The sequence below is a fragment of the Lissotriton vulgaris genome, chromosome 4_1 (assembly GCF_964263255.1).
Source record: "Lissotriton vulgaris chromosome 4_1, aLisVul1.2, whole genome shotgun sequence".
Classification (NCBI taxonomy): domain Eukaryota; kingdom Metazoa; phylum Chordata; class Amphibia; order Caudata; family Salamandridae; genus Lissotriton; species Lissotriton vulgaris.
In genome coordinates this window covers 1,551,767,895-1,551,839,983 of record NC_141691.1, presented here as the reverse complement: position 1 = coordinate 1,551,839,983, position 72,089 = coordinate 1,551,767,895, and positions in this window count along the sequence as shown.

Here is a 72,089-nt window from a genome sequence, read left to right as displayed (position 1 = left end):
AGGCAGGCCGGGGGCGGGACGTGGAGACACACCGGAAGCCCGGGCGGGCTCCCGTGAGGTGAGAGCCTCGCACGCACAGAAGGATGAGACCGCCGCCGCCTGCAACGAACCCTCGCCTGGAGACGAGTACCGGTGAGTGGGGGCCTTTGCTGAGCTGCGAGGGCGGGGGGCATGTGTGTGTGAGTGGGGCGGCGGGGGGCTCTGTATGTGTGTGAGCGTGCGTGCGTGTGTGTATGTGTCTTGGAGTCTGTGTGTATGCGTGTGTGTATGCGTGTGTGATGACTGCGGGGGGGGGCGGGGGGGGGGGGGGGGAGAGTGTGTGTGAGCGAGCGAGTGTCTGTCTGTGTGTATGCGCATGCATGTGTGTATGTGTGGGGATGTGCACGGTGAATGTGGACGGAGCCGACGTGCGCGTGCACGAGGTCAAATCCACAGGCTAAAGCGCGTGGCACCCTCTTGTCCTCCTAATCCCCCTGAAGTCGATGACTATAGTTCTCGAACTGGACTGGAGCATCCTACGGATGCTAGTCCAGCTCGACCTAAAAACGATTTTTCTAGAGGAGAGTGATGGAAAATAATGTTTCCAGCTATCATCTAGAATTTATTGTAGTCCGGACTACAATAAATTCTAGATGATAGCTGGAGCAGTGGCCCTCCTGAATAAAGTATTCCCGGTACCACTAGCTATATTTTAACTCACTACACCACGTCTACCCTTTAGTTCTGGCCCCATACCCGCACTTCTTCCATACGGCTGTTGGAAAAAGATCTCCGCTAAAGAGCCCCTCTATGAGGTGTTGCCCGTTGGGTATTGCACCGCCGACCCAACGAGGAGCAGGTCCAAATGATGAAGCATGACACCTGAAAGGGTGTGTGAGGGCATTAAATCCAACAAAATGGATTCCCAGGGTTACCTCCTGGTTACCCTGCCTTAAATCATCTGCATCACAGACTGTATCATTTCCTCTCCTTCTTTAGGAACAGCACAGCAATTTTTTGTAGAGGATTCAAAGTAGCACATCTCTTAAGGGTGACTTTTTCCCCAGCAAGTATAATCGGTTTGTTTTGTATCAAGCGACTGTTGGTTAAGTGCTGTCTGCAGGTATGTGTCACCAAAATTTCAACTGAATGTGGCACAAGAACAGTTAAAGGATGTCCCATCACAATACTTTCACACTGTTCTGTGCTGACACCAACTGCTGTCACAGCTTTCAGGCACCTGGGCAGTCCTGTGGCTACAGGACCAACAGTAGCAGACAAGTAGGTCACAGGTCGTCTTGCATTTCTGTTCATTTGTGTTAGCACTGAGAGAGTGCAGCCCTCCCTCTTACTGCAGAAAAGAGTTAAAGCTTTATTGTAATCAGGCATCCCTAATGCCGGGGCTTCACAGATATTTTCCCACAGCTCTAAGAAGGCAATCAAATCCCATGGTATCTGATCAGACACATCCTTGTGTGTCAACCTCTGTAAAGGCTTGGTCACCAGGGAAAAGTGGGGTATCCATTGGCGACAGTAGCCCACAATTACCAAAAATATCCTGACTTTTCTCTGGATGGTTGGCGAAATAATTTTAAGAATCACCAAGACTCTTCCCCTCTCCTTTCACAATGTGATGCCTGAGATACAAGACTTCTTTCTGGAAATACTGCAACTTACTCTGGGTACTTTATGTCCATTCTCAGCTAAGTAGATCACAATGCAATGGGGTCTCAATTGCAAGCTTCTTGAGAATTTGACGCCACTACCAGATTTTCAATATTCTAATTTAGGACAGAGTTACAGGGCATAATTATAGCGTTAAGATTCTTTTTGAGGATCTGAGTAAAAATTGAGGGATTCTCTGTATACCCTTGTGGGATTCGGCACCATGGCAAAACACAGTTCTAAAACTGGAAGGTAGTTCATGCAAGGGAACAGAGAAAAATACCTGACACCAATTGATGACAGTGAACTACTTAGCCTCACATTGAATTTGAAACAAAATCACAGCTCGTTTTGGTACCATGGTGCAACAGGGAACAACAATATTGTGAATCTTTCCCAGGTCCTAAACTATATGGTACTTACCACTAGGCTTCTGCAAACCCATAATGGGTGAATTACATGGACTCCCCATTATCTCCGTCAAAATGCCTCATTGTATCTTTGACTCAATCACTGGAGTAATCCCTGCAATTGTTTCAGGGGTCAGATTATACTGTGAGGTTTTTGGGTACTTGACATTGGGATTTATTTTTATGGGAACAGGGCTCATCTCCCTTTATGAGACCAATATCTTTTCTTTAAAAGTCGCAGACCTCTAGCTTCACTGTATCCTTATCGTCCAATAGTAAATCCTTAGATTCCATTACGAGAAACAACCCATCCTCCTGCCCTTTACTCATCAGTTTAAAGCCTACATGTTTATCATGGGTCTGGAATTCTACTCCTTTTGGGGTACACTAGATTGTGCAGTATAATTTCCAGAATAAATCTTAGTAAGCTCACAGGACTAGATTCACACACCGCAAACTGGTGATTCTCCTCAAAGGGCCCTATTTTAACGGGTACTTCTTCTGTTACGGGGTTTGTCATTTGCTTATTTGAGACTCCTACAACTTGGATTATTTTTCCCAGCGAGGGGTAGGTTTTCTAACAGTAGAGGGTAGCACCAGTATCGCTCAAGAATGATATGGGTTGGCCATCTTCTGCAAACAGATCACTCTGTAGGATAAGATACAAAATAATCACAGCCACATCAATACAATAACTAAGAATTAAAAATGTATACCTCTGCTCAATTATGTGTTTGTTAAGCGCGACTACTCACCCGTAAGGCCTCCTAGTCTGGTCTTTCTGGCGCGGGGGACCACGGCTTAGGAGATCTGGGCTGATCGTAGGGTCCTTTGGGGTGCTTTGAATTTGAGTCGGCTGTTCAGATATGCTGGTCCGATGTTGTGGAGGGCTTTGTGTGCATGGGTGAGGATCTTGAAGGTGATTCTAGTCTTGATGGGGAGCCAGTGGAGTGTGCATAGGTACTGGGAGATATGGTAGTGTCTTGGCAGGTTGAGGACCAGTCTTACGGCGGTGTTCTGGATGTTTTGTAGGTTGTGGGTGAGGTTTTTGTTTATTCCGGCGTAGAGTGCGTTGCCGTAGTCGAGTCTGCTGGTGATGAGGGGGTGAGTGACGGTCTTTCTGTGCTCAAGGGGGATCCATTTGAAGGTCTTGCGTAGGAGGCGGAGGGTGTGGAAGTAGGAGGATGCGACAGAGTTAATCTGCCGATCCATTTTGAGCTCAGAGTCCAGGATGATTCCAAGATTTTGTGCGTGGTCCGTGGGGGTGGGTGGGCTTCCGAGGGTAGGGGTCCACCAAGTCTCGTTCCAGGCATCGGGGTTTGAACCCATGATGAGTACTTCTGTTTTGTCAGTGTTGAGTTGTAGGCAACTGCTTTTCATCCAATTGGCGACAGTTTCCATGCCTTCTTGAAAGTTGGGTTCGTTGGATAGGGAGAGGATGAGTTGGGTGTCATCTGCATATGAAAGAATGTTGAGCCTGTGGGTTCTGACGATGGGGGCAAGTGGAGCCATGTTGACGTTGAAGGGTGTGGGGCTGAGGAAGAAAGCCTGGGGGACTTCGCAGGTGGTTGGTGTAGGGTCAGAGAGGAAAGGAGGGAGTCTGACCCGCTGCGTTCTGCGGTAAAGGAAAGAGCGGATCCAGTCGAGGGTCTAGACCCGAATCCCGACATCATGGAGTCTGTGTGTTAGGGTGCGGTGGGAGACTTTGTGAAAGGCCGCTGAGGGGTCGAGGAGAAAGAGGGCTACTGTTTCTCCTTTGTCCAGTAGGGAGCGGATGTCATCTGTTGCGGCGAGGAGGGTGGTTTCTGTGCTGTGTTTTTTTCTGAAGCTGGATTGGGAGGCGTCAAGGATGTTGTGCTCTTCCATGAAGGTGGCGAGTTGACTGTTGATGACTTTCTCCACGAGTTTCGCTGGGAACGAGAGCCGGGAGATGGGTCTGTAGTTTCTGAGGTCGGTGAGGTCAGCTGAGGGATTCTTCAGGAGGGTGTTGACCTCGGCATGTTTCCAGTTGTCGGGAAAAGACGCAGTCGCCAAGGAGCGATTGATGGTGTGGCGAAGCATGGGTGCTGTTGAAAATGTGGTCGGGCAGGGGTTAGTGGGGGCCCCGGAGTGGATTGACTTCATCATCTTTAGTGTGTCTTTGGTGGTGATGGCTGTCCAGCTGCCGATCGTTGGTTTTAGGGTGTCAAGGTGGAAGGTGAGGGTTCAGTGTGTTGGTTGTCTTCGTCGAAGTTGTCGTAGATGTTCTTGATTTCGTGGTGAAAGAAGGTGCTGAGTTTGTTGCAGAGGTCTTGTGAGGGAGGAATGTAAGTAGACTCGCTGGTGGGTTGGGCAAACTCCTTGATGATGCTGAAGAGTTCTTTGCTGTTGTGTGCGTGTGTGGAGATTCTGTCTTCGATTGCTGTTTTTCTCGTATTTCTGATGAGTTGGTAGTGGGCGTTGGTGGCGGTTCTGAAGTTGTTGTGGGCTTCGTGCATTTGGAGTTCCTCCAGGCCTTTTGAGGCGGTGCCATGTGTGTCGGGACTCTCGAAGTTCTGTGGTAAACCATCTGGCTTTCTTGGGGTGTGTGTTGTTGTTCTTCTTGAGTGGGGCTATGGTGTTGGCGCTGTCGGAGATCCATCTGTGCGGAGTTCGAGCTGCGGTGTTGGGTTCATCGTCTTCTGCAGTGGTTGGTGTTGAGTTGCTGAGTGAGGAGGTGAGCTGGTCATCAGTGATTTTGGTCCAGTTTCTTTGTGGGCGCAGGTGCTGGGGTCTGTGGATGGTGGATGTTCTGAAGGGGAAGTGGATGCATCGATGGTCTGTCCACGGGAGTTCGGTGGTGTGGCTAAAAGTGATGGCGTTTCCTAATGTGAAGAGGGGGTCGAGGGTGTGTCCTGCTGAGTGCGTGGGTTTGGTCACGATCTGGCGGAGTTCAATGTTGTGGAGTTTATCCAGGAGGGATGCGGTGTTCGAGTCTAGTTGGTTGTCTAGGTGCAAGTTGAGGTCTCCCAGTAGGGTGTAGTTGGTGGATGCGATGACTTGCGGGTAGATGATACACTAGTTCAAGATTTACCTAAATGGGGTTTGAGGAAGCAGGAAGCTCAGCAGAATTTGAAAAAGCATGAGTTGGATTAGGAAGAGCAATTGTCACATCATAAAACATAGGCACAGAACTGGTAGGTTTAGAACATGTTCTTTTATTACCATGAATGGGGTCCACATACAAAGCATCCATTTGCAGAGAAGACTGACCAAACTGTCACCTGGTATTACAGATTTTCATAGACCAACAGCGCTACATAGCTCTATACAATAGCAAACGTAAACAAAAGGCAATGCTTTTTTACTATATCAGAAACCATAAAGTCTAAAATATAAGCAACTGTCATAAACACAGACATAGCCACAAAGGGATATCCAGATTAAAAGATGAATTCCCTCACTAAATAAAGGTGGTATGCTTCATCATTGGGACTCTCCTCGTACCGTGATTCCTAGTCACAGCACGGGCTGCAACCCCTTCTCTGAGAGGGAGGAGCTCAGGGATTTTTGTTTGTAAGGGAGTGTCTGCTAAATACCACAGTGATAAGCTCAAGGTACTGAGAGTAGCAGAGCAAATGGCAGTGATAATAAAACTAGATCCTGTAGTGTAGTTCCTATATTCCCAATAGGGTCTGCGCATTGGAATAATGTATCCTATAGATTTGATGTAGGACTTATGTCGACTAGGTCTCTATCAAATATATTAGACTTAATTGTGAATGCCAGCTAGCTCAGAGTTCACTAGAAACTTTCCCAAGTTCACAAGAAGGGATTTAGCTTCTGACAACAGCATAAACATGACAACTTTGTTTCCCCAAGATAAAACTGATCTTCAGAGTTTTGGAAACAATAGATAGATATTTTACTCAGTCATTCATGCATGCTTCGTTTCATCAGAGGTGCAGAGAAATAGAGAGATGGGCGTTTTCAATAAAAGTATTTATTGAACAGTCTTCTTTCTAAAGCAAAATAAATGAACTGCTACAATCGTAATACTGGTTGCAAAATATAATGCATACAGTAAAAAGAGTAGAATAATATAATATTGTAAGAGCATTGTATGGTTCCTAGACCATAGATAAATACATACGTAAATAACAAAGGCTAAAACGTACTCAACTGGTGCTTCTGAAATACGCCTACCCCGATGTACCTATCCGGTCAAGTACGAGGTAAGAAGTAAGTGAGGTGTAGCATAAATTTAGTATTCTTTGCCAAGAATCTATCCAAGATTTCTCTAAGGGTCTAATCAGCTCCGTACCTTGGTTTTAGAATGAAGAAGGTCAGGCTCAGGACTCGATTTCCCAACAACCCGCAAGGGTAGCTTGGAAACACTGGAGCTGGATTTCTCGGCAGGATAAAAGACAGCGTCTTTCTCAGTGTGTCTGCTGGACGGTCGGCTTCCTTCGGCATTTGCTGTAGCAGGGTGCGTCGGGCAAGTAGATAGTCGAACTGCTCCAAACCACTGTGTGTTTGCTATGGCAAGTGTGGGCATATTTATACCTTGAAGGTACCGAGATTGACGTAAAGGTGGACATAATAACATCATCAAAGAGTCTCAGTTCTTTGAAAACTCCATGAGTTCTTGGACAAGTCAGCATTCAAGCAAGGGGAAGTCCCTAGCTGCTGAAGCCGAGTTTTCCAAGAATTTGTTGTGGATTTTCGGAACTAGTGGAAGTAGCCCTGCCGTATTTGGACTGCATGAGCTATGTCTTAATATGGTTATGATTTCTATGCCTATATAAGGATATGGTGATTTATACCTATATAAGGGCATGAATCGGGAAAATTACAATAGGGTCCTAAAATGTTATACAACAATCCAAGCTATGCAATGACTCTTTATTCATGCGTCCCTGGGCCAGGATTAAAAACAGGGCATTTGCGGAAACACACGTACCCGCAGTTAGTGTCAGTATGTGGTTGACATGTTTGAGCATAGTAACCCTCACATAGAGGAGTAACAGCTTTCTTCAGTACCTACTTGTTAGTGCTGCTTCTCAGTGTGTGTAATCAAAACAATAGTGAAAAAAGGGGTGTGTGTAAAAACATCAAATATACAAAACCGTCCAGTGATCCTGTAAGGTCAACATAAAGTGGGGAATTCACTGGTGGTACTTCGAGAAATACATACCAATTTTTTTTAGATAATTTGAAAAGCTAGGGCAAGCATAGAACAGTTGCACTTGCTTCAACCTGTGAAGCTACACAGTTGTAGGCAACAGACAGAAGAATCTCACTGTGCCACATCTATCATGTACTTAGTAACCTTAATCTTTGGTACACGTGATAGAGAGAATTGTAAAACACAATAGATTGCAAAGTGGGGATTACCTGCTGATGTCAAGAAATACGCCTCTCTCACCCTGGCATGTGGCTCAGGAGGACTCCCCGTCCTGCAAAAATCTTTGGAATGGAAGAACTATAAGGGAACACATCACCCAGTGTGCTTCTAGGCATTCCACACACATAAAGTATGAAACAAGACAAATTAAGACCATCAAGTCTTTCTAGGGCACGCAGTAGTGGAATCTGCATGGGTAAACCTATTCTACACACTCAAACCGCCATTTGGCCGAGTGTGCGAGAGCACTCTTGTTTAGGTTGACAGGAGAAAGGAAGAAAGGTGGAGAACAGAAACTGCCTTTTCAATCCAGGAAGCATGTAAGTGCTTGTCAAAGGAGAGGGGCCGAGCACTACACTTTGTTGAATTCAAGTACTAACAGTGTGCTAACTCAGAGTGTGCAGAGAAGTATCCTACACTCCTGTTGTCGCGCAGCTGAAAAGGTGCCCCAGGCCAGGCATTTTATGTTGCTGCTAATCAGAGAGATTTCTAAATGTGCAATCCATAGTGAAAGAGGCCCAGGCCGGGTGGTGTATGCTACTGCTAAACAAAGGGAATTCTACATATAAATCCATATCAGAGCACAGAGACCAATTCTGCGGTTATTGTAAAACGCAGACCTCAGCATAGGGGCTCCCAATATGATGCAGCCATGGTCAGGCATAAGTACACTTGTAAACTTGTAGCTCTCCTCCACTCGTGTTCAGTCTACACCTTACTACCACCATCCTACCCCTCTCGTCTAAAATAAATGGTAGGTCTTTCCACAAAAATTCAGAACTCCTATTCTCTTTGAGGTTGTGTGCCAATGAAACTAGATAGGGAACCACCAGGATTGCAACACCTGTGTGCCTTTCCTCAGTAAGTAGGATGCCTGTAGTAAACCTATACTCCTCCTGTTGTGTATTCATTTCTGGCCAGCCTATTTTTTGCTCAATGTATTTAGGCCACAAGAGCCTTTTAAGCTTATGTGACATAACTGTAGTCTTTTATAATATTAGTTGTTATCTTGTCAGTGGCTGGCTGATCCATCAATACCATTAAGCGGTCATTTCCAATGCTCTTGAACCTTCTGCATTTGTTTCACAATTCTCACGTTCCAGTATTACCCTCTTCCCTCCATGCAGTAGTTTGCATTTTTGACTCTGTGCTAGGGCATGAAATTCCAATAAAACAATTCTACCAAAATTTGACAATAAATTCAACTTGAAATAATCTTGAACCTGTGTGTATTTGGTGAATTTCAAAAGGATGGGCAGCTTCCAATATGTCACTAATCACTAATATATGGGGCCCTATATGGGCTCAACAAGGGTAGTTGGGGGATGGTTAGGGAACTGCTTTGATTCATTACTCTTTTTTTAGGGAACCTGGGCCATGGCCAGCCTAAAGTTCTGCAGAGGGCTGAGGTTTGGGCTTGGACATAAGCAAGTCAAAGCTTTCTAATGTCAAGAAAGGCAAGGCAATATGTCTGAATCTCATTTTTATACTGAGGACTCACAACTTATTTTGTTTCATTTTCTTTCCTCACTTCCACTCTGCATGATCAAATCTTCACTTCTCTGTTGGCAGTGCTGACTTGAATGACATTTCAGTTTCTCAAACTGAATCACAAGAAAATAGAGGTTTTCCTCTTTCCAGCCCATTCTTCTTTCTTTTCCCTCACCACCAATTCTCTTCTTTTTTCCACCAAAGCACGCCTTATGAGCATTGTGTTTAATCCAATTTTTGGTTTTAAACCGCAGATTGTTTAGGTGGCTAAATCTTGGAATTTTGATTTGTTTAATATTTAGAAGACAAAGGGCTCAATTGAATATTTGGCAGTTTTGCCCGCCCATGCCAGGAGGACAGAGTAAATTACTCTGTTGCTCTGTCGTAAGTCCCAAATTTGCAATATCGGATCAGTGGACATTTGAACCATTGACTGGAACCATCATCAAGGCAGTTCCTGCCGATGTATTGTAACGTTGCCTCGCATTTAAATTTGACAGGTGGGTCGTTATGTTGGCAGAAAGGGTACTACCTCCCCATTGCGATGCAGTACCATTTCCACCAGCATATAAATTAGGCCTTACATCTTTCACGAATACATACTTTATATTGGTCTATGTAAATAATTGACTAGTCCACACCCATCCATCTAGAATGCTTGTGTTTACCTCCTTTCTCACTTCTGCAGCTCTTGCTCATCTCCCCTTGTCTTGCAACTGGCCACCTTACTGCTGCAATGTAAATTTAATTTTTAATGCCTGCACTTCCTTGCAGCCTTCTACTTCTATTCCTTTATTTCAATATATACTCTACCTTGGACACTACACTGGGCTTCTTTATGTTTAATGACAAGCCCTTGCCTAGCTCCTTATGCCCCCCATCCAAGTCAGTTCTTCATCTCAATGTCTTACTTCCAAGTTTTGGAATGAGCAGCTTCTATCTGTGAGATTAAATTCAAGTTAATGACATTTTAGGAGCTGCTGAAAGATCATATAGACAATATTTACTCAAGTCTGACTCCATACTGATGGTACTGTTGTTTTTCTTTTTTTGTGCTGTCTTCAAGTGTTCAGCACTTTAGATAAAACAAAAACACTATTGTAAGTAGAAATAAATAAATAGTATGTGGTGAACAATCACAACTCCAAGTTCTTGCTTTACTACTTTGAAAGAGATCACTATGAATGTACTATTATTTGTTGATGTGAGTGTGTGTTGGTCTTTGATTGCATCTTGCTTGTAGGTGTTGTTTTAGTTGTATAAATATTGTGAAGGTATAGGCATTGCATTTGGTGTATGAGATATGGGTTTAGTTCGTGACCATAACTAGGTTCTAACTGTGTGTTTTTAAGTGTATTTCTGTTTTTTTTAAATTTATAACTACAACTATGTTAAGGTCGTATAACCACAGCTAATCAAAACTTCACTTTAACCTTTTTTTTGCAGTGCGTTTTGTAATCATCCACACCATCCAACAATTACCTGTTGCCAACCAACTGCCTAAATCATATGCAGCAGGGGTTTACTGCACAGTCTGGCATACAGACAGTCTCTGCACCTAATCTACCAAACCCGCCGGTGTTGGCCACGCACAGCTTTAGTGCACAGAAATCTCTTTAAAAAATTTTAGGATTTGGAAATCCCACAATAAAAATAGTTTTAATATTAATTTTAATGTCTGTGATCCCTTTGGGATCCTTTACATGGACCTGGGTGTCAGGGTAGTTATGCCCTTTTGTTTTCATTTTTCCCAACACTGTATTCAGTGCACATTGTTGGGCAATCACACACTCAACATAATTTTTTGTGCCAAAACGCAGCAGATTTTCAAATCCATAATCAGATAAACAAATACTTAATGGCAAATGGGAGATACAGCTTATAGTCCAATGATGGTCCTTTATTTTTTTAATTGGATTCACAAATCGTCTTTGGATTTGCACATCAATGGATGATTTGGGGATTAATGATACAGATATGTCTATAATTTAACTGCTTCATATCCATCTCAAAACACTTTTTAAAAATTAATTTCTCAAAAAGTATTGAATGAATGTACACCATATAGTGCTTAATTTTAGGTGGTGGTTTCTGGTGCGTGGCACCCGCACTTGAATGTCTGGCAAAATATCGATAACACAAATATCGATATACAAAAATATCGGAACAAAAATATTGAAGTCAAAAATATAGGAATCCTATCCCTAACAAGGTAAGTACAAATATATCGAATATAAAATATAGAATGACAAAAATATCGTTTTTTGTCAAATATCGTTTTTTTTTAAATATAATAAAAATGTAATATTAACAAAATAATACTTATAAATGTAATAAACATATTTAAAAATGTACTATAATATTTAAAATTAATACATAATGTAATACAAATTAATATTAATAAATATATAAAACATAATATATTTTTCATTAATAATAACTCTGAATTAAATATTTTCATAACTTAAAAACAAATAAAAATGTAATAAATTACTAATACATTTATTTACATAAAATATTCACATAAATAACAATTAATAACAACATAATACTAATAAAAAAGCTAAATACATTTTAGATAGCGTATGAGTAAAAATTACCATTCCCACTCCAGAGAGTGCAACAGTAGGGAAAGTGTTGGATAGCGTAGCGGTAACAATTACTATTCCAACTCCAGAGAGTGCAACAGTAGGGAAAGTGTTGGATAGCGTAGGGTTAAAAATTAGTATTCCAACTCCAGAGAGTGCAACAGTAGGGAAAGTGTTGGATAGCGTAGGGGTAACAATTACTATTCCAACTCCTGAGAGTGCAACAGTAGGGACAGTGCTGGATAGCGTAGGGGTAAAAATTACTATTCCCACTCCAGAGAGTGCAACAGTAGGTAAAGTGTTGGATAGCGTAGGGGTAACAATTACTATTCCAATTCCAGAGAGTGCAACAGTAGGGAAAGTGTTGGATAGTGTAGGATAAAAAATTACTATTCCAACTCCAGAGAGTGCAACAGTAGGGAAAATGTTGGATAGCGTAGGGGTAACAATTACTATTCCAACTCCAGAGAGTGCAACAGTAGGGAAAGTGTTGGATAGCGTAGGATTAAAAATTACTATTCCAACTCCAGAGAGTGCAACAGTAGGGAAAGTGTTTGATAGCGTAGGGGTAACAATTACTATTCTAACTCCAGAGAGTGCAACAGTAGAGAAAGTGTTGGATAGCGTAGGGTTAAAAATTAGTATTCCAACTCCAGAGAGTGCAACAGTAGGGAAAGTGTTGGATAGCGTAGGGGTAACAATTACTATTCCAACTCCAGAGAGTGCAACAGTAGGGAAAGTGTTGGATAGCGTAGAAGTAACAATTACTATTCCAACTCCAGAGAGTGCAACAGTAGGGAAAGTGTTGGATAGCGTAGGATTAAAACTTACTATTCCAACTCCAGAGAGTGCAACAGTAGGGAAAGTGTTGGATAGCGTAGGGGTAACAAATACTATTCCCACTCCAGAGAGTGCTACAGTAGGGAAAGTGTTTGATAGCATAGGGGTAACAATTACTATTCTAACTCCAGAGAGTGCAACAGTAGGGAAAGTGTTGGATCGCGTAGGGGTAACAATTACTATTCCAACTCCAGAGAGTGCAACAGTAGGGAAAGTGTTGGATAGAGTAGGGGTAACAATTACTATTCCAACTCCCAAGAGTGCAACAGTAGGGAAAGTGTTAGATAGCGTAGGGGTTAAAATTACTATTCCCCCTCCAGAGAGTGCAACAGTAGGGAAAGTGTTGGATAGCGTAGGGGTTTAAATTACATACTTAAAAATTATAAAAAAATTGAATAATACAAATATGATCTATTAAATAAATATAAAACATTTACAATACATATACATAATTATTAAAAAACATGATTAGCAAAATATATATAACCTAAAATAATCATGAAATACATACCATTTTATAATATTTAATTACCAATTAATAAATAATTAACAATTATAAAATTAACTTAACAATTATTTTTAATTCATTATTACTTAATTACATTAAAATTAGTTCCCACCATATTCCCCTATAAACACACAACCCGCAACAGAACACATCTATCAATTAATTAATTATTTAAAATTAATTACCAATTAATTTAATTTATTTACCAATTAATAAAAATTAATGTATGCTTCCTACTAATTAATAATTATTTAAACATTATTAAATTACTTCCCACCCTATTCCCCTATAAACCCATAACCCGCTACAGAACATATTTATCAATTAATCAATTAATTAAAATTAATTAAAAATAATTCTCAATCAATTAATTAATAATTCCTACTAATTAATAATTAATTTAACATAATTAAATTACTTCCCACCCTATTCCCCTATAAACCCACAACCTGCTATAGTACTATAAGACAATATTTAATTAAATTACATTAAAAATTAATAATAAAACATAATAAATACAATATAATATACACAAAATGTATTTAAAAATCGATATTAGTAACATCGAAATTATTTACTTCGATATTACTGACATCGATATTTAAAACTTCGATATTACTAATATCGATATTAAGACTGTCGATATTACTTACCTTCTATATTATGTCCCATCGATATTTAAACTTCGATATAATTGTATATCGAAATTTAAAACTCGATATTTTGTCTGTGTACCCCCGCACTTATTTGTCAGCACCAGCACTTATGACAGCTGTCACATGGTGGTGCTGTTTGTGTAATTTAGAGACAAACAGAAAAACACGTGTTTATTCATTCACTATGCATTAAAAACAACTAATACCTGTTGCCCAAGCCATTCATTTAGCTTTGGGGGCCTTGAAAAGTCTGCATTGTCACACTTGTAGCAGTGTGATGGTTAGTAGTTGTGAACGGACTGTCATTGGCAGCACTGGCAGTGGCAATGGGTGGTTCAATCTGTGGTGATCTCCTGACGAGGGCCTTCGTAGTTAGTTTTTACACAAATTAAGCACTGACACCACACCAATCAAAGTCACTTCTTTGAGTAAAGTTCAGCTTTCATGCCATTTGGTATAATTCCTTTTAGCTTTTTTTCTGCAGAGCAAAGAGTCCCAGAGGTAGCTAAAAAGGGAAACGTCAAAACTTGCCATGCTGAACACAAATCAGCTGAATTTTTGTTGTTGTTTTGTTTTTTTGGGGGGGAAATATTTGCGCAGATTACTCAAACGATGCCAAAGACATTAAGAAAATAGAAACAGCTTTGCAGTGGAACCTGTGATATAATCAGAACTATACACTGGCTATCACCAGTATGTATTTAAATATATATTTCACTAACCACAACTATGCGCATATCTGTCCCCAGCTTTATGCCAATGCTCAGCTCGCTCTTATCCTTTCACACCAAAATATGTCTGCCCTTTGTCGCAAAAAAAGAGTTTCTCCCTTTAAACATAATATAGCCTTTCGTAACACCCAACATTGTCTCTACTACACTAACCATAAACTATTTATTTTAAGATTTGGCCCCTTTGTTGCTTATAACTTTTCTGAAATTACAAGAACTGGAGACTCTGAATCTGCCATAACTCCTACCTCCACATCGCCTATTACAATAGTGCACATAAGAGCACCTTTGATGTCAACAGTCCTACAGCAACTACTACAATGCCGACTCCCACTATTATCTTCCACAACCAAACTCCCAGGTCTCCAGACCTTTATGAAATAAACCGTCCTTTTGCATTTACTGTACTGCCTAATGACTGCAGGGTAAGCACAACTATTACACAAATGGGCTCAAGAGCCAAACCTTTAGCATGAAATTATTTTCCTCTTTTTTATCTCAAGATTTGCCTCAAAGGCATTCACCTGCTCCACAGCATTAACATTCTCACTCCTGCACAGAACCTTTGAAGAAACCATGATCCACCCAACTCCTGTTACTACAACAGTGGTTTCTTTGAGAGTGGAATTACGCCAAACTAACAAACTTTTTTTGTGTCTTTTTTTTATAGAAATTGGTCACAATTACACTGTCACAGCAAGAAAGTGTGTGGCTGTCACATATCCTTTTATGTAGCCTGTATGCCTTAGAGACAAGCAAGAAAAAGGTGTGTGATTCCAACACAATGCTAAATCTTTCTTGGGAATGTCTTTTCAACCTATTCACTGCCTTAATGTGTTCATCTCACCTCCCAGAGTTTGCAACATCAGGCATTTACTTTGGCAGGTGGTTCAAATATAGCTTGCCCTTCAGAACACAACGAGTTGAGCAAGAGTTGTTTCTTGCACTACCGGCCAAATGTATTTCCCTCTACGGCAATTAAGTAATTTTCAAGCGATCTGTATCATTGCTTCAACGTTTGTACAGGTTGCTCATACTTCTGCAGAAATAAAGCTGGAGCCATATTATTTTGCATAGCAATATCATATATAATGGCAAATGCTTGTACGTAATGACCAAACAAACAAAATAGCTAGAAGAGACATAGTTTCTCCAACAACCCAATGCTTGAATAAACCAGAATAAACATTTCCGTGCCATGGTGAAGCATACATGTGGCACTCCCACCAGAAAAAAGTAGGAGGGTACAATATCTCTGGTATGCCAACATGCCACACACTCACCAATCAGTTCCATGAAGCAAAAGACTACATTTCACACCTGAATAGCTGCTTCTACAGCCTTTTTGCTGAAGCTGCCTGCTGGTGTCCTCTTGACAGCACACCAACATAGCAACTGTTTAGCCTTGTACTTCAACATGACTAGAATATCCAGGTCAGGCTGAGTTACTGGCACAAATGCCTTAAAGATTAACTTAATTGCCTCCTACAGTGCACATGACATAAATGTCGGTTCAGAGGCTGTGTGATGTTGGTGGAACTGGTGCCGTTTCAAATTACAAGACATAACACTACACTACAAGCATTGCCTAGGCGCCGGCCCTAGGCACAACTGATGGTCGATCTCTTGGCATTCGTGGTCAAACGTCCCTACTGCTGCACATTTACTGACACTGGGTTTTGAGGGCTAGTGAATACGCCACATAATTCTTTTTAATTGCCCACTCCCTATACCACCCTTCCTCATCACTACTCCTGCTGCATGAGTTGGCGGGTACTTATGTGTGATCAGTGGGAAGCATCCATACCAGTCCTCATTTGGCACTGGTGGAAGAGCTCTCTGAGTCATCCCTTAAGAGCAGATCGTAGTCTTCATGTGACAGCCCCGTTAGCTATTTGTATTTCCAGAGTGTGGTTTTCTATATCACCATCCTCTGGTGTAATCATTAAATAACCCCTGCCACTGGTGGTATGGACTTTTGTTCGTCGAAAAGGAGAAATAAAAAGAAGCAAACATCTACATCAATCCTATGACATGATAAACCATGATTCACTTTTAATACGGTCAATAAAGAGAATGTGTGTGAATTCAAGGGTTTTATTTTCGATTATTTTTAAGATTTTAAAGTTTTTATTTAGCAAGAATTAATCGTTTTTATGTATCAGCTTTAAAAGTTAATGTAATCCAATAATCGATATTTCAAAATAAGAAAAAAATACAATATTAGTTAGAATAACAGTTGAAATTGTAGTAATGCAGCAAGTGTGTTTCGTATAGGAAGTTCCCTAATCTAAATTGCATTGGTATAAGATAAAGTAAAGTGTCAGTTCAGATACTCAAAGAGTTCTGATGAAAGAATGAATGCATAAGCATAATGCCATTGCATGTCAGGCTGGAAAGTACTTGCAGGTATAAATCAGCAAACATCAAAGAATTTGGCTAAACAACCTTAGATGTAGAGAGATATAAGAAACTTAGAGATGGGTCACCAGCCAGTGAAAGTGAAAGAAGCTCAAGGGAAAAAAGCTGAAAGGAAAAGTTCTGCTCCAGGAACATGCACTAATAGAAAAACACAATGTTCTAGGTGGTAACATGTTTTCTTTGGTCTTCTTCATCCTCCAATAGGATTTCGGTATATATTGGAATAAGCAAATACCCTGTTTTCTCATGTTTGTACAATTGTATATAGATGTTAGACTTTGAAAAAATACATCGTCCACATTCTGTGATCCAGACTGTCCTTCCTGTGATTCATCTTTGCTGTTGCCTCCTCTCCTCCCGGTGAGAACCTCACTATCAATTGTCTAATACAAAACAGATGACTATTTACTAACTAACAAAAAGGCTTCTGGAAAGTTATAAAATCTGTAGCAAAAAAAAAAGAAAACGTCTTGTGGAAAATAACTGTTCAATGTGGAAAACAGTCCTTTCAATATTAATACCTTAATTTCAGTTAACATGGCATAGACAATTTGGCCAACTTAAATCAGCACTTATGCACTTCACTTGCAGACTTAGAGCATTTAAACATGATTATCTACCACAAATTATTGTATTTGGATCGTGTGCTATTTAAACATAGGCTCTTGCATATTTATAATAAAAAGAGTTTTTGTTTGCAAATGAAATTCGCTCTTGCCGTTTACCCTTCTCTGATGGTTGAAAAACAAGCACAATTCTTTCCCAGACGTGAATCTTTAAGCTGCACTTTTTTCTCTTTGTTGTGTCATCATTCTTATTTTTCAGGGTTTCAACTTCCCTCAACTTTTGTAATCTTTATTCCTCCTTCTTCTATTTCTATTTCTTCTCTCATTTGCCTTTCTCATTCTTTATTATTTTTCCTTGTCAAATAGCATATAAATCCTACATATAAAGCATAGCAAACAAATATCTAAAATTAATACAGGTTTTAATATGATACTGAAAGGTCCTTCCCCTACTGTTTCAAACCAATTGCTTAGTACAGAAGCTCCTTTACCTAGTGTCCCTAATACACTAGTGGTTTCTAAAGGTTCTAAGGACCAGAAATGTTTTTGCAAATTCTTCTGACTTTATACTCTATTCGGGTATGTAGGAGCAGCAATGTTGAGCCTTCAACATCTTACAGACTCTGCTTTTCTCTGCTAACAGAATTTCTAAAGCTAATCAATCTTGCAAAACTATTGGTCTAATTGCCATTAATTCAGCATTAACTGCCACCAAAGTACCAGATGTATAAGTAGGCAGTTTATCTACTACTGTAGATAAATTTCTAATGTGCTTGTCATTTATAACTACTCCTGCTGGCGGAATGATTGCTCCGAAATTTTATCCCACTAATTGTGTCACATCACTTGTACTAAGGGTGTGTCTATGGGGTGTTGTCATGGTTAAAGCATCTATGCTATTCGCATGATACATTTTAGAGACTAATAAAGCTAAATAGCAAACACCAACTGAAAATAAGCATCCTGTCTTCAAATAAAATAGACTCCGGTAATAACTGCCTCTTACCCAGTTAAGATTTGAACAGTCCTATCTAAAACTTCAAATATGTGCTCACAGCTACTTATCCCAATGTGCCTCTTTCTAAATTGGTTTTGTCTTTTGTAAACACATAATTTCCCTTTTTGTTATTTATATAATTTTAATTTAGGATATATCATTTTTTATTTTTGTACTTGTCTTCCTCTTTCTTCCAAACATTTTTTAAAACATCCTCCTCCTTGTTTGTATGGGTGAGCAGAACTTGTGGAATTTCACTCTGTGGAGTTACGCAAGAAACGCGAGCATCGGAATTCGGTATGCTGCGCTACTCATGCTGAATTTTAGCACCGGAGCTTGTCCCGTGCTGTAAAATCAGTACGAATAGCACAACATGCCCTGCGAGAGGGGACTGCTTCTTTTTACCTGTTGAATAGATTTTCTACTCGAGAAGCAGCTTTCTCAACACGGGCGGTAGCAACCTGCGGCGACCGGCGCATTGAGAAATCTCACCAGAAACTTAACATTTGCAAGCCGCTCGTGAGATAAAACACCACCATGTGGCGGTTGTCGGAGTTTTTCCCGAACTTCGCTCTCCAAGTGGAGTGGTCAATACTTCACGAACTCTGCCGGAGGAGCATAGTTTATCGCCTACCCCTACATGTTTGTCTTATGAAAAATCTGACATCTCTTTCCTCTAATATTAAAATGAACTTCTTTTCTTGTGTGTCTCATTAAACAGGTTAAATTCTTTTCAAATGCCTTGACAGTGTTTATAACTGTAGAAGCGCTAAAGAAATACCATGCATTTTTGGGGTGGATGAGGATTCATTCTTTTCTGAAGGGGAACTGTAGAAAGAATCATATCATAATTGCAAAAATATTATTCAAAACATTCCTGTCTTTAGAATAAAGTGAAATACTACTTGTAATTCCATATGAAAGTGGGATGTGATGATAAGCCACATCTGCAGCTGAAGAGGGTAAGTGTGTGCAAACATAACAATCCTTAGTGTCTAAAGCTTGAGTATATTCTTGAACTAATTTAAAACAAACATGAGTCGATAAATCTTCCTTTGAAACATCTATAAATGAAGATTTAGTAATATAAACACACAGTATTCTATGGAGCACATGTTTTTATTCGTCGTCTACATCCTCCGAATGGGATTTCAGTAAACTCCTGGGAATGAGCAAACTCCCCATTTTCTCATGTTCATACAATGGTCTATAGATTTTAGACCTTGAAAAGATACATCATATACATTCTGTGGTCCAGACTGTTCTTCCCATGAATCATCCATCCTGTTGCCTCCTCTCATCCCGGTGAGAACCTCATTATTAGTTGTCTAATACAATGCAAACGCCTATTTACTAACTAACAAAAAGGCTCTGGAAAGTTACATCTGCAGCAAAAGAGAAGAAAATATCTTGTGGAAAATAACAGTTCAATGTGGAAATCAGGCTGTTCATGGTTAATGCATTAATTTCAGTTAACATGGCATCGACAGGTTGACTAACATAAATCAGTACTTATTTACTTTTCTTGCAAGCTTATAACATTTAGGTATGTTTACCTACTCCAAAGTTTTGTATTTAGTAGATCTGCCATTTAAACATAGGCTTTCGCACATTTATAATAAAAAGTGTTTTAGTTTACAAATGAAATTCACTCTTGCAATACTGATTTATAGAGGGAAATTAAGTCCACCTTAAAAACAGATATTGACTTTAGGGTTAGTGTTGAAGTGTCCCATTGTTACATGCTCTGCATTCCTATGAGATGATAAGATTGTCATTTCAAACAGAATGAAGGGAATCTTGCAGTGCTCCCTTGGTTGTCTGTAAGTAAATCACTAATGTTGGCTGTCACTCTGTTAATGCGCTCGTTCGCTGCTATTGGTCCCTTATAGTCCTCAATGTCTCTCACATTCCCTGGCAAGAAACATCACTTGTATTGTTTCAACAACTACTGACATCAGAAATGTAGGGAACGTTTTCATTACAGCAGAACAGCAGATAACAACAAAAAATATATAGATTTGCTTTCTGTTATTCATTCCGTCATTCTAAGGGTTCCTAAGCTGCAGGCAGAATCTGATTGGAGAACTGACTGTCTTCACCTGCAACCACTAATTTACTGCCAGCTCATACTGCCATTCCCCCGCCTACTGACAAGCTGTTTGTGCATCCACTAGAGATGCATACTAGAGGTGTTGTCAGGTGTGCATGGGCACAACACATGGCCGTGGTTACATGACATCTTCCCTCAATTAAACAACTTGCAGGTTTTAGTCCAATTAATGACACTCACAGTGGGTCAAATGTTACGGAGGAGTGGGGATTATTCGGATTCAAATTTGGGAGAATGAGATGAAGGTCTAAGAAGTGAGGAAGAAGGTGATGGACAAAGGATAGTCGTTTACAGACCTGTAATAAAGTCAAACTTGGTGCAACATCCTGACAGTTTATCTACCAATGAACCTTTATGTGGGTTGTTTTCCATTATAGGGAAATAAATTAAATACAGGTGACCATGCCATGTCTGTCCCTCCATATGCTAAGAATATTCCACTTCAGGTCAATGAATACTTATTGCCAAGGATAAAAAGAGTGATGATCCTTGTGAGACTGGATCACCACTTTGTCTTCTTTGCTAAGTCTTGAGTTTTTCACGCTTCTCTTCTCCAGCCTGCCTATTCTTCAATCTTCCATTTAATGTGGTGTTGCTTTTTCTCACATCATGATGATCAGGGTGATGCTCAGGTGCGGTCTGAAATCTGTGTCTCGAATTTCTAATCAAGCAGTAGTTATGTCGGTGACTTCCCAGTTGTGCTGTTTGTGGCTTCGGCAATCTACATGGTTTTCTTCAGTTTGGCCTTAAGTATTCTATGAATACATGTGCTTCAAGCAAAAACAAGGTGATCTTGCAATGACAGGAATCCAGAATTTTTACAGCTTTCTCAGAGGCTTTGTTTTCAAAAGGTGGTCCATTACATTACTTGTGATGGCTAATGTGGAGAAAGTCTTGTTTAAATTACTGTATTACTATTTCTGATGTTGCCGGGGATAGCCATAAAGCCTTGGAAATGTCACCCATCACAATCAGATGATGCTGTCCATTTAAATCAAGAGCCACAGACTCCTACAATTTTTGGATTGCTCAGATTGTTACAGGGGGTTGTGTTTTTTCCAGGCTCTAGCATACATGACTTGTCCAAGGATCTTCTCCACAGGTTTATCAAGCGACAGAACCAAACTTTCTGCATCCGGATCTCCTGCCATTCTGACCTTCATGGGATAAGTAAATGCCTTGCTTTTTAAGTGCCTGAGACATCACTAAAAAAGTGACTATAGGCATAAGATCTTCTTGAATCATAAACGTTTACCCTGGACATACAATATGCTCGGAAATCCTAAAAATGGCATAGATGATGCACAGCCTTTATGCTTTTCGATCTCTGCACCATTGTAGTTAAGCTCTGGCCTGTAATGAGGAGTCCTTTTGTGAAGCTATCACAATGTGTACTTTATCCGGAACCATGCTAGAGACTGCTTGATGAGTTGTCTGATGAGTTCAGCAATCAAGGGTTGGTTGGTCAGATGAACGCAGGAAAGGGAATTGCCTGGGTTCTGGTCCTAGCAAGGCTTGTGAATGATTTTGAAGTGATAATCATGCAGTCTGAAACTGTTACATTTGAAATTAAACTGACGTTTACACTTTGGGGCATGTCTAATATTAGCTTTATGGACAAATTGGTGCCTTAAAAAGTAAAAACATCTTCACAATGGTCAGTTCCAGATGTAAAGGTGCTTAGACATGAATAAGTGAAACGTTTGAACAACCCTGTCATTAACAAGTTATAATGTCTTGAATGTAGTTCTTGTGGGGGACTTGGCAATTCCCAGAAAGAATATGATAACTGAAACTTTGTCAGGAATTGTTGCTAAAGGGAGGGATCAGAATGCATGCCCTTTCAAAAGAACATGTCTCCATAGAACTCGAGAATCATCACCCTGGCCTTTTCTTAGCATTGATTTCATCTTACGGAAGTACACTGCCCATCTGTACCGGAGACAGATCAACTTTGTGGATACAGATATCATCACTATCAGGTAACAGTTGGGAATGCCTCTGATAATTTCTCAAATGTCTTCCTGAAAAAACTTAGCAGCAGACTGCACTCCAAAACTAAGGCAAAGCGCTTACAGCTGAAATGGCCCATGAATGTATTAAAAAATGTATACAGCATAATGATTCCTCTAGCTCACCTTATGACAGCCTTGTTGGGGTCATGTTTTCAGAAAAATATAACACTATTCAGTTGGTGACCGATGCCCTGAATGTGCCCAAACAGAATATTATGTGGCCACAGTTTCTAAGTGTTTCCACCAATGATATGCATCAGGGAAGTCTTGACACAAATTGTCCATGTAAATTGTATGAACGCTATTGCTAAATAATGTGGGTGCTATATGTGTCAACAAAATAGAGCCCTCTTGGATTGACCTGTAAACATTGGTGAACAGAAACAGCCTAGCAGCACTTCTACCCTTCACGTTACAGGCAGTTTTTGACACTGTGGGTCCTGAAAAACCAATAGATTACAAGAAAATGTGTATTGAAGTAAACCTCATTGGGTGGACATCTTCGTGTGGATCTCTTCCTGCTTTATGGACAGACCAAACATTATATCCAGAGCTAAGTTCACCATTTCACCGCTCAGCATGAAGGAAGGTGCACAACAAGTACTGAATCATCTCACCAGTCTTTTTAAACCTTCACATCACTCCACTCCCAGAACTCATCAAACCTTTTCACTTCACTTACCCTATGATGATGATACACACATGACCCTAATTTGGAAAAACCAAATTTCCCTGAATTTTCCAAACTAGATGATTGACTCAGATCCCTTGAGCAGTGTGTGAAAAATGAGAGACTAGAGCAAATAGGATCATTTGATAATCTAGCTTGAAGAAACCTAAGAAATATCATAGACTCACCCCTCGCCGTGAAACCTCAAGTTGACCAAGTAACAAAATCCACAGTTCAAACCAAATGGATGTTCCAATGTATTTCCCGCATCTGGGATTCCCTCAGAAGATGCTGTCAAACATTTCCCTAGTCATCTCTGGACGGGATTATTCCAATGCCTTGTCCCATGACGTATCAGCTTCAGTTATACGACTCCTACAAAGCATCCAGTACGCAGAAGCAGGATAAAGTAAGGGGACAAGACCACATCTCCCCTGTGATGATGAGCCTTCAACTGCCCCCACCCCCCTCAGTAGACCGTCTCATTCAAAAATGGTCTGCTTCACACTAAAGGCTGTAAAAACAAAAGTAGCAGTTTTCTTGCAGACAAAGTTTAAGAAATACCCTCAGAAATAGACATTGACTGATTAGAACCGCAATTAATAATACATCCTGCCAAGAAAAAAAAACACAATTGGAAAGTGTGCAACGCCCATAGGGCTAAATGGCCTTCAGCCCCCCGACCCCCGTTGTGTGTCCCAGCCTGGACTGCTGCAGCTCGAGCTGCTGTGGGCTTGGCTGGGCAGTGTCTGGAGTCATCGCCGGCACGCCCGAGTTTTTCCCAGGCCTTTAAAGACTATTTACATATTTAGATACCTTCGTTAACAGGTTATCTTACCGAGGCTTAGTTTTTTTTCTGGTTCCTTTACCCTCTGTGACCCCACTATGCCTATTCCTTACATTTGTATTTTATATTTACTGCCATAGTGTGAGAATGCATTTCATGAAAAAGAAATATAAAGTAGGGTTGACAACTGAAAAATGCCAGCCATTTGTTGTGGAAAGAGCCTGCAAAGATCTCATCTTGACACTAAATAGGGTTATAAATAAAAGAAAGTATGTGTTCATTTGTAATGTGACTTTTCTGTCTTTGTTCCCTTTAATTATTAGTCATGGATCAATCAGGCAGCCTTACAAAATTAAAAGTGCCTGCTACTTATATTTGCTGTTCGCAGTATACACAGGTAAGTGCTGAAAATAGGGTTTTAGGTGACTGCTTATTTTTGTATTGTCTGGGATATGAAAATAATGAGCTGGCAACCCTAATCATAAGACTGGAAGTTTGTTACAGGATCAGCACATGGTTTATATCCTCCACCATTGAGTCCGGATTAATGCCATAATAGCAATAGTTTAACTTATATCTGAAACCCTATGCCCCCGTCAGTAACAAACTGAGTTACTTCAACTGTCTGGGCATACACCCTGCATTCAGACAACTCACTCCTCGTTCTGGTCCTTCACTTTCACGCTCACCCTGCACCAGGGTTTTAAGTGAGTCGGGTCTCACCGGTGCTGAGTGCCGGCAGTTTTTTAAAGGGAGCTTCGAAACAGGTCTCTATTGGGCTTTGTTTTGTGCCGTGGCAGAGGTGGTCCGTTTTTTTCCAGACTGCAGTGACAACAAGCACATCGATGTGTACGGGCTCACACTGCTCACTTCTCACTAGCAGACCCCCCAGGATATAGCGGCATGGATTAGCAAATTTAGCGGCACAAAAATGGAGATTTAGCGCCACAAATATGGAACTTTAGCGGCAATTTTGCGGCATTTAATTGGCAGTTTTTCCTACAACAAACACAGATATCTTAGTGGGCACTTTTGTAAAAATCACAGCATTTTTACAAAAGTGCCGATTTCGCTACAAACCGCGAAATCCTGGAGGGTCTGACTAGTGGAGAAGTTACTGACGTCATGCCAGGTGTGCGATGTGGGGGAGGGAAATCCTTTAAAGAGTCATTTTCTTTCTGGATTTCCCTTCTCTTCTTGAAACGCAAGAGCAGCATCATTGTGGTGTCACCAGGGCTTTAAGCGGAACCTTTTTCAATATTATATGTAACAAGCCATAGTTGCAAATTATTTATCTTATGCAACTAATAACCATTGACAAAGCCAATAGTCCTGACTTGTTGTAGGTATGATGTTACTTGTTGTATCACATATCTGAATGCAATGACAGAAACAGCAAAATACAAGTCGGCCGGCACACTATGCTAAGCACAGATTTTTAGTGTAAGTGTTTTAAAGCCACACCCTTTTGAGAGACCCCCGTTTGTTCATCCCACTTAAAGCCCTGCAAATACTCAAAATATAACACAGCGCAACAAGGGTTTTTTTTTCCTCACAGAAGGATGTTTTCCACATGGAGAAATAAGTTAAAAAGCCCAATTTATCTGAAGGCATTTCACACGCACGATTTTTCACTACATATATGTAGACAGAATTGCTTTTGCATGGGCATAATTGGGAATACACCACACTTTTCCACCAGTTCTCTACGAAAAGTCAGTGAATTCTAAAAAAATAATAAATCTTTACCCGCAGATTAAATCTAGGGGGGCCAGATGTATTATTTAGAGAAAAAGAAACAACCATGTTCATGGAAAGGGTCCAAAGTCACAGGCAGCACGGATGCAGCAATGGACATCTGGATTTCGCTGGCAATTTTGGAAAAAATAGCGGCATTTTTACAAAAATGCCGATTTCGCGGGCACTTTTGTAAAAATCGCTGCATTTTTACAAAAATGCCGATTTCGTGGCAAACTGTGAAATCGCGAAATCCTTGAAGGTCTGACTAGTGGAGAAGTTGAAGGCATGACGTCATGCCAGGTGAGCGTTGTAGGGGAAGGGAAATCCTTTAAAGAGAGTCATTTTCTATCTGGATTTCCCTTCTGTTTTTGAAACTCAGGAGCAGCAACATTGTCGTGGTGTCACCAGGGCTTTAAGTGGAAGCTTTTTCAATATTATATACAAGCCATAGTTGCTGCTTATTTATCTTATGCAACTAACAACCACTGACAAAGCCAATAGCCCTGACTTGTTGTAGGTTGTATCATATATCTGGATGCAATGACATAAACAGCAAAATACAGGTCGGTCGGCACACTATTCTAAGCACAGATTTTTAGTTCATGTGTTTTTAAGCCACACCCTTAATTACACTGGCCACACCCCTTTGAGAGACCCCCAGTTTTTCATCCCACTTAAAGCCCTGCCCTGCTCTCACAGCGATCCAATGCACTCACAGTGATCATCATGCACACACATCATTCACCAGCTCACCAGCGCAAGTGCATTGTGAGCGCTGTTCACCCTGTGCCTCAGCCTGCAGTCACAGGAGCACACTACTCACCCTGCACTCATGTGACACTTCACTCACCTGTTCCCCTCACTGTTCAATCTGTAATCTCACTCAAACAAGCCCATCACTAACCATGCATTCATTCATCCCACTCTGCACTTATATCCGCACTCAAATTCATATGGCCACATCACTCACCCTGCAGTTACTCCTCTTACCCTTCTCCCACGCTGTTGCATCACTCACCGTGCACTCACATGGGCACTCTTCCCACCCACACAACGCAAAGTGTTAATGAGCCTGCTACAAAGAACGTGTAACATGCAGATCACAGAACGGAGAGTGAGTAAACTATGAGTAGCTCTCTAAAAAAAATTAAATGTTTGTCAGAAAGGTGCTATAGAGAGATGAGGTGCATTGCTGGACAGGCGCGCAACACCCATTGAACTCACCGGGCTTCAGCCCCCCCCCCCCCCGTCGTGTGTGGCAGCCCGGGATGAGACAGATCCCGGGCACACACACAGCCGCACCCGAACGTTTCACAGGTCGTTTAAAGACCATTTTGAATGTTAATTAGGCATTGTTATTGTTTCAGTCTTTGTAAGAGTCCCTGCAGCTCGACTCTGCGCTCCACTCTGCCTACTGATTAAAGTTCAGCCCCCCCCCCCCGAAATATTTTCTTAGCCCCCCGAAATGTGGCTCTAGTTGCGCCTCTGTTGCTGGAGAGTGGTAGTGAGGGGATTCATGGAGAAGGTGGAAATGGGGAAAGGGGCTCGACCAGTGCTAAGGCCAGCCCTGGCTGGGAGTGTTAGCACCCCCCTACCCCTACCCCACCCCACCGAAGTTCGGGTCTAATTGCGCCCCTGATTGGCGGCATATCAGAGGCGTAACACAGGCCCCCGCGGTGCAGGGGGGCCCTAGCTCCAAGAGGCCCCCTAGGCACTGAACTCTGGCCGGGAGAGCTCCTAATTGAGCCCGGAGGGGCCCCCCCTAAGTACCATGCAGGGAGGCCCCCTCACTTTTCGTTATGCCAGTGCGGCATATCTTTTGAACTTTAAGAAGATACATTATGGAACTCACAGCAAGGATATGAGTGATTGGTAATCACCCAGAAATCAGGAGGATGGTGACGATCTGTCATTTCCTCACCCGAGTGGAAACAATAGACCAGTAATTGCTCTGCTACATCATGACCAAGACAGAAACTACAGAATCCTATTCAGTACACCCATAACCGAGGCCATAGGGCAGCTTCCCAGTATCAATCAGACAAGATGGAAAAGACGACAACACTGTCCATAACAGAAAAATGTTAACTAACTCTGTTTAGGCAACAGTAGGCACTAGCAGGAAACAAAGAGGTATCCATTTTACTCGACTAATCCCTTCCTGTGGGCGCAGAGTGAGTGGCATGCTACCGCTAACCACTTCAGCCCCCCATAAGGGGTATTAGGCACTCACTCTGCACTACATAAATACCCATAACATGCCATACTATGGAACCTTTTGCAATAGGACATCAGTGACCTGCAGTCTGAAAGTGAAACCAATGACGCGGTTGCCCGACGTCACCTGACTGTGGCGCTTCTTTGGAATGTTTCTATCTATCTGGGTTGCAGGTGGAGTACTGGATTTTCGGCGGGGCCGTGGGTCAGGCGGTGCACGCGCTGATTGTACTAGGAAGTGCTGCTCTCTGTAGTTTCCAGTAAATGGGGTCTCCTTAAATAGTTTCTGCTTCCCGCTTGTTATGTTTATATGCCGTAAAATGCAAAAAAAACAGCCCCACGTAAAAACAAATGTATATTCTTGAGGGGAAAAAACGGCAAAAAAATAAATAAATATCCTAAATCAAAAACCCACATCACACACAGGAAGAACGTACTCTTTACAGAAAAAAAGTCATGTAAAACAGGCAAGCAGCATGACTTAAAGGCCTAATAATTCGCCCCATGTTGAAACAGCTCGTGAAAGCCGCAGTAAATGCTGGACATCTGCACCGCCTTTCATCTCGCGCCTATCTGAAGCAGATGCACGGGTCAGCACACAGTGCACTGTACATACTCCTTTCTTTTGTTTACTGTAGGGAGCCGAGGCTTTCTTGGGGGGAGAGAGGGGGAGATGTAGGGGTGGGGGAGGTTGGGGGGCAGGAAGGTAGAGAAGAAAAGCGGCTAACAGCTAACTTTTGTTTTCCAGGAGACTTTCAAGGGGGCCCCTGCCTCCTGCTGCCTTTACAATCTCATCTGGGACTATGGGCCGATTCAAATGCAAATGCCCGGGGCCAGGGGGAGGGAGTCCGGGGGCACAGATAGTGTAGGTCAGCTGAAATGTCAAACGCTCACTCAGCTTTCGGAGCATCACTGCCGGGAATATCAAGGCCTCAGCCAAGCCGGTAAAAAACGGAGGATTGCTTTTCTACAACAAAGGGAAATTAGGCGGCACAGTGGAAAAAAATAACACGCAGAGAGCAGCGTCTTCTCAACAGATTGCCAAAGCTTCCAGAGAAGTTTCAAGGCATGGGCAAAGTGGCCTCTGGCCCAGAGCCCCAGCCTTTCAGGGGGCCTCCTGACTGAGCCAGCTCTGTAATACAGATTTTCTTTTCTTTTGCCCTGATGACCTTGAATACATCTTGTACAAATTGTTTTAAATACCGTTTTGCTTAAATTTATTTTCAATGTGGGTGATATGTGACAGTCTATTACAGACATTTTGCAGAGAAATGTTGTGTTCATGTTTCATGCCACATCCATAAAAAAACTTTCTTTGAGATAAATGGGAGGGGGTCACTGAGATTATTTGCACTAATATTAGTGAGCTGCTGCTGTGATACAATATTAAAGACACGTCACTATCCTTGAATATTTAGAAATTGGACGAGTGTGCATGTGCACTGCCAGCTACCTGGCCAAAGAGGGCATGAAAGAGCCGAACTTCACAATTTCAAAGCTGTTTGCAACAGGCCCCCCCCAAACACATTTGGCCCAGGTCCCCCAAAATCCATAAGATGTCCCTAAAACCTTCCTCTCTGGATACCCAGAAATAGCCGCCTTATATTGAATATATTTTGAGCCAGTGTCATCAGAGTTTAACTTTTGCGGCCAAGTTGCACAAAATTATTAGTGAGGTCTGTGTCATATGACCTAATTTTAAATCTAAATTAGGATTAATTACAGGGAGTAAAGGAGAGCAACCAGTGGTGGCTGGTGACATTTCAAAGTAGTGGGTCGTAAAATATAGGACTGAGTTTTACATAGAGATCGAACGAATCGTGCAAACCCGCCAAAAGGAGAGCTCAAGGTGGAGTGGCTGTTTAACTTACTGACCTAGTATATCCTTTTCCTATTGCTATTAAAATAAATAACTAAAGAGCAGCACCTTTTAGCATTTTAGATAGCCTTATGGCCAACTTCACAGCTTTGATGGCACATTGCGGGTCCCAGATCGGCTTTCCGCAGGGATGATTTTGCTTTCCATCATTCAGAAGTCGATAAAGAATCGTATAGACGTCTGTGTTGAGTATTAATCACTGAAGCTCTGAGACATGATTTAGACTGTGAGCTATGCAAATGTTTGCAAGTATCAAATTATTCAGTGTGTTTTGCCTAATATTAACTGAGCTGTTCTTTTTTTCCTCCTGTCATATTGCAAGTTTACTATAAATACAACACTGTACAAATGAAACCTTTCAGACTTGAGAGGCACTTTGTTTATACAAATTAAATTTTGTCGCTCATCAAAGAAAAGCCATTACATGTTTCTCTTTGGTGTAATGCGACCTGCCTGTTTCGCTTGGGACCAATCTCATCATTCTGACAACTTTAAACCTTTTGTCTGCATTAGTCATGCACTCTGTCCCTCTCACCACCATACAATTCCATGTCTTTTGGTTATATTATGACACAGGTGACAGTCAAGGTACTGTACTGAACTCAGTCTGGAGCACTGCAGAGACAGAAAAACAAATTAAAATTGCCTAGTGAGCACTCAGAAACAATTATCATGCCTCATGATAACAGAACACTTGCCATACAGCTGGTCCCTGCCACCTCTGCTCCCCTGGCTTGGCGCCTTTACGTCGGCACGCGAACTTGATTTTTGTATTAATGTAATTATGTTTGTATTTATTTTGTATGTGTGTGATGCATGTATTTTTGGTATAAGATTTGTTTTAGTAAACTGATTCAGTTTACTTAAGTTCAAAAGACGCTGAGGGAGCTGTGGGCGGGGGGGCTACGCCCCCACACCCCAATGGACGCACCGCACCTGAGAGCAACAGGTTTATCTATTTGTGAAATGTAAACAACACTATCAAGATTAAAATTAGACAATGCTCTTAGGTTGACATCTGGAATTATTTTATTTATTTATTTATTTGAATAGTTTTATAAAGCGTGAACAAGACCCGTATGTGTATCAGCGAGCTGTACAAAGGAGAGTAAGAGAAAGGAGGTAGAGGCATGAATACAACACCTTAAAAGACCTTAACAAGCACAAATACAAAAAAGCAAGAGTAACAACCCATCGTGCGGGACATGTAAAGTACCAGAAGAGCAACAAATCTTATTGAGCACCTGGAGAGACAAAATTACAATGATGAACACAGGTATCAAAGAGTATCAACATGAAATAAAAGTTAGCTAAGGTGGCTTCGGGATTATTGCTGTAGATGGTCATTCAGGAGTAACCATTTAACTTGTTTTTAGGTCGAGCCTAGCGCAACGCGCATGTATTGCTCTAGGAGAGGGCCTCTTGGAATCACTCCAGACTTCCTAGAGACATCTCTGTGTGGGTCGGACTCCTACCACACATTCCATTGGCCTTTGCGTCTGGAATAATGAAAGCACGCAAATGGCCAAAGTCGGGTGCATGTCCTGCCTATCCTCTAAACGTTCACTCCCATGGCCTTTGGGTCACGGGAGCGAACACGGCACGCAGGCTGGCAGCTGGTCGTGGATCAGGTTACTAATTTATCGCTCAGTCGCTTTCACTTTCGCGCCCAAGCTTGTTTTGTGCTTAACCATGATTATTAATGTATTGTACAGTTCAAACTACACGTGGGCGGAGGGGGATAGGGGTGTTTTCTTCCTTACATAACACACTGAATACCTCACTGCAAGCAGGCCCGAGCGTGCTCTTCGATACCTTCTCCCGAATTATTTATTTAGAATTTCTTAATCGGGTCGGCCTGCCTGACTTCCACCTGCCTGTGCGCTCGTTTGTTAACAACCTCTCGCACCTAGGTGGCATTCCAGGCCTGTCTGCATATTTGCACTTACAGATTCGGCGGCCTTTGCACCTTTTAATTTCTCCCAGCCCCCTGGCTGCCCTCGTCTGCCCTTCCATTCATGCTTTTTAAAGGCTGCCTCCCCTCCCCGCCCCTCAGCTTCAGCTCATTAATGCTGAAGTCTCCCTCTGGTTACACCCCTACCATCAATCAGCTGTCTGCAGGGCTGCTTCCTGTCTGGTGAAGCCTCCGCCGGCACCGGAAACTGCTGTTGACATTTTTTTTTTTTCTGCTCTGTAAATGTTTGGTGAGTGTTTGCTTAGGTTGGGATTTCCAGTGCTCGCCAGGGGCGTAGCTATTAAGTGAGCAGTATATGCAGCGGCCCTGGGTTTGAAAAAAACTTTAGCAGGGGAGTAACGCAGGACCCTGCGCACATAAAGGCCCCAACCTTTCCGTTAGGGGTGGGGGACATGCCTTTGTCTGATTAAACACCCCAATATTTGCAGGTTGTAAGAGCTAGACTGGGTGAATTAAGGGGTGCACATCAAAAGAGGATCGCCAAATCTGCATATTGCACACACCCCGTATTCTCTTCATGAAAGCATCTAACATGGCTCTTAGCTGGATGATGCCCCCTTTCTTTTTGATAGTTGAAACTCCCCCCAGTTTCATCTCGAATGGTTATGGCAAGTTTCCCTCTTTGCTCCTCTAGACTTTGCCTCTTCGATGTTGCTTTCTCTCCCATACGTCTTTCGTTATGTCATAGGTTGCAGCCTCGGTATCTCGTTTACTGTGGTTTTTGTCAATCATGGGCACTGGAAGCAGGGGTGCTGGAGTTCAGAAGGTTTATAAGTAATAAATATGCCATTTCAATATTGTGTATATATTGTCTCGGCTGCGTTCAAATACAAAGATCAAATATCAGGCTAAGTCTTGTGATAAGTTACTGCTTATTCTGAGACTGGAGTGTAATTTCTCTGACTGCAAAGTAAGAGAACTTTGTAAAAGTGACCTGGGCGACAATCCTGCTGGGATAAAGGAAAGTTTGTAGACCTCGTTTTTTTCTAATGCACAGCAACATTTAAATATTAAGAAATCAACTATACACATATTTTAAATATATCAGCACTCTACTAAATGCAGTATAAATACACTCCACAAAATACCACTCAGTACCACATAATTACACACCACATAATTACACTCTACTCAATGCAACATAAATACACTCCACATAATACCACTCAGTACCACATAATCACACATCCCAATTACACTCTATTCAATGCTACATCAATACACTATGCATAATACCACTCAGTGCCACATAATTACACACCACATAATTACACTCTACTCAATGCAACATAAATACACTCCACATGATAACACTCAGTGCCACATAATTACACACCACGTATTTACACTCTACTCAATGCAACATAAATACACTCAACATAATACCACTCAGTACCACATAATTACATGTCACATAATTACACTCTATTCAATGCAACATAAATGCACTCCACATAATACCACAGTGCCACATAATTACACGCCACATAATTACACTCTACACACCACATAATTACACTTTACTCATTGCAACATAAATACACTCCACATACCACTCAGTACCACCTAATTACACGCCACATAATTACACCCTACTCAATGCAACATAAATACATTCCACATAAATGCACACTATGCCACACACCACCAATCAACATAAATGCACTCAACACCATGACACAATTTCACTAAGCATAATTTCACTCAACACCACAGTTTCAAGCCACACAATTCAACTTCTCACATTTCCAATACACCCCACATAATTACCCACCAAACAACCTATTTCACTCCACAACTCCACAATCCACAACGTACCTCCAATCCCCACCATATAGTTGCACCACCTGAGCACCAAACATCACTCACCACCACCATTTTGCATCAGCGCACCACCTAAGCATCACCTAAACACCACCTAAGCATCAAGTCAGACTGCCCTCGGAAACTGGCATCTGTTGATTCTCCCCTAGTGTCTGTCCGCTGCTCATGTTCTAATTAAATTACTGTTTTCTAACCTCCACTCCCCCGTTATTTATGTCCCGCTCCCCCATAACAAAAAAAATTATAACAAACAAGCATGAGAACAGGCAGGAAGAAGTTGCCAGCAGTGCAAGTACAAATAAACTAGAAGACATTTTTTATGTTAAAATCTTTTTTAATCAGGTTGTTCAGTTGTATATAATGTTGTCTTGGTTTGTATAAAGGTAACAAAAATGCTTAACACTTTTTATTATAACTATTCAACATGATGCACAGCACCCATAATGCTCTACAACATAGCCAAAAGTTCTGGATAAACACATAAGGTCCCAAGGGCGAGATCTATTGGCTATGACATTGCTTGTTTGAATGAGCTGGTAGAGGGGTTAGATCTGATCTTGGGAGGAAGTGCATTTAATTTAATTGCGGGTTTCTAACGCGCTAGAATCGACTCCCGGAGGAGTATCTCTGCGCAATAGACCGCTGGGGAACCCATCCTGGCTTTCCCTGTGAGATGGTCCCTACTGGGTATCTCCAAGGTGAAACCAGGCATCCCCAGCGTATGTGGGGGGCCATTGTGGAGATGAGGCAACCTAATGCCCAGAGTTGCAGAGTGTGATCCCTGGTTAGAGTAGGCACCGAGGTAAGAATTATCGAGTCCGCTGACCCTGGTCCACGACCCTGCCGCGTCGTGAATTGAACCCTGGTCCCAGGCCTTCCTCTGCTCCCGGGTCTGCCGCCTCTAACCAGTGAGCCACATCACTCCACTTCCATTCCATATTCTTCATGCAAGACCAGAGAAGACACGGTTGTAGGTTCTTTTCTTTTTGATTTTAGGAGCTTTCAACAGGAGGGTATTAGAGCTTCTTAGGGTCCGATTCAAACCAGATAGTTCAAGCATTTTTGAAAGGTAAACAGGGGTGTTGTAGTGAATCGCTATGTGCTTCAGGCAGGCTACCTTCAAACAAATCCTTGCTTCAATAGACAGCCAGTCGAGTTGAATTAGGGATGGTGTGATGTGGTCATGCTTTCTAGGACCAGTGATGAGTCTGGCCACAGAGTTCAGAGTGGCTCTTAGAGCTTCCGGTAACCCAGCTAGGGTCATCATTCCATACTCTAAGCCTGAGATAACAAGGGGTTGGACTGCAGTCTGAATGTCCTCAGAAGGCAAGAAAGGCTTGATTATTCCTAATGTGTTGAGCTGATGATTGGCTCCCCCTGTAGTTGCACTGATGTGATTGTGCATGGTATTGAGGCGGATTCTGTGCCGTGACTATTGAAATTTAGAACAAAGGGTCAAAACGCAGGTAAAAATGTAAATTCTTACAAACATGTCTGAAAAAGGTCAAGTAATAACAGAAATAGTAATAGTAAATAGTCAGCTGACACAAGTACAAGGCAAAGTAAGTTTATGTGAGTTGGGATTTATAGTGCCTAGTAGTATTGAACAGGCAATCATACGTAACTGGACCTAATTAAAGTCTAAAAAAAGTGAAAATATGCAAACTAAGCAAAATTGACAACCGACATAAGGGACAGTTTTAGGGCCTACTGGTACTTTCTGGTGAGAGCTCGAGCTGGCAAAGAACAGGTTTTCTATTCCTTCGGAAAGTGATTGAGCAATGAAGAGTCTTTAAATCTTGTTCTTATCTTCTCACATTTGCTCTGCATTCAAAGATAGAGGTCAAGACTAAGCTGATGGTATTTACTTTTCTTTCTATGACTGCAAAGTTACAGGATTTTCTAAAGAACTGTCTGACAATAGAGTCTGAAATGAAAGGCTACAGGATGTCAGTTTTTTTCTAGCACGCATTTAAATAGCTTGGAAACAAATTGTACAAACATTTCTCAAAATGCCAGTTAGGAAAGCAATTTTGTTTGGTAATACTGAAGTATGAGGAAAACAAAGATTTTAATAGGATCAAAACAATCAGAACACTTTACTTGGTTATGTGCAAATGATATTCGCTGAAACCTGATTTCCACACACTATAGTTTGGATATCATTTTATCAGTAAAACTGTGTCATTGGGGAAAGTTCATGGCCACTTCAATGGAAAATGTGCTGTGTGTAAATGCCTGTGCCACATTATGTTTGAGCAAGTGGGCTAAGGGCTAGGGCGGTCAACCTAAAATCTGGGAAACTGGGTTCAAGTCTCGGCAAGGACACTCCACATCCTGTGATTCTGGGCAAATTACTTAATCTCCCCATGCCTAACAAAAATGAATGTGCCTTTCTGTAACGCAACTGGTGCTCATGTAAAGCACTATTTAAAACTCTGAGGAGGAAAGAAATCTCCTGCCTGATTTCTCTGAATGGTGGTGCCAGCAGCATTGGTCTGTTGATGAATGTGGGCTTTCAGTGTATAGTGTGCAGTCCTATTACTGCTAGAGGAAGAGAAATGTAGAGTAAGTGGTTAGAGCAAATTTGAGGGAGATTGTGCAGGTGTGTTGTGTGCATTTTGCTGATGAAAATCCTGCTTCCTCCACCTGCCCAGAAAGAGCTCAAACTCGCATGGTACGTTCAAGATCTTGTACTATTAGACATGACAGATCGCAGCATAAGCAAGCATTGCCAGAGCCTACAGGATTGACACTTGTACTTACCTCTAGGAGACATTGAAGTTGAGAAAGGTATTGATCGCTCTCCTGAATGCCAGAGGTGAACTCAGTACTCTAATGGAAACATGTCACAATGTAGTGAATAACAATGAGAAAGAGCAACTCAACCTTTAAGTACTCTTGACTTGTCAATGAGTAGTATGTTTTCTGGATATAAAATTTTCGGGGAGCATACTGTTTTGGCTCTTTTTGTCTCTTTTTCAAATACAGTTGGGTGTTGGACTACATATTTTTCTAGCACAAAATGAAGGTCTTAAAAGTGGCCGAACGTTTTCTAGAGGTCAGCCCTCACGGCCCACACTGTAACCACCCACTTCTCACTCTGGGAATGGCCACGGCCTTCATGGCCAATTCCAAAAGTCAGATTGCAGTAAGCAAGCCCTCTCACTTCAAAGTGGATTTGGGGTGTTTTCACACTGCGAACTCTTCGTAGAAATGGAGGCAAACATTGTATAGGCCTTTTTTCATGTTCTAAGTAATTGCAGCATCTAAAAGGACATTATATTAGGTGCACAATAAATGGTGGTCAGTAAGGATATTTGCAACAACTATTTGTCCTATGACAGTGGCTAGCCCAACAGTATTCTGCCATGAAACAAAAAGAGTGTTTGTGCAAAAAATAAGCTTTTGTTTGTGCCACATACTATCCATGCAAAGGATACTGGCACTGCCATGGCACTGTGATGAGAAACACTGAGTAGTGTATCTCTTCAGTGTCTCTCATATGACCGAGCATGCACGACCACTTCCATTCATAGCAGTTAATGCCATCACTTCCAGAGCCATGCTGAAGGTGCCCCACTGTATTTTCACTCCATTAGTGCTTTTTAGGTCGTGCCTACCACACAGCACAAGCTGTCTGTTTACAAACGACCTATTGTCATCTAAGCAAGATCTTACAGTGGGCTGCGCTCTCATTTCTTTTTGCATAAGCACTCCACGGGTGCATGTGTTTTCCAGTTGTCTCCCTTTGTGCTTCTCTCCCACTCCTACTCTGTATTAGAGCTTGTCCCCATGCTGCTCTCTTGCATCTGTTTGCTTCTCACCTCCCACCTGAGCTCTGCATTGCGCTCTCACCTGTGTGCTTCTGTGGTCTCTTCCTCTTGTGCTCCCCTCTTCCTCTGTGTGCTGCTTTTCCACTCCCTTCCCCAACTTGCTCCTCCGTTATGCCCTACCCAAAGTCCTTTTATTTTTTCTTAATAGCGCTTTCTCACAAAAAAAATCTTTATTTTTTCTTTTTAATTTACTAATCCAAGCGGTGCCTACCATCTTGGATCAGTAAACAAACAATTTAATAAATGTAAAATGAATTTATAAAGTGCATTAAACCTGTGGGTGTCAAAGCGCTAGGACAAGGCGACCTCAACAGACAGGTTGGGAATAGAAGAAAGAGCTAGGATGGAAAAAGCAGGTTTTCAAGTGTTTTTTTAAATACCAAGAAGTAATCTAATTTCAAGATGTGAGTGGGCAATGTGTTCTACAATTTGGCAGCGGCAACCGAGATGGAGCGCCCTCCCCATTTAGCCTTCCAAAATCTGGGAAGCAGCAAGAGGTTCTGAGAGGCCTGCTGGGAGTGTACTAATGGAAGAGTGCATTCAGTTGGCAGGGCGTTTCTGGTGGAGGGCTAAGAAAACAATACAAAGAGCTTTGAAAGTAATCCACTTTCTGACAGGAAGTCAACGAAGAGAGCGGATCCCATCTCTAACCGAAAGGCATCTGGGGATGTTAAGGATGAGGAGGGCAGCAGCATTCTGAGTAACCTGAAGTTTATTCAGTCAATAGCTATTGATGTTGAAGTATAGTGAGTTTCTGTAATCCAAGCGCAAGGTGACAAAAGCGATGATGACTGATTAGCACAGTTCCAAAGGAATATCAGGAAGGATCTTTTTCAAAGACTTATAATAAGGAAACAGGTGCTGGTGGTGGGACTGACCTGTGAATCAAAACTCCGGGTATTATCAATGAGGATGCAAAGATTTTTGGCTGACTTAACTGGAACAGGAAGGGATCCGCAAGTGTCCCCCCACCAGATGTTGGACCAGAGAGAGTCCTGACTCCTGAGTGCCAAAAAATAGCACCTCAGTCTTGTCTGCAGTAAGTTTTAAGGATTTTTTTATCATCCAGCCACTAATTCTGGAAATGGGCCCTGTGTTGTTTTTGAGGTGCACACTGAGTGAAGCAACCCTCATTGCAGCATTTAAAAATGTTTATTTTGGCAATGCTGTACAGGATTCCAGCTCTGACAGTACCACCAGAAGCAGTTGACAAATTCAATAGGTCCCCGATACATATTCGCTTTGTCAATGCTTGTTTTTTCTGCTATGATGGAGGTTTAGTTGCAGACTGTTACCCTGATTCATTTATTTATGATTGCAGTTTTTATAGTGTTTTATCTACCTTAAAATCACATGTTCATTTAGCTCATGTTATATATGACCCTGTTCTAGAGACAGCCTTTCTAATCATTTTTTCTACATTGAAGTTTGCCTTTGCCTACCACAATGGCATCCAGTCCTAAGTAGAAATAGTTCCTTTATAGAGAGGGCAGTACGGTGGGAACTGCTTCTAGGAGATGATTTAATTAGCTGCCACTAAACCTAAACAACTAGGCTGTACTTGTGGCTAACCCAAATCACAAATCTCAGTGATAATTATAAAAGGAGGCACTCAGACCATATTGTACCTTAGCATTTGTACAAACTGGATCTGTAAGCAAAGTGTGTAATAAACAATGTTTTTCCTACCGGCCTGGCTTCCCTATGCGTCTAAGATATGTTCTTATTTTCATAAAGGGGTACACTTTGTTCCTTTGGCAAATTTAAGCTGACCCCTAAACACAGATCGGGCCTCATTTATGAAAAGTGACGCATCGCTGCGTGAAAACAGCGATGCGTCACTTTTCATTGCGCCCTCCTTGCGACACCAATGATGCCTCATATTTACAGTATGACGCATCATTGCGCAAGGAGTTACAGATACGTCAGTATTTCTGACGTATCTGTATGGCGCAAAAGTGACGCATTGCTGGAGTGTGTCACAAAAGTGACGCAACTCCAGCAATGTGTCCTTTCACATGGGGAAAGCCCCATGTGAAGTGGCGCAGTGAAATCTTATAGATTTTACTGCGTCAGTTCTATGACCCTTTCTTGTGACAGAACGCCATCTGCATACACTATACCTGGTGCAGGTATGATGTAGCGCAGGGGTTTACAAAGTGACGCATCTACCTAGATGCGTCATTTTGTAAATATGGTGCAACAAGGCACGTTTTTTACGCTGCTGGTGCATCACAAAAAGTGACGCACCGGCGGTGTAAAAGTGACTCACGGCCTCATAAATAAGGCCCAGATCATTTTGATGCATGTCTAACGGATAAATGTAAAGCGATAAGGAACACCATCATTTTGCAGCATGACCTGCATTGCTACTTCTTTCAGCTTCGTAAAATAAAAATGTAATCAGGATTTTCTTTCCGACTAAAGCCATCATCCGGATTATACTTGCACGTGTGATGTCCCGCATTGACTATGCTAACTCCCTTTACCTGGCCTCCCAAAGTGCCTGAGCCAAAGACTGCAGCTTGTTCAGAATCATGCAGCCAGATTGGTATATCAACAGCAAAGGTACTGCCCAACTACACCCTTACTAAAGAAACTGCACTGCCTGCCAATTGTTCAAAGAACCTTGTTGAAAATGGGCTGCACGATCTTTAAAATCTAGCAGAGTTAAAGCCCCACTTATGTCTCTTCCAGAATAAGGAACTATGGGCCAGATGTAGGTAAATCTTATTTACCGACTCTAAAATACCGTATTTTAGATTCAGTAAATAAGATGTAGGTATTTATTCGGTAATTTTTACTGAATCGGAATGATTCGGTAATTACCAAATCGGTATTTATCGATTCGGTAATTGCCATTGATTCCTATGGGCATTGAGGCCCATAGGAATCTACGGCAAAAAACGAATCGGTAAATACAGATTCGGTAAAATTACCAAATTGACAAGGGGGACAGGGTGTCACTTTGACTCCCTGTTGCACCCCTGATTCAGGCTTGTGTGCCATGTGGCACGCATGTACACAGAAATTCGATATTTACCATGCAATAGTATTACATGGTAAATACCGAATTCTTAGGGGCCTGTGGCACTGTTTGCAGTGCCACCTACATATAGAGTTACCGAATCGGTATTTTACAGAATCGGTAAATTTACCGATTCGGTAAATTTACAGAATCTGTAAAATTTAGGCCATCTACATCTCAATCACCAAATACCGGTCGGTAACGGCCGAAATCGGACGTTACCGACCGGTATTTGGTGACCTACATCTGGCCCTATATTTCTAGGCATAACCTCAGAACATCACATCTCAATCTCCTAGAGGTTCCCAAATTTTATAGGAAAAGGCTGGGGGGAACCAGGTTCACTGTATTGGCTCTGGGTGCTTCGAACTGGATAACCTAAGAGCAGCAACCTCTTATGAGCAATTCAGAACTCTGCAAAAAACATGACTTTTTAGACAAGCTTGTGGCTAATTTGAATCATCACACTGCTGCTAGTGCTCTCTGCCCCATGAAACCTTTTGGTGAACTTGCACTTTCGAAGTTTTTTTATAACATACCATTTGTATAGAGTTCACCACCCTATGTGGGACCTTGAAGTGCTTACCCACACGGATAGCAAGCTACAATATGAAGGTTGCTTTTGTTTTGAATCTATGACAGAAGTAATTTCATGTTGTGCATGGTGACCGCCAAGGTGTAGTTATTGTGCAATTGAATACTGTTCATTGTAGCGTGGTGTGTGAGGTTATATGAGTCATGAAAATTATACTTGTTAGAAGGACTGACCGGCCTAACCACTGGTGTAGTGAGATGAAGTGTGCCTATACACCAAAAAAGTAAATCTGAGAGGGCGCAGGAATTCATATAGCGACATGCACCAAGCAAAGAAGCCATTGAATGAGTGAAAGGATGGCAAAAAGTGAAAGAATGGGAATTGGTGACAAGAGCAGTAGCCATTTCAATCTTTAATGTATTTATCTAAAGGCAGTGATAGCACCTTCTGCTAAATAAATACACTCCTAAAAGGAGGGAGGAAATTGAAGTGCAGTCAGGGATTGAGCAGGATTTACACAAACTGCAAAAAGGTACATATTATACCTTCTCTGCTAGGCAAAATGAAGTCAAAATTGTGATCTGGGGTTTACAACCCAATCCCCACTTAAGCTTCAGCAGGCTCAGATGTGGGAGCTGCAAGTGTGATGTTAGCACTCAGGGTTATTCCAGTACATTAACCCACCTTGACTTTTCAATCTTGAAAGGTTCTCAATCGGCATATGTAGGAGCATTTTTAATCATTAGAAAATAATATTTATTTAGATATATTTAAGTTGGCATTACTAGGCCACAAAATTACATTAATGGGTCTTGGCCAACTTGCGCTGACATCCATTTTAAAGCTGCTAAAGAAAAACTGTTGCTTTTATTTTCCATAAATGAGCTTTCACATTTTTAGCTGGTCTGTTTCCTCTTTTAGAAAATAAAAATGAGTCACGTACAAGGAGATATGCCACACAAGTAATAATTTCAAGGCCTGCTTCCCAGGCCACAACTGAGCTTCATTCATTGAGTAAATGGACTGTTGTATTTTGTTTGCTTCAATAGTGCAATGTAATTCAAAGGATTGTAAGGTAAATTATAATTTATAATCTCGTTTTTTTCTAAAAGTATTCTATTTCATGTAACACAATTTCTCTAATGTTTATTGGTTACTGTTATGTATCCTAGTTAGTACAATGCTTCGACCTTACCTTACACCATGTCGAGTGAGTGGTTTTACTCTGTGTGAAACCTATAAAGTATGCCCTTTCTGGGATGTGTGCCAGACATTTCTTGCCTTTAAAATCAAGCAGACTTTGTCACACTGTTATCTGACTGTATACTGTTTGTTCTCACTATCAAAGTCACACTCCATGTTCATTTGTCTATTTGATTTATACTTACAGTGTTGGCTCTTTCCCTAGAGGCAGACTTAATGTTGGTCCTGTTACTGATTTATACTTCGATATTTCATGACACTTGAACTTAGAAGATTTATGCTAACCCTTTTCTAAACTAAATTTCGGCTCTGGCTATTTACTTGCTTTGGAAGGCAACTTTATATTTTGATACCTCACAATTCACATTTTTGCTGAATTATTGATACTGAATTGAATCTAACTACTTTTTACCCTTTGTAATTATGCTTTAATTAAATGAATACACTGTTATTGGTTTTGACTTAAAATGTTGTCCTGTCATGTGATGGTTTTCTTTATTCGCACCAGAAAGTGCCCCCATCCTTTTGTTGTAGATGATTCTAGGACTCTAGTAAATATTCCTGATTTCATGCCCTTATGTGGTTATATCAAATCATACCCTTATATAGGCATAAGAACCGTACCCATATTAAGACATAGCTAATGCAGTCCAAATACGGCAAGGCTACTCCCATAGGCTCCTAGTGTTGCGTGCTTATCTAGGTTCCTGATCGATACTGTGACCTTATGCCCCTATTCGGCTATAAATCCATTTATTCCCTATATTGGCATAACCGTTCAAGTGCGATTTTCTGAAAAGTCATCTCTGGCCTCACATGAACAGAGCCACATTCCAGCATGACTCTCTGCTACTTCCTTTGCGACCAATTAGTGCAATGACAGAGCAGCAGTCACTATCTGATATTCCTAGATAACACTCCGAGTTCTTCAACAAGATAAAAACTTAGCAAACCTGGAAATCCCCGCTTGCTATGTTTTGATTAGTAATGGAACTCTAATGAGCAACTGATAACTGTCACTTCCTAGTGACATCTTTAATTGACGTCTTATGTCCAGCAAACTTGCGTCAAACCCGGCACCTGTCAGGTATAAATATTACCAACGTTGCCTTGAGCTGTGAGTTCGTTGCCTGTTGCTGATGCCAGCTGCCTGCATGACCCTGTGTTGGTAAAAACTAGCACTCTGTCGCTGCAGCCTGCTATTCTGTGGTGGTGAAGCTGCTGATTACCATTATCGCCGCTACAGCGCGAACTATGGTGCAGTACGCTTAAGGAGCTGAACAGCCGTCCTCTGCGAAGACATCCAGCCGATTCCAGCTGCCCGCGGACGCTGTCACCCCTCCTTCCTCGACGCGCTGAAGAGAAGCCGCTGCATTTCTCGTGCAGAGAAATCCAGTCCCGGCGCTTCCGGTTTACCCTCGCGGGTGACTGGGATATCGAGAGAGACCCCTGAAGGAGATACCAATCCTCCATCATTCTATTCAGAGGTATGGTGTTGACTAAACCCTTAGACGAGAATTCTTGAAACAAACCTTGGCAAAACCAACTTAACTTAAAGCTACTTCCTTATTCCCCTTTCACGTGTTAGGCTTAGGTCAGGCACACTGGGGTAGGCTTAGTTAGAAGCACCAGTTGAGTATGTTAGCCTAATGTATATATGACTGTATATATGTTTTATTACTTTTAAACCATTGTATGGCTAAGAAACCATATCAATGCTTTTACAGTTCTATTTCGCAATACTTATCTTACTGTACGTACTTTTTATAATAACAGTTATTGCAATTGTGGCAATACATTTCTCTTGTACGAGAAGAAAGACTGTTCAATAAATGTTAACCCTTTATTGATACACGCCCGTCTCTCTATTCTCTACACACTGTGAAAGTAAACTGCACTAGACTGACTGAGTGAAATATATGTCTATTGTTTCACACGACCCTAGAGATCGACTCTTGATCTGAGGAGCAAAGTTGTCATGTTGCTTGGTTGTTGGAAAACTGAATCCCTTCTTGTCTGTGCCAAGGAAGCTGATCACTTCCTATGCAGAGAAGAAAGTTTCCAGTGACCTCTGAGCTAGTTGGTAATACAACCCAATTAAGTTTAGCATAGTCAGTGGAGGCCTGGAATATAAGCAGTTCCACATCGATACTACTGTTTATGGTATTCCAATGCGCAGGGCCTAGTGGGAAACTAGGAACTACACTACATGGCGCCCAACCGTTTGGTAAGACGATAAACTCACGCAAGACTATTAGATTAACTCAGTCGTGCATATTTCACACCCCTTTCTCCCGTAAATACTCCAATAGACGTCTGGAGTGGGTGAAAGGTTAAAATCCGCCCGACCTTAGTAGGAAGAGATTCCTATGTAAAGCTCTGGTTTATTCAAAGTTGAAGGATACAGTGTTCCAAAATATTGTGCACCTAATCTTTGTCTCCTTGGAGACCTACTCTGCAAAACCTGCATTTATACAATGTCAGTAGAAAATAACGGAACTACTGGGGCCGCAGCAGATGCGACTCAGCAAGGTCCTGAATACACAGACCCGGGTGCTATTATCATCCCGGTCCAGTTAAGAAGATCTATAACTTTAAAACTTATAGAAAACGGACTGACACCTCAAGGTGGTACAGTAATTTTCGTGATAGAGGCTCACGAGTATCGGCAGACAGAGGTATTCTATTCATGGATAAACTTCCCAGCGGTAAACGCTATAACACAAGAGTTTCACTATTACAAAATAGAGAAACCTCCGGAAGAGTACGCTCCTTTCGAGGAGATTGAAATTCCACTTAAATTTCAAGAGCACCTGCTCTGGTTTAATGGCGCCCTAAAACATAATGATCACATAACTAGGCTCGGTCCACTAGGTAGACCAGGAGCCACGTGGCCGGTTCTAGCCAGCTACACACCACATCCTGACATTGCAAAAATGTCTAAAGAAGAGCTGTTAGCACAGCTCAAAACATTAATTAAAATACATAGGCAATTAGTCCAATATGTAATGCGGACTGCAACAGTCCAGCCAGCTGTTAATTCACACCAGCTGACCCCTCATCAGGGGAACACAAATAAAATTACACCACAGAACATACAGTCATGTCTTGGTAAAACACCTGTAAAACGGGAACAAATTCCTTTCTGGTTAGCCCAGAAAATCACTCAAATAGAGGCAGTATTTCCTGATACTACCCCTATTGAGAAACACAGAATTTTGACCATCTGCCTTCCTATGGGAATCGCACCACACGTGGAGGACTGTGACACTTGGGGTACAGTCTTTGCTTCCATTTACACAAAAACACACGGTGTTCCGTCTATGGCGGTAATAGCAGAAGTGCTAAAACAGATTCAAAATGAATTCGGTCCAGAGCCCGCTTTAAATCTAGGTATGAAATTACTGAAAGACTTCAAGCAGGTCACGGCTATATTATTAGCCAACGTAAAGGGAGAAGCAGCATCTGTGGCGATCCGCCAGAAGTTGAGGGAAACAGATATAAAAGATCCTGTTGAACTTGCAAAAATCATAGAAAAATGCTATGAAGAATTAGGTAGAGACAGTTTGGGTGGGAAACCGGCAAAACCCCAACTGCTCGAAAATCCTGAAAAATTATTTATTAAAAATAATTCAAACACTCCTAAAAAGAGCTGGGATGGAAATAAACAATCCACTCCCAAGGAAAAAGTTTTCCAGTCCAGAGGAAGGTCTCCTCGACGGAGGGAAAGAACTCCGACTCGAGAACGCCAGTCTCCCCAACGGGAGCCCTCTGAGAAAAGATATAACCTTAGAAATAGGGATAATCTGAAAAAACCTGATAGATATCAAAGTATTGATACACGTCCCTCTCGATCTTCTCCACAGAATTCGGAAAGAAGAGGACGGTCAGACCCAGGAGAGCACACCAAGTCCAAAGACAAGGAACCTGCTCAAAATAAGAAATCTCAATTTCAGAAAAAGAAGGTAGCCAGTATTAGAGTAATCAACCATGCCGAGAATACTGAGGACACAGTTGAAAAACGGGGAGTGGGCATTGACAATGTTGGACAGTGCAGCAGAAATCAGTATAGCGCGCAAGATCTTGATGAGTCATCTGGAGACAGTGGACACGAATGAATACATTCAGGTTGAAACTGCCGACGCCAGGCTTAGCGAGCCCCATAAAATATACGAAATAACATTGCGTATAGAGAGTGATAAGACTAGGAAAATTAAGGGTCTATTTTGGGATAAGCTCTCAAAAGGCTATGATATTCTGTTAGCTGAAAAAGATTGGCCCCCGGAGTTTGTCAGGGAGTGCCTTCGTGGCGAAGAGGTGATTATGCCTGCCTTCTCGAATCACATACCGATTCACAAAAAATACACATATGCAAGGAAATGGGCAGTAGCCCAGGCACCTGCATTATATAAAAATCATGTAGGATGGGATGAGGATTCACCACCTCACAAAATCCAATTAAAAAGTGAACCAACTGCCCAACGGCAGTATCCCATAAAGCAAGAAGCTAAAAAACAGGTCAGGGAGATCTTAGATCAACTTGAGTACCAGGGGGTGGTTGAAACATGCACCTCTCAAATGAACAATCCTTTGTTTCCTGTCTCCAAGCCAGACAATTCATATCGTCTAGTTTTGGACTACAGACATCTTAATACATGTTGCAAAACCTTTGCAGTACAAAACTCGCATAGTGCAGCCCTAATGAATAACATAGTTAGGAAAAAATACAAAACGACATTAGACATTTCTAATGGTTTCTTTTGTCAAAACATTGCACCAGAAAGCAGATATTTGACCGCTTTCTCAGCATTTGGGTCACAGAAAAAATTCTGTCGACTCCCACAGGGGTTCAAGAACAGCCCAGGACTATTCTCAGCTAGGGTAACAGAGTTACTACAAATCTATGATGATGAAGCATTATCTTACGTAGATGATATTTATCTCACAGACGACGACTTGGATACTCACTTGAAAAGAGTGAACACCATTATACTTGGGTTCGCAGCAGAGGGTTACAAATTCAACTTTAAAAAGTCCCGAATTGCCCATCTGACAGTACTGTTCTTAGGGTACGAATTATCAAGTGAAGGGAAAAGCCTAGCGGACAACTTCTTAGAGAAGTGCGCTGTACTCCAAGCTCCAAAAACGCTGAAGAATTTACAATCAATACTAGGTTTTCTGAATTTCGGAAGAACATACATTCTAAATTACGCAGAGAGGGTTAAACCTCTCTACGAACTAATTAAACCTGATTTAAAACAAATCAATTGGACTCAAAAACACACAGAAGTTTTGAGATCACTGCAAACAGACATGTTAGCAAAAACTAAATTAGATACGCGTGACAACACGATCGATCTTGTAATCCGAGTCATCCCAGGAAGATGCGGATTCACGTACCTGACCTCTAATGAGGGAGAAAAGGTACCAATTTCAATTAAATCTCACTTGTACACACAAGCAGAAAAAACATTCAGTCACACAGAAAGAACTGTGAACGCAGTGCAAATCGCATTAGCAAATGAACGAGAACTAGCACACGGCAAACGGATTAATATCCTTACAGCGGAATCCGCCTTCGAGGCGCTATTCAGCCCAGTAAACCTGCCTACAGTGTCACTGGATCCGAAATGGATACAGTGCATAGATTCTCTAGGAGCGGAAGACGTGAAATACTATTTCGCCCCGCAATTTGAAGAACTGAATGATTTAGAATATGAAGAAGAATATCCTCTGCCAATCGAAATCCTGCCTCTCCCACAATACACCTGTATAATCTATACAGATAGCTTTGTACAGCATTTCAACGTAGAGAGAAAATCCTACGATGCAGCATGTGCGATCATTAAAGGTCGTTGGCTGTGCGGTAAATTCAGACCGAAAGTAACAAAAACTGAATCTGTAAGAAACTGTTCGGTTCAAAGAACTGAAATCAGATCTTTAAAGATGGCGCTCGAAAATGCAGAACGCGAATTCCCCACACTTATAGTGTGCGATTCTCATTTTTGCATCAATTCTTACAATAACAAACTGCAGAGTTGGATCGAAAACGACTACAAAGATGACACAGGTGCCACAATAAAGCATAAAAAGCTCTGGAACAGGTAGCTCTTTTACACAAAGAACTACAAAAGACTCACGTGATTCACCCACAGAGTCTTCAACGTGATGGCGTTCACGTTGCAGGGAATTCATTGGCTAATACAGCCAAAGCGGAAGCAACTAAACCGGCTTCCGTAGCCACAAAAAAGCGTACAGATAAGTACATAGACGGGGAAACAATGCTGGCAGTAAAAACGACCGTAAAAGGCGACTGTGCAGCACTACCCATAAACTATCCACTCAATTATGCATACATAATCGATGCAAACTCTGTTCCTTTTGCTCGAATCCCTGGAGTGGGGGATAGAGTAATTCCAAACATGAACAGGAGAATATTTTTAATAGCAGACGCACACATGGGTTTGGGTCTACGGCACAGAGAGATCAAGGAATCACTGACTGAATTACAATCAGTATTCTGGTGGCCGGGAATGAGTGTAGAACACCAAATATATGCAAACAACTGTGAAAACTGTAATAGGGATCGCAGTAGCGAACCTTGCTACCGGCTACCAGTCAGAAAGAGCGTAACGCTGCCTACACCCCACCCTGCGTCCTATTAACAGTTAAGGCGAAAAGCACTTAAAAAATGAGGTCCCCAGCGCTCGGCTGACGCTAGAACGGTTATAAAAGATTTGCGAGTCTTTATCGGCACATACGCAATTACCACGTTCCATTCTGACCAGGGTCCTGCTTTCAGCTCTCGAGCCTATAAGGAGGCCATGGCCAGCATGGGAATTGGGTTGCGGTATTCTTGTCCGTTGCACCCCGAAGGGAATAGTGTGGTAGAAAGAAAAAAACGGGACATAAAGCAATCTATAACAGCGAAGGTATTAGGTTCAGGCGCTGGGTGGGTCAAACATTTAATAAGTGTCCAGACTAGTCTTAACAACATGCCAAGAAATTCTCTAAAAGGTTTCAGCCCATACGAACTATTGTTCGGAATTAGAATGAACGTTCAGGACCTCGATAGTCAGATGTCAGTGGTACAAGAAGAAATAACGCAGTTTGATGTAAAAGACCGTTTGGCTGTTTTACAGGAACTGAATGAAACAAGAAAATCATTAAGCAACATAAAGTTAAAGCAACAGCCAAGTACCACTGACGAGGCACCACCCGCAACAGCCCCAGCAAGGCCTGTCTGGATTCCAAAGATTGGGGATCTAGTCAGAGAAAAGATCGCGGTTAAGAAGGAATTTGGGCCTTCTTACAGAAAAGCAGTACCTGTCTTAGCAGTCAACGGAACAAGATCAGTTGTGCTACCGCCCCTTGCTGGTAAAAAGGAGAACAGAGTCGTGTCCATCGATCTGGTAAAACCACAAGCATGTGGCCTATAATCAACAGTAGGCCCAGTGGACTCCCAAGAAACAACAGAATACCCAAACTTGCAACAATCCAAGAGGTTCAAACTGAAAGACTAATCACATTCGATCAGCCTGCAGTGCACAATGAAGGACTATGCAATAATGCCATGGAACTCGTGCCTCTTGAAACACAGATTGAAACAGTTCGTCAAGAAACAACACCAGTCTACACTAATGTGGCATCAGAAAGTGCTACCGAGAGACAGATTGAAAGAACAATCCCATCAATTGACAGAACGGCCTCTGGTTATTTCATCAACTTCGACAACTTCTCTGAAGATTTTAACGACCCCGAAGTGATGCCAGAAACAAAAAAGTCTTTTACAGAAAAAGCAACGGAACTCTTTCATCAACTGAAGGAAATCTACCTTATTTCCCCTTGGCTAGAGTTCTGGTTCGGTCTAGGTGTATTTTTCCTCCTGCTTTGGCTCATCATGGTACTGTGTTTGGGAAAATTCATTGAAGGAAAATATATTACAATGGACACAGCAAGTCAGAACATCAACCTAGTCCTGAAACCACACAGATCATCCCACGTGAAGAAAAGAGAACTGTCAACAGTAAATGTCACAGCAATTCCAATACCTGGTGGGGTAGTATGGGAGAAAACAGACTATGAGATCTATGGTCCGGTCGAAATCCTGAAGTATCCTCATCAACTAAAGGTTTCCTTAAGTGACTTTGTGACACCTAGTACATTCTCTGATGATTGGGACTTTAACAGTATTAATGACATGATGTCTGATTTAGTAATGTCAGCTAGATTCACAGATCATGATTATTTACAAGGTTCATCTAGTTATGAGCAGTTATTCTGTTACACCCACTATGGGGATCATTACTTGCATAAATCTGCACAGCCTGGAAATGTTTTTATGTATAATCAATGGGAACATTGTGCTACACCACCTAAAAGCAGTTCTAAAGCATTTTTTGAGAAATTCAAATACTTCTCAGGGTTTAACACCAGTGATGCAGAAATGTTTTATTACAAACTGTTAGATAAAACAGGAATGAAAACAATGCTGACAAATTCTAAATTGATATATTCAGAAGCATTTTATGACAAAATGATGACATTTGGTTTTGATTATTGGAAAAATAATATTGAAACGAAAACAATTTGGGGTACAAAAGATTGGCAGGTGCAAGGCATAGAAGCACTATTTAGAACCTGCATGATACCAGAACAAATGTTATTTTTAAATGACAGTGTACACCAAACATCCTGTCTTGGCCTAGCTAAGATCAAAGACCTTAAAACACCGTCTATTCCAAAGCCAATACCTGAAAATGCAACAGCTGATATTGAGTTAGACGTGTCAAACATTTTACATTTCAACAGAACACATCCTGATTGGAAAAAGTGGTTAATCTGGCCTACAGACACAAATAGCTGTCAAGATAGGTTCCTGAACAAAACACAGGGGTTAAAAATGACCAGATTAGACCCTAGATACTCCCAGAGACAACATCCAGGGATTATAACAACATACAGTGTAGGGAAACTCTGCCTTGAATGGCTAACTACATCCACACTAGCTGAAATTAAGCAACACTTGTCTTTGCTAAAAGATGGTGCTGATTTGCGCGACTTCATTCTTGGACCACGCAAACAGCGTCAAAAGCGTTTCATAGCGACCAGTATCTATGCTGCTTACAACGAGGCTTGGAAAGTAAAGCAAATTGAAACTGCTGAAAAAATACGAGAAATTGATCGTATTAATTTGGAGAAATCACTTTCTGTAGTAGACAATGGGTTAATGACTCTGTCTTCCAGAATATATTCTTTGGACAATATTGTATCCTCTGCCTTTGATGTGATAGACAGAGATTTGCTAATGTTACAACATGGCCAGTCTCAATTACGCTCTATTATAGAACTAGGCTGGACGCTGCAAAATCTTCGTTCAGGCTATGTGCCTTGGCGTTTAATCAACACAACGTCATTATTTTCCAGTTTTAACCTTACTGATAAACAGATCAGTTTGGCACAGAAAGGAGCAGACTATACAATCCTGAGCATCGAAAAACTCGAGAGATTATCATTGACAATGTCAGAGAGTCCTGTCATTGAATGGATAATACACGGAATTATCACAATTCCGATAACAACTTTCCGATTTCATGAATGCCTTGAGTACATACCTGCTGGCCAATATGAACAATTGGGTAAAGGATATGTTAAATCCGAATGGAAATTACCATACACTCATTCTTGCTATAGTGACAGCGACAAAAATGTATTTCTTAGTGGTAACAACTGTAAACATTCACTAAGCGGTATACTTTTGTGTCAGGGTATTAATTTACACGGAGCATGTGATGGAAATTCAAACAACCTTTCATGCCACCAGCTAGTCACACCTGCAACTCAGATAGAGCCCTTCTTTATGCAACTCGCAAACGGGAGTTACATTCTTAGAACGGATCACAGGTGTTGTGGCCTCGCGCCAGGGAAAAGTTATCTAGTACAAGTAACGTCCATGGTCAAATGTTGTATGCAAGCATTGTTTCCGAGCGGGCCTCCAGACTAGGCATGAGCGGATTTTGCGGATTGGCAATCCGCGAATTTGCGGATTTGCAAACTCGCAATCCGCGAATTCCCGCGAATTTGCGGATTTTTTTTTTTTTTTGTGTTCGCCCGTGTTTCTGCCAGTTCGCGAGGGTTTTTACAATTTCGCAATTTGCGAACTTACCTGTCGGGTCGCAGGTTTTGCGAACTTGTTGTTTCTACGTGTCCAACCTGTTTGGGACACTCTTCTTCATCACTGCCACTCTCTGTCACCACTGCCACTCTCTGACTACTCATGCCACCCTCTGGCCCACCCATGCCACCCTCTGTTTCATCACCACACCCTCTGGTTGTCCAGTGTACATTATTTTTGGCAAAGCAAAGCACACCTTCCCTGCCTCAAGTGACCTGAATTAATTTGGGGCTGATTAATGTGTCACAGAATATTTTTTTAGCTGGCACCTGCTTCCTTAGTGCGCCCTGATTAGTGATCTTTTGCACTTGCTAAGTGCTTTCATTGTTGCAAAATTAGTTACAACACCTGCCCTGCCCCAACTGACAATAATGAATTAGGGGCTGATTAATGGATTTTAACTTCCAGCCTGGCTCCTGCTTGTCTCCCTTAGCTGTAATTCAGGACCTTTGTGGCATATGTGTAACTATTCTGAGGTTCAGAGCAGGGTCACATAATAGTTGCAACTGGCAACTGAACTCTGGAGGGGCCCCTCAGGAAGCACTACAGGAAATGGCTACTAATGATGTGCCTGAACTTTTGAACCTGGTAAGTAGTTACTTTCAGTTTTGCTTAGATCGTATTTCTGCAATTTCGCACTTATTCGCACTTATTCGCGGGGCGCGAACTCACGCGAACAGTGCGAGCAGTGCGAGCAAAATCCGCTGCTCGCGGATTTGCGGATTTTTCAGGAAATTCGCAAATCTCGCGGATTGCGGATTTCCCGAAAATCCGCAAAATCCGCGAGCGGAACGGATTTTCCGCCCATGCCTACTCCAGACATAGTGACTCCCCTCTGGCCTCGTCTGAATCTCTATTCTATACAAATTGATACATTAAGCAAAATGAAATCTGTGCTTTTACAGACAACAGTGCCTATAACGTCATCTAAAGAGACGTATGATCTTCTAGTCGCAAGGACGGCTACTGAAGTCCATGACCTTTTATCAACAAATTGCCCCGTGCATTTCGTAGAAATGTTCAGCCAACTCCTTAACATGTCTAGTGCAACAAGCATCCCAGGCATATTTAAGACAGTCTTTACGGGACTGCTAACACCCTTCCAGGCAATTTTGGGAATCTTTCCTAATTTTGTGCACTCCATTTTTGGCGGCATACCACTATTTTTGGGACTCGTTGCAGGGATTCTATTTTTGACCCTCCTGCTACGTTATGGCAAGCCTCGGCTCAGACATAGCTCCCATGGGAATGGAAGAGACAATCCTAGCAATGCGCTACAGGGACAGGATAACTAACGTCCTCGGATTGGCCAGGCTGAGAGATCTAAACATGACCTGGTTCCTTTCATTCAGACCGATATGGCAAAATTGCATTTTACCTGTGCTACGGTGTATGCTTTGCGGCGATGAATGCGTGTTGGACATCTGTCTTTCACTTCCATCAGCAGTACCAATGGACGTCGATACTTTGCTCAGTCCAATAACGGCTCACGCATTGTGTTGTCCCCAGCGGCTACCAATCCTGATGACGGCATTTGTGGAGACTCCTGTACTACAGCCAAGTGGTAACAGTGGAGCGAGTGACAAAAGCAACATCATCCAGGTACAACGTTCTGTGAGCATTGCTGGTCCTGCCTTCGATGACAGCAATCATTCTCACACCTGCCAAGTTACAGCGCTATCTAATTTGGTTGAACTATCACCTGATTTTGTAGACCAATTCTTTGAGAGCCTGTCTGATACGATGTTCTCACCCATAGAGAAAGAATAACTTTTGAGAAGCTTTCCGACACACAGCGTTCCCATGAACTCTGAATTCGGCCTTCAGTTTTGATCAACAAAAACTGCCAGGAGCTTTGGAAATCTATTTTCTTTGAATTGGACAATTTTTTTAATATTGACCCTTTTTGGCACGAACAATTCTTTGCTTAACGTAAAAACTATTCTTAGAGAACAGAAGCTTCGCACTTCTATTTCTAAACACATCTAGAGACATAACAACATAACACCAGCCTCTAGCACACATGTTATTACAATGCATTTTTATGTGATGATTTATCTCGCCTTTCTTCTGTCAGAGATACTTCATGTGTAATTCCTTTTGCATAATCGTTCATTGACTTCATATGCAATAATTTTTTGAATGATTAACATGCTTTAAAAAACGTACAGTACCTAAATTCCATGTATTACAAGTACGCCTATTTCGAATGCATTTATGTATTTTGGGGTGGGCAATGTTACACATGCATCTTATTGCTTAGTTTTAGTAATTTTGATGGACATGAAAACGTGGAGTGGGTGTTGCGTGCTTATCTAGGTTCCTGATCGATACTGTGACCTTATGCCCCTATTCGGCTATAAATCCATTTATTCCCTATATTGGCATAACCGTTCAAGTGCGATTTTCTGAAAAGTTATCTCTGGCCTCACACGAACAGAGCCACATTCCAGCATGACTCTCTGCTACTTCCTTTGCGACCAATTAGTGCAATGACAGAGCAGCAGTCACTATCTGATATTCCTAGATAACACTCCGAGTTCTTCAACAAGATAAAAACTTAGCAAACCTGGAAATCCCCGCTTGCTATGTTTTGATGGTACAGTACGGGAATATCGTCGCAAAAATATCGACTTACCTAAATATCGCTGCAAAAATATCTACAGGAAGAAATATCGATGACAAAAATATAGTCTGACCAGAATATCGACAGACAGGTAAGTAATATTGTTAAAATTAATATAGTTGTAATAAATATCGTTTACAAAAACATAGTTTACAATAATATCGTTTTTTAAATAATTATAAGTAATGTAGTGTTTTTAATGAGTATTTGTAGATAAAGTAGTATTTTTAGTAGTATTTTATTAGTTAATAATGTATTTTATGTTGAATTTAGTATTAATAGTTCCGTAGCGGGTTGTGGGTTTATAGGGGAGTAGGGTGGGAAGTAATTTAAATATAATGAAATAATAGATTAATTAATGTTTTAAATGAATATAAATAGTGTAATAAATAATAGTTAATTAATTTCAATTAGTTAATTGATTAATAATTATGTAATTAATTTTGTTAATTTATTAATTAATTTTAGGTGTGTGTACAGGAATTTTTTAGTGAAAATGTAGTAAATTAATTACAATTTAATTGATTAATTATTTAATTAATGATTAAAAAAAAATAATAATAATTGTTATTTTATAAATGATTAAATACATTTAGTAATTTTTACCCCTATGCTATCCAACGCTTTCCCTACTGTTGCACCCTCTGGAGTGGGAATAGTAATTTTTACTTCTACGCTATCCAACACTTTCCCTACTGTTGCACCCCCTGGAGTGGGAATAGTAATTTTTACCCCTACGCTATCCAACGCTTTCCCTACTGTTGCACCCCCTGGAGTGGGAATAGTAATTTTTACCCCTACATTATCCAACGCTTTCCCTACTGTTGCACCCCCTGGAGTGGGAATAGTAATTTTTACCCCTACGCTATCCAACGCTTTCCCTACTGTTGCACCCCCTGGAGTGGGAATAGTAATTTTTACCCCTACGCTATCCAACGCTTTCCCTACTGTTGCACCCCCTGGAGTGGGAATAGTAATTTTTACCCCTACGCTATCCAACGCTTTCCCTACTGTTGCACCCCCTGGAGTGGGAATAGTAATTTTTACCCCTACGCTATCCAACGCTTTCCCTACTGTTGCACCCTCTGGAGTGGGAATAGTAATTTTTACTCCTACGCTATCAAATGTTTTAATTAGTAATATAAAATATATTATTATATGTATGTATTATTTTTGTTATATAAAGAAATGTGTTAAATATATGTATATGTCCACATTTATTAAGTTTATAATTAAAAAGTGTAGTAAATTTGTTTTAAATAGTTAAAAAATAAAAGTAATGTAATGTATTTTGTTAATGGTACTTATATTTATTTATTATTTAATGTAATTTTAATTATTTTAAAAAGTCGATATTTTTTACATCTATATTAATTACAACGATATTTTGGAGTCAATATTAATGTACTTACCTGTTTAAGTATAGGGAGTCGATATTTTTGTAAACAATATTTTTACAACTATATTTATGTCAGCTATATTTTTGTAATCGATATTTTAACACCCTACCGTTTTGATTAGTAATGGAACTCTAATGAGCAACTGATAACTGTCACTTCCTAGTGACATCTTTAATTGACGTCTTATGTCCAGCAAACTTGCGTCAAACCCGGCACCTGTCAGGTATAAATATTACCAACGTTGCCTTGAGCTGTGAGTTCGTTGCCTGTTGCTGATGCCAGCTGCCTGCATGACCCTGTGTTGGTAAAAACTAGCACTCTGTCGCTGCAGCCTGCTATTCTGTGGTGGTGAAGCTGCTGATTACCATTATCGCCGCTACAGCGCGAACTATGGTGCAGTACGCTTAAGGAGCTGAACAGCCGTCCTCTGCGAAGACATCCAGCCGATTCCAGCTGCCCGCGGACGCTGTCACCCCTCCTTCCTCGACGCGCTGAAGAGAAGCCGCTGCATTTCTCGTGCAGAGAAATCCAGTCCCGGCGCTTCCGGTTTACCCTCGCGGGTGACTGGGATATCGAGAGAGACCCCTGAAGGAGATACCAATCCTCCATCATTCTATTCAGAGGTATGGTGTTGACTAAACCCTTAGACGAGAATTCTTGAAACAAACCTTGGCAAAACCAACTTAACTTAAAGCTACTTCCTTATTCCCCTTTCACGTGTTAGGCTTAGGTCAGGCACACTGGGGTAGGCTTAGTTAGAAGCACCAGTTGAGTATGTTAGCCTAATGTATATATGACTGTATATATGTTTTATTACTTTTAAACCATTGTATGGCTAAGAAACCATATCAATGCTTTTACAGTTCTATTTCGCAATACTTATCTTACTGTACGTACTTTTTATAATAACAGTTATTGCAATTGTGGCAATACATTTCTCTTGTACGAGAAGAAAGACTGTTCAATAAATGTTAACCCTTTATTGATACACGCCCGTCTCTCTATTCTCTACACACTGTGAAAGTAAACTGCACTAGACTGACTGAGTGAAATATATGTCTATTGTTTCACACGACCCTAGAGATCGACTCTTGATCTGAGGAGCAAAGTTGTCATGTTGCACGGTTGTTGGAAAACTGAATCCCTTCTTGTCTGTGCCAAGGAAGCTGATCACTTCCTATGCAGAGAAGAAAGTTTCCAGTGACCTCTGAGCTAGTTGGTAACACAACCCAATTAAGTTTAGCATAGTCAGTGGAGGCCTGGAATATAAGCAGTTCCACGTCGATACTACTGTTTATGTTATTCCAATGCGCAGGGCCTAGTGGGAAACTAGGAACTACACTACACTAGAAAGCACAACATGTTCTTAAACAAACCAAGCCTCCAGCAGCCCGGGAATTCCCCCTGCTTCTGTATTGATGTGTCCTAGAACTCCTGGAGTCCTGAAAGAACTGTGAGTTCTTAGTGACGTCTTATGTCCAACCTTACGTCAAACTCGGCACCTTCCAGGTATAAATATACCAGCATCTGCCTTAAGCAACACACAGTGGTTTGGAGCAGATCGGCTATCTACTTGCCCAACGTCCTGCTGATGCGAGTGCCAAAGGAAGCCGACCGTCCCTGCTGACGCACTGAAAGAGACGCTGTCTTTTCTCCTGCCGAGAAATCCAGCTCCAGTGTTTCCCGGTCACCCCCGCGGGTCGCTGGGAGATTGAGTCCTGAGAAAGAGATACAAGACCTCCTTCATTCTATAACCAAGGTACGGAGCTGATTAGACCCACAGAGAATTCTTGATTCAGATTCTTGGCAAATACTAGAAGTCATCTACTCCTTCCCTGTACTAGGCTTAGGTTAGGTACACTGGGGTAGGCGTATCTTAGAAACACCAGTTGAGTATGTTTAGTCATTATTTTATCGTTGTATGTATTTTATCCATTTTAAGCATCTTATGGCTTAGAAACCATCTAAATGCTTTTACAGTATTATTTCATAATACTCATTTTACTGTACGCACTTTACTTTATGACACGTATTGCAATTGTGGCAATTCACTTCTCTTGCATGAGAAAGTAGACTGCTCAATAAATAACCTTTTTTATTGAAAACGCCCGTCTCTCTATTTCTCTGCACTTCTGGTGAAACTAAGCATGCACGATTGACTGAGTGAAATAGCTATCTATTGTTTCCGCGACTCTGGAGATATACTCCTTATTCTGGGGGAGCAAAGTTGTCATGTTTATGCGGTTGTCAGAAACTAATCCCTTCTTGTCTATTCAGGAAAGTTAACACCTTCTTGTTTACTCGAGAAAGTTTCTAGTGACCTCTGAGCTAGCTGGCACACACAATTAAGTCTAACATATTCAATAGAGACCTAGTTGACCTCCGTCCTACGTCTATACTGTCGTTTATGTTATTACAATGCACAGAGCCTATTGGGAATATAGGAACTACACTACACTTTGAGTCTCACAAAGCCCCTATCCTGTGCATCAACCTTTTTAATTTATTAGCTAAAACTGTTGACAGGATTTTGGTGGAAAATGAGGGCATAAATATGTTCATATTTTGGTGCAAATTAGTATGAGTACAATTTGGTGAAAACTGTATTTAAAAATGTACACCCCAAAAAATTGTCAAAAGTTAGGAAAACGTAGTGTTGGGAGCTGCGAGCATCAATAGGGTCTTGAGTTGTCTTCCACACTTAGAGGAAGATAAGTGTGGCAGTGATTGTACTGTCAGTGCGTTGTCTTACAAAGTGTGATTTGGAGTGCAGTAATTTATTTTGTGCACATCTCATAGGGTGTATGTTAGTGGTGTTTGGTTTTGCTTATCAATCAAACTGTTTTGCATTGTAATGTGTTGCGTGAATTGCTAAACCTTTTTTAATGGTGCTTTTGATAAAGAAATATTGTGATTTTATGTAATCCATGTGAAAGGTTTTTGGGTTCATGTAGAAGGGTTACCGAATTATCGAGATAAAGGATCTCAGGATAATATTATAAAGTGGTCTGCTGAAAAGGCATGCAGCATCAAGTCTGGCTATATGTTAAAGTCCTAATAGGTTAAATTCCTATGAAACCCTTAATAGTCTAGTTGTGTATGAGAACTAATCCTGGGTAGTGGTGTATATGCCTATGTGGAACAGAATACGCAGACTGTAAGGGTAGGTTGCCGCTGATCGAGGGTCCTTCTTGGTGTCTTGGTGGTACAGAAAGCTCTTAAGGTGCTAACCCCTTACTGTGGCCAGTTTGATTTTCTGTGTCCGATTCCGGTAGGCAGACAAAAGATTTTTGTTTTGCTTACTAACATTAACTATTGCATTTCAGGTAGTCTTGAAATAGTGTAGTGACTAATTGCATTAGTGTTACGTATATTGTGAAGGTAAGTCCCTCACAGGTAGTCTGCAATTCTGACCTGTGAGGCAGAGGTTCTGCCCCCAATTGGTACCCCCACCCACAGAATGCTCTTGGACGATGGATTATATACAACCGTGGTTTACAGAATATGGATTTGAATTATTCTTGATAATACAAAATTGCAATTTTCTGTGGATGGTATGTTAGAAATGAAAAAGAATGAGGCATGCCATGTTTGAGATGAAGCGTCGTCCAGACATGCGCAGTTCAAAGCCCAGCATGAGTGGTTCTACACGTTAAATAGGAGAGCACATAGGAGCATGTTGAAATGACAGATTGGTCAGACTGTTCACCATTGGATGGATGTAAGATTGCTTATAGGGAAGAAGGCATGGAGGCAGGGATTACTAGAAACTATGCATGCTTTCCTTGTGATTACTGACAGTAAAGAACTGGGCTTCTGTTGCAGTTATCCCTCCCCACACACACATACCTTTTGCCCCCCTTTAAGCTGTTAGGTACTGACTATCCACTCTGACAGTGCACTGAGGCCTGCTTACCAGACCTCAGTGCCTGTGCTCCTTCCCTAAAACAAGGTGTTGTCTAATTGTGCTACAATTGGCGAAGGTCTATAGCACCCCTGCAAGTCCCTAGTAAATGGTACTCCAAGTACCTATGGCAGGGGTACTAAAGAGGGTCCCTAAGAGCTGCAGCATATCTTATGCCACCCTAAGGATCGCACATACAAATTCCACACAGACCGCCATTGCAGGCTGCGTGACATGGTGCAAAGCATGAGCAAAAACTTGACATGACATACTCCTCTGCGTCATGCCAAAGTGACTACATCTAATATATGTAAGTCACCCCTACAGCAGGCCTTTGAGCCCTAAGTCAGGGTACATTATATTTTATGTGAGGACATATCTGCATGAGCAGATATGCCCCTGTGATAGATAGTTCTATTATTAGTTATTGCAAGTGAGCAGGGAAGCCATGTTAAGGTATGTTCTCGGCACTGGTCAAAACGAATTCCCCAGCTACACAATGGCTTCAATGAAACATATGACCTTTGGTATTAAACACCTTGTATTAATAAGCACACACTGATATCAATGATGGATTTATTAATATATGCACTCAGAGGGCACTTTAGAGGTGCCCCCTGAAAACCTACTAATGCTAGTGTGCTGACAGACTGGTCTTAGCCAGCCTGCCGCCACAGACGAGTTTCTGACTGTGAGGGGTGACGGCCCTTTCTCTCAGTAGGTCAGAACCAAAATCTTGCTCGGTCAGAGGGTGTTTTACAACCCCTCCCACAGGATGACCTGCACATAAGCATTCTAAGGCAAGAGGCTTCTAGTAGCCTACCGCCTTTGGTATGTGAATCTGGCTTCCCTCCCAGGAGGGGTATCCAAACCCCCTGTCCATGGCCCATCTGGTAACAGGACAGGTGGTAAAATTAGCTATGCAGGAGGCATGTTGCACTGCCAGGCTGGGCACACCTCTAGGGTGGCCAAGTCTGACATGAACCCAAATTTGAAATTTCACCATATTGTTTGTGGTGGAATTAGGAATTCTAGGGTAGGGTGATGTCCACTCCCCAAAGGAAGTGGTCATCTATGGGTTGTAGTGACCCCAAGGGTAAGTAGCCTATTGACTACTATCCCTCACTCCCTTAAAGCCTCTAAGTTGAATGTTTAGGGGACTCCCTGATACCAAGACTTCAGATTATATTGGACACAAAAGAAGGAGTGGAAGAAGAAGACTGCTGACCCGAGAATAGAGGCACACAACTGACTTGGTGCCAACCCTGCCAGCCTGTCTGCTGCACCTGACCCTCAGGGAGCAACTGACTCCTCCTGCCTCTGTGCAGACCTCAAGAAACCCAGAGAGCTGAAAGTGCATTTCAAATTGCCAAAAAAGCTCCCTTGGAGTAGGGGATCTACTCCCCTGCAGCTGCAGGCACCAATGACGCAAGATGAGGTCCACCTAGTTGTCGCTCCCTAGCCAGTCCAACACAGTTGCTTTCCAGGAAGAGGACGCTGTGCCCCTGAATGTCAGATATGTTCTTCCACTGAGTGAGAAGACACCAGGACCAACCAGAGCCGCAGAGACCTGATACCTGTGGGTACTGGAAACCTTGCAGCAGCCAACTCTTGTTGTGCCCATTCCAGACACCAACACTGAGGAAGACCGGCCTGCACATCGAGAACTTCAGGGACAGTAAGACCCTCTTCATGAGTGGCGGAGCTGTCCTGTTTACCCTTCTTCTGCAAAACAAAGACCAAGACATGAGTCTGTGACCGATGCCTCAAAGCACCTAAGCACCCGCGGTCCAGAGCCCGAGTCCAAGGGAGGTGACAGTGCCAAAGGGGTCCCCAGACCCACGAGATTCATGCCCATGCTTAGGTTTGCCCAGTCTGGACTTCCAGTCGCCACCTGCAGCCTCTTTCTGCAGGCTTCCTCCAAAGACACCACTACACCGAGCCCCACATCCCGAGGAGAAGTGGACAAAAGGTGTCCACAATTCTGGGTTCCCCCAGAATTGTCCCCCAGTCCCTCCTTGCAGCCTTTTTGCAACCGGACCATTCTCCCTTGGAAGTTGATGGGACACCTAACGCTGTGACACACTTCTGCACCCAAATGTTCCAGAGCCTCCTGAGGTGACCCGTTGGTGTGGCCTTGGAACTTTCCCAATACTCACCTTAAGTGCAGAAGAACAGTCCTGTAAGTGATTTTCAAGTGCCCCAAGGCAATACATGATTTTCCTCCATAGGATACTATTGCCGATCCAGAAAATGCAGTGTCCATCTTTAAAAACTGTAAAAAGTCATAAAAGTACTTACCCAATTATGATGATCATGGTATCCGTATTTATATAAAAGTATGTGTTATTTTTATGAATTGGTATCGAATTTCTTCATTGAGTGTGTCTCCTTTACTGCATTTCATGTGTAATAAATGCTTAGCACCAACCTCTGATGTACCTAATTGCTTGCCCACACTACCACAAAAGATAGCATTTGGGGTGTCACTGTGCCTCTGTAATACCTTTGGGGTTTGCCTGGTCTTTCTGCATAGTGTACCGCATTTTGGTGCCCTATATAGAGTGCCAGCTTCCTACCCTGATGAATAAGAGAAATATAAAACAAAAGATGACTATCTTAAAAATAGTAATCAGATGGAAAAGAATGAGAGTGAATTTGAGAGAGAGAATTATTTTATGGACAGATTGTTGACTGAAGTGAGACTACTTCTGTTTAACAAGGCTTATGCGCAGGAGAGAAGGGACAGAATGTAAAGTGTCTTTATGAGTGAGACAAATGTGGTGGAGATTAATACTTTATAGCCCAAAGGGGATTTGAAAATGATAGCAAAAACAGGAACTCATGATGGTAGCGTCATGAAAATTAACAATGACGGAACTCTTTTGGCTCCTGATGAACTCTGTAGAACTATGAATTAAGAATAAAGGGGCATATTATCAAGGGGGTTTATCTCTGCTTTTTTGGCTTTAAAAGCCAAGAAAGCGGAGATAAAATTATCTCCCTATTACCTAGCTGTCGCTAACACCAGTTAGCGAGAGCTAGTAGGAGATAACGACCATCTTGGGCCCCACTTTGCATGTCAGTGATATTTATCACTAATGAGATGCAAAGTGGGCGTGCCAAGATGTTAGAGACTGAAAACAGTCACTAACATCGCTATCTCCTATTACCAACTTTTGGAGATATTCGCGCTAAGCTCGAATATCTCCAAAAGCTAACACCTGTCCTGAGCAGTTCTTAGCCATGTTATCCAATGGGAGGTGGATAACATGACTAAGAGCATTAGCTCGCTAATGCATGAATATCGCTGACTTTTCAGCGATATTCATGCTTTGCGGCGATTTTTACCGCATTTGCGTTAAACCTTGGTAATACCAAGGTTTATTTGCGGTAAAAATCGCCGCAGCGCTGTGGTAAATTTTTGTCTCTAACCAAGCAATAGCGATAATTATCGCTATTGCTTGGTAATATGCCCCAGAGTGCATTGCAGTAAAGGCTGCTTTAGAATGTTAAATTCCCAATTACATGCAGAAGAATAAAGACATGTATTACTAAGCTCTCTGTGTGGCAAAGTCAGTGGCAGGTACCCCAAATGGGATAATACTACAAATGATGACGAGATAGGGGATAAGTAACCCCAAAGATTGACAGTGTTCTCTCATAGAGTTTGCTTTGTCCAAGAAAACTGCTTCCATGTGCCACGTGTGCCGTCATCAAAGTATGGAATCAACACATAATTCATGTGGAATCAAAGTGCAGTTTCAGACACTGTTAAGCTGTCAAAAATGAAAACATTTACAAAGAGTCTATCCGTCATTGGTCGTGAACCTTTTGGTCGGCCTGTGTATAAAGCTACAGCACTACTACGCAACATAGAGTGATACCGCTGCAATTACAAGCGCTGAGACTTTTCAGACACTCACCCCCAGTCACAGATCTGGGTTGAATCCATTATCATTGTTTAGCTCACTTCACCACCTCAGTTCAGACCCAGCTATATGCAAATCAGTCTTGACCCTGTGCCTCATGGGAACAGTCCAGACCGATCTGCCAAGCCAGGTCTTCCCTGAACCAGAAACAAGCATCCTGGGATCAGTTTCTGGCTAACACCCTTCATCAGCCAGGCTAGCTTGAACCCAGTGGAAAAGTGAGCAAGGGACCCTCGTCTGGGCATACCCTGCCAACTTAGGGCAAACAAACCAAACACAAGGAGATGATGGACATAGCGCTGAAACTTTTCAGACACTCACCCCCAGTCACAGTTCTAGGTTGAATCCATCATTATTCTTTAGCTCACTTCAAAGCTACAGCCAAGCGCAAGATTACATTGTTATTATAAGTGTTGTAAGGCAGAGATAAAACAGGTGTAATCAAGTACATAGAGACACCAGAGGCAAAGCGAACTAGATGCAAAATCAGTTATCTACTTACAAGAAGTAATTAAAGAGAGTCTTCATACTGCAGCACTGGGCACAGCAGCCCAAGGAGTCTGGAATAGTGGCAGGTTGTTGTTCTGATGGAGGCCAAGAAGAAAATCATGTTTCCAGTTATCATCAAGTATGATCCAGAGGCCAGTACATCACTGGGTATCAGAGAGAAGGAGCTAGAAGCAGTGGCTGAAAGAGTGCTGCATCCCACCTCATTAAGTTCCATAAAGATCTAGAACAATGCCGCTTTCTTGAAATCACCTTCATCAATCAATACCTTCAAAAAGCAAAATATTGGTGACCGATGTACTTCGGGGAAAGAAACATTTGAAGATTTCATTTATGCACTTGGAGAAACTGATAACAACAATGTGTATCAAATACCTCAAATACCTTGCTCGTGGTGGCATAAAGGAAGTCCTAAAGAAAATGCCACAAACTGATGAAGAAATCGCATGCGGTCACATTACCAAATGTTGACTATGAAAGATATGTTTTCAGTCAAGAATGACAGAAAGTTGGCAAAACCATCAATCGACAATCTTCTGCATGGAGGCTGAAGGTGCCCAGAATGAATCAGTCATGAGTGTGAAAAGCAAGTCAAAGCAAAAGACTGAAGACACAAGGTGATGTCTACATGTAAAAATAAGTTAGGTTTTAGATGTGGATTTTCATTTCCACACAAAGACAAATGTCTTGCATTGGACAGACATGTGAAAGCTGTGGAAATGAGAACCAAGTGCATCACGGTGCGAAGATAAAATGGTTGCCAGAATGTTCCATAAGCAACATTCGAGATGCACTCAGAAGGCCCAGCGGAGGTATTATGTATGACAAATTCACACTGAACTAAGTCGATTGTCATCTGAATCATCATCAAACAGTTTATCCATATCAGTATCAAGTAAAGAAGATGGTTGTGCCATTTTGATGTTTTCTTCAGAAAAGCATGTGCATGTCGAACTTACCACATGTGAAGAAAACTGTTAGTCAAAGAACAGTCGACATGCCAATGCACCAAAGTCATTCAATCATTGCCCGAAAATTACACTGAAAGTAAATGGTTATTTGATGCCTTTTAACATCGACAGTGGTGCATCAATAAACATTACGCTTGATAAGAAATGTAATGAACTACATCCCTTACCACAACTTATGCCGTCAAAATGCAAAGTGTATACATAGGCTGGATCGACACCCTTAAAAAGTCAAAGTTCATTTGTAGTGATGATGAAGCACAATAAAACGAAGGTCAACCACTTATCCATGTGCTTCAAGGGACAGTGTTAAGTGCCTGTCTACTCAGCTTCAGCACAGCTGCTGACGTGGGACTGATTTCTGTGAACTACAACATGAATGCTCACCATGAAATAGTAAGTCAGTTTCCTTTGTTGTAGTACTTTATTCGATAGATGTATCATAAAAGTGCAAACATACAAAATACATAAAAAGATTTATCGAGTATTACAATTCCTTCTAAAAACATATCATCATTACAAACAGTTTAAGAGATGAGGGGGAAATCTCAACATGATTAAAATTCATTCTTGAAGGGGATCTGTACAGGTATGGGATAACAGCTTTGACCGAATAATCCAGGCGCTCGCCAAAAACTTAGCGACTCCACAGACAATGTATGTAGAGGTAGTGTTAGTTAAAATGATGCAGAGGGCTGATCTATGGTCCGTAACTCCTAACTCCCTACAAACTGGCTTCAACCATTTAACTCTAGCCTTTACATGCAAACAAAAAGTGGCCAAGAGATTCTTCCAGATATGGGCAACCTGGGCATTTTAAATCATGTTCCCTCCTAACCTTCCACCCTTCCATACATTTTTTGAGGGGAAGGATACCATATCTTAATTTCAGGAACAAAGTTCTGTCTCGAGGAGTCTGAATGAAATCCAGAAATGGCTCTAACTTTCTGAGGAGCTTGTGTTCAAAAAATTTGTTCGTTAAGGGACCCCAGTTTGGATTGTGCAAAACCTTGGCCTCTACCCACTCCCAATATAATTCTTTTACAGTTTGTTTGGGTGGGGGGAATTGTGAGGCCCAGGATCCACTCAGACCTATAGATACCACAAGCTTCTTTAGATTGTTGAGCCACTCTATTTTATTGGAAACATTCAAACTAATTAGCTCGTCCAACACTAGAGCATATTTTGCTAATTCAGGGGTCCTTCTAAGGCGCACCCAGAATAGCAAGGGTCGGAGTTGAACTATTTCAGAGATCGATCTTTTGCCCATGTCAAGAAATAGTGGTTTCAGAGGGGTCGAGGGAGGGAGCGAGACTATGTCTCTCATAAACGTATTCTCTGCCACTACCAATGCCTTGGTGTTCTCGGCGCCCCATAATTCAGAGCCGTACACTGCCGAAGGTAAAGCTTTCCCCTCATAGACTGCCAGGGCAGGGGCTATTGGTCTACTACTTGAAAGGCGCTGATTCTTTAGTATTACTCCAGAGACCCTTTTGAGATTTAAAACCATTTTGGACAAATGGGATTCCCAGCTCATATTGTTACTGAGCCTAACCCCAAGATAATCAAATTCGTCCACTACCTCTAGAGGGGACCCATTCAAAGAGAGATAAGTCGTCCTACGGTTTCTTTTAGCAGACAATAACATCAGCTTCGTTTTCGCAGTGTTCACCGTTAACCCACGGTCTTTACAGAAGACACTGAAGCGATCAAGCAATTTTTGCAGGCCCTTAGGGGTTTTAGACATCAGGAGGGTGTCGTCCGCAAAGAGGAGTGTGGGGGTTTTCTCCCCGGCAAGGACAGGGGCATCCACTGGGTCCACCCTCAAATGGTCCACCACCCCATTTATAAAGAGGGAGAACAAGGTCGGAGCCATCACACATCCCTGCCGCACCCCTCTATTGACTGGGACCCTCCTTGTCAATTGACCCTGATTCCCCCACCGAATCCTTGCATCATTTTCTTCATGGAGTTTAATAATAAACTGCAACAGATAACTAGGGAAACCCATATCCATGAGGACCTCCCAAAGTTTAGCACGTGGGATGACATCGAAAGCTGTTTTCAAGTTAATGAAAGCCAGGTATAAACTACCCTTGGTAATAGACACTGACTTCCAATAGACAGCACAGAACCGAAAAACCTGGTCCATGGCGCCTACATTGCGCCTAAACCCCGCCTGGAAGTGGGTTAAGATGTCCTCTTCCATTAACCATATCTCTGTCCGGTTTACGATGACCCTGCCAACTGCTTTTTGGATGGTGTCAATTAGACTTATTGGTCTGTAGTTGGCAGGGTCCTCTCTATCGCCTTTCTTGTATATGGTAATGACCTCCGCACCCTTCCAGGATTCAGGTACAGGGTGGCCAGACTGGATTAGATTCATTAAACTGGCTATAAGGTCTGCCCATAGTTTGGGGTCATGCAGTAGTAGGTCCCCCGGCAGGCCATCTGGACCAGCCGCCTTTCCTGGAAGTATTTTTAGGATGGCGTCCTGGACTTCTCGAGGGGAGGAAGACTCTTCCTTAATACCCAGCTCTATGCTGGACTCACTCTCAGTTACCATAACTGGGGATTTTGGGTGACCTTCGGCACTGACCTCGCAATACAGATTTAAAAAATGGGAATACAATTAGTGTTCAGTAATGTGATTTAAAATCTGCTCTGCCCCCCTTCTGTCAAGAGCATTGATCAATTTCCAAAAGATAATGGAATTTTTCCCACAGGCTGCAGCCTTAAGCTCCTGCCAGTGCTCCTCCTCCCAATCCCTCTTGGCTGATGTTATGCTTCTTTGGTAGTCTTTTCTGGCTAGTCTCACTGCTATGGGATCCTTACTTTTTATGGCTAGCGTAATAGCTTTCCTCTTATTCCTGCAGTTTACCGTGTACCAGGGGTTACCCTTGTTAGGTTTTTGATGTACCGTGGACGTCCCCTGTGACCTCTTGGAAAATAACTCTCCTATTTTATCAGTTAGGTTCTTATACACAACAGGTAAATTTGATTCAGGAGGATGAGGTGCTACTAGAGCAACAGATGCCAAGCTGCGAGTTTCAGCCAAAACTAGCTCTTTAATACTATTAAGTTTCCCTTCTTCGCACCTAACCACATTCCACTTTAACTTACGGTTACAATTAGAGGGGAAAACCTCTTTAGTGATCAACTCTGGATTTCCACTTTTACTAATCCTGTTTACCCAATGGATTTCCATGCATAATGGATTATGGTCACTATCTATTGATTGCCTAACCTTCATATCAACTAGGCTAACCCATGACTGAGTGTCCAGAAGGATATAGTCGATTCGGGATGGGCAGCCTAGTCTATTAAAGGTCATTGCCCCATCACGATCGGAGACAGTTCGCCCATTCAAGGCCCGTAAGTTGTGATCTAAAACCAGAGCATTCAGCTGGATTGCTCTGGCAGTCCATTTCTTAATAGGAGCAAGGGCTAAGGGTGGTATAGTCTGTCTCCAATCCTCGGAGTTAAAACCTAATATCTCTTCATCGTCCAGGGGTTCAAAAGTACAATTGAAGTCCCCCCCACTAGTATTTTAGATCTTGGAGGGAGGGCTGATAACTTCCTATCTAGCAACTCTAATGTGGGCGAGATTTGGCCACCCTTTAGGCCTCTTGCATATACACAAAAGAGTTCTAGGATAGTACTCCCGGATAGGCTCTTTAAGGAAATGTGCAGAATGTCATTAGGATCAGTATTGTGGGAAGTAACAACGCAATTCAGATTTATCTTTACCCAAATGTGCAGGCCACCAGAGGGACGACCTTTCCCCGCTGTGACTGCGGGAATAAAGTAGGTTGAGTACCCATTTTTATATTGTGGCAGCAGGCACCAAGTTTCTTGGAACATGCATATATGGAATGTGTTTATAAAATCGTTCCAATCAGGATTAACAAGATTTTTTTAAACCTGCTATGTTCCAAGACAGAACATTAATGGAGGTGGGGGCTGCAGATAGTTCCTTCAATGTGTTTGAGGTACTGGGTTCCTTTTCTTCTCTACCAGTACTAGTGGTTCCCATACTGACTAGACCATCCCTACCAGTTTTATTGCGTACCCCAGAGGAAACAGGCACCACTCTCTTACCAAATTGTCCAGGAGACTGGATTGGGAGTCAGTCCACCCCTTCCAATCCACTGTAGCGATTATAACAGGGGAATAAAGGATAGTTAAGCTGTGGGCCTAACCATTTCCCATTGAACTGTTGGCCACCTGGGATGGGCCTCCCTACTCTTCTTCGTACCAGGTTCCAACCTTCCTCATCAGTCCTACACCAATTGGTGGAATTCTGATAGTTCAGGGGCTCCGGCCTATTCCTCCCTCTCCCACTGATAGAAGACCTCAACCAACTCCACCTATTGTCATGATGTTCCGTAGACATATAGAAGTTTGACAGGGGTTTAACCATAATCGTAGTGTTGTTGTTACATGGGGACCAGAGCAAATATGCTCCGCCAATCGCGGGTCCTCAAATGTAACAACAACACAATCTCCCTTTAAACTTTTCTTATTCTCACCTACCCAAGGAGCTCTCTCCACCATGAGCATTTTATTATTGATTTTGGAGGGCGGAGGAAGATTTCTGTCTAACCAATGACAAACTTTATTTTTAAGTGCCCAGAAAGGTTCAGAAGTAGCAGGGGCGAGTTCAGGGACGCCTGTCAAAACTATCACATATGGACAGGCGTCTGGTGGTAAACTGATGTTCCGGCGTGGATTCGGCTTCTCAGGATGAGGTAAGGAGGGTTTAGGTACTGAAATAATAGGGTCAGTTGCACTCTGAGGATTGATGGGTGCAATGGTAGATGGCTGATTAGAACAAACTTTATTACCCCTAGGGATAGGGATTTTGGGTGGGCGGGTCTGTGGGGTGGGATTATTCCCTACAGAATGCTTCTTTGAATTAGACGGGAGACTATGAGCAGGAGGCGGTACAGTGGAAGGCCTATGGACATGGTTAGTTCCCTTGGGTTGTTGTTCCAGAAGAAGGGCCTGAAGCTGATGTTCTATGCCCTGCAATCTGGTTTCCAGGGGCAAAAGTAGGGACTTGATAAGATCAGATAGGGAGTTCAACAGTGAAGCATTCCTATCCTCTAAATCCACTGAGGATTCATCACAACTACTGTCATCAGGAACGCTGACCAAGCTACTGTTAGAAATTGTATCGTCTGGAATGCCCATTGGTAAGGGGTGGGATACACATTGAGCCTTGTCTCTCCCTGCGTTGTGACACAATTGGTCCCTCCCCTCTTCAATGGTGCCACTAACGCCTGCCATACCAACGTTACATCCCAACATCTCTTGAGAAACTAGGTTGACAGTATTGACCTTTTGGGTGGTTTGATTTGTTTTGGGAATTGCACCTTCCAAAATACCCCTTTGGGTTTGAATGTTCATATGGTGAACTACAACTGGTATCGATATTAAATTGTTGACCAAAGGAATCGAGATTGGGGCAGTCAAGGGTGGACGGTCAAAGAGAGTTGATTGGGTACTAGTTGGGGTGTGAGACCTAACATCAGTCTGCATAGGATGGGGATCAGAGTTACTTGGGGCTTTGGTCAGGGTGCGCGCTGAGGCTATGTTGCCTAATGAGGACCTTTTGGCTTGAGCAAGGTCCAGCGAGACCCTCCTTTCCATAAGGACTATTCCCTGGTCAATTAAAGAATTGGTACGAAGAATAAAATTATCCAAAGTGCCTGTTAATTTTTTTGTTTTTGCACCTGCCGCAGCCTGGCTGCGTGTCTCACGGGTAGACATGGCCTTTAACAAAAATGGCAGATGGCGATAAAATATAGGATCGAATTACTACCAAAATGAGAAATAATTAACAGTGCCTAACGTTGATAGGTTTCACAGAGATAATCCAGACTTTTATGAACAAAGGGCGATAGCTAATAGAAAGGTACCAGTGCAAGGATCAATAGCAATATACTTGCAATACAGCAGGATATAAAAAAAGAGTCAGGGGTCCAGGGCCAGTCCAGGCTCTACAGGCCTCGGAGGGCCACAGAGGGCCCGCCCTTTGTCCGGGCTTTGTCCGGGGCTACGCCCGCGCACGCGTCCCGCTATCGTGCAACGGTTCCACCTAAAGTACTAGAAAAAGGCGGCAGGGGAGGAGACACGGGAAGAGGCGGCAGGTGTGCGAGATGTAGGAAGCGCACTGCCTGGTGGGCCTCGCAGTCCCGGTCTCCTACTAGCAGAGTTCTGACTCACAGCCACAGTTCCAGGGTCCCAGCAATGACAGGTCTCCTCCGACACGGCAAAGTCCAGCAGGGCAGCACAATCCAAATCCGGCTACGAGCGGCTCCCGCGGAGCGGAGGCCGCGACTCGTGTTTTAAGGGCGAGGTGTTCTGAAGGGAGGAGACACAGGAAGAGGCGGCAGGTGTGCGAGATGTAGGAAGCGCACTGCCTGGTGGGCCTCGCAGTCCTGGTCTACTACTAGCAGAGTTCTGAATCACAGCCAAAGTTACAGGGTCCCAGCAATGACAGGTCTCCTCCGACATGGCAAAGTCCAGCAGGG